At 38.8% G+C, this 61,080-nt stretch overlaps 3 protein-coding genes and 1 pseudogene across 3 annotated transcripts; all 4 read left to right on the top strand.

Moving 5' to 3' along the window:
* Positions 1 to 2,950: 2,950 nt before the first annotated feature.
* On the top strand, positions 2,951 to 3,048 carry LOC145779183 (U6 spliceosomal RNA; annotated as a pseudogene).
* Positions 3,049 to 5,108: 2,060 nt separating this feature from the next.
* Positions 5,109 to 10,058, top strand: LOC145778348 (uncharacterized). Its single transcript, XM_082589819.1, has 2 exons — positions 5,109 to 8,574; positions 8,836 to 10,058. Exons 1-2 carry the CDS (start codon positions 5,109 to 5,111, stop codon positions 10,056 to 10,058), a joined length of 4,689 nt encoding a protein of 1,562 aa, XP_082445945.1.
* Positions 10,059 to 34,287: 24,229 nt separating this feature from the next.
* On the top strand, positions 34,288 to 45,495 carry LOC145778344 (uncharacterized). The gene is made up of 8 exons (XM_082589811.1): positions 34,288 to 34,398; positions 34,540 to 34,684; positions 36,198 to 36,283; positions 39,592 to 39,793; positions 42,506 to 42,736; positions 43,140 to 43,280; positions 44,739 to 44,862; positions 45,304 to 45,495. The coding sequence occupies exons 1-8, from the start codon at positions 34,308 to 34,310 to the stop codon at positions 45,493 to 45,495; spliced, it is 1,212 nt and encodes a 403-aa protein (XP_082445937.1). The 5' UTR covers positions 34,288 to 34,307.
* A 663-nt stretch (positions 45,496 to 46,158) lies between these two features.
* Positions 46,159 to 57,312, top strand: LOC145778813 (low-density lipoprotein receptor-related protein 1B-like). Its single transcript, XM_082590397.1, has 13 exons — positions 46,159 to 46,246; positions 47,601 to 47,708; positions 48,003 to 48,143; positions 48,734 to 48,908; positions 49,043 to 49,176; positions 49,655 to 49,796; positions 50,330 to 50,496; positions 51,143 to 51,286; positions 52,024 to 52,140; positions 52,317 to 52,448; positions 53,173 to 53,418; positions 55,539 to 55,659; positions 56,096 to 57,312. The coding sequence occupies exons 1-13, from the start codon at positions 46,204 to 46,206 to the stop codon at positions 56,226 to 56,228; spliced, it is 1,803 nt and encodes a 600-aa protein (XP_082446523.1). The 5' UTR covers positions 46,159 to 46,203; the 3' UTR covers positions 56,229 to 57,312.
* Positions 57,313 to 61,080: the final 3,768 nt, after the last annotated feature.

The following is a 61,080-nucleotide window of genomic DNA, read 5'->3' as shown; positions in this document are numbered from 1 at the left end:
TATAGCTTTTATCATTTATAGTCATAGTTGAAGGAAGCTTTTTATTATTCGAATTTCTTTTCCCCTCTATCATTTCATGAATGATCTTCCATGTTTTCTTGGAGTCACTTTTTGTTTCTTCAAACATTTTTTTATAATGTTGAGTTTTCAGTGATTGTTTCAAATGATTCAGCTTATTGCAATATGCTTTGTATTTCCTCTTTGCTGATTCATTTTTATTTTTTATCCAATATCTAAATAGTCTGTTTTTTTTAATAGATTTATGAATGGATGGATGGATGGATGGATGGATGGTCATTTTATTTTTGTTTGGATGCGAAACGCCGAAACATACATAAAACAAAAACTGACAGTGTGCATCCAATGAGAGAGTGCGAAAGACCGTAGCCCTGAAGGCGTAGGAGGTCGTCGAGTCTGCACTCTCTCATTCAAATAGTTACACAAAAGAAAGTATTGCGTTGTTAATATTGTTGCAAATTGACACAAAAAAGAAGAAGAAAGGAAGAACAGAAAAAAACAAAACAAATACAGATACTACAAACAATAATAACAATTAACATAGTCAGGTAGTGGATGTCGTTTTTATAGCTCTTGATTATTGAAGAAGTGTATTTTGCACATTTTACTGAAATATTTGAAGCCTTTGTTAATGTTTTTTTTTCATATTTTGAGGTAAACTGTCCCATACCTTGATTCCCATGCATTTTAAACTTTTTTGAAATAATTGGGTATTTGCCAGTTTAGTATAAAGTGAATTGGAACTTGAACGTCGGGTGTTACACGAATTTTGTTATTTGAATGCCTTTTGTTATCCATGGTTTGTTAGAGAGCTTAATTTCAGTTCTCGACATGTTTCTAAGTGGTGCATGTTTATCTAGTGTTACTTGAAATCGCATAATAAAAAAGTGCATCAAGTTGTCTGCATCATCACAATCAGTATTTACTTCATTCAAATTAAACTCTAAATCGCATAGGAAGCTGTCAAGACAAAAGTTTTTTAAGCTTCGAATTTTTTTAGTGGGTGAATTACACACTACATTTTTATTTTTAACACATAAGAAAATAGGTAAATGATCAGAGATGTCATGCAAGCAAATGCCATAGGCATTTTGGTTACAAGTTATGTTTGTGTAGATGTAATCTAGTAGGCTTGGATTAGATTCTCCACAAAATCTAGTTGCACTTAATTGTTATCAATGACTGGCAGCCTGCAGCTTCAAGGGCTTCTTTATAATTTAATACTGCAGGAGGACACTGTTTGCGTGAGCCCGTTGGTGTAAATGTGGCCTGTTAGAGCGAAAGCTACAAATTAAACCGTCAGGTGGCGCTAAAAATTGAAAAAGGTAAAATAGTTCAGTTATTTTTAATTTGTAGTTTCTCTTAACCAGACATCCAAGATTTTGTTATTAAACAAAGCAGTCCATAACCAAAACAACGAAATAATACATTAGGCCAGGGGTCACCAACCTTTTTTGCATGCGGGCCACTTTGGCACTAAGGAGAGCTGTGGCGGGCCGCACTAATAAAATGTTAGGTAGGTTGACTCTTATGCTAGAAAAGAACGCATTTCGTACCCAGTATCCAGCGTTACATGTTGTTCATATTTATGTTAGAATACTGCAGCAACAAAATTAATCGAACAGCGCTACTGCCAGGCCAAGCTCCTTTTACAACACTTTTGACTTTTTTAACAATGCCTAATAAACGAGGCCACTTGTTTTGTGCACTTATAGCGAGGCGAGCGGTTTCATCAGAATATTCATCGCCAAGCAAGAGTGGTGTTGTTACTTCGCTTCGCAAAAGATATCTTGCAATTAACAGTTTCAGTAAACAAGGAAATGTTTGACACATCGCAATACAGGCAACAATAGTGACCTGCAAACAGTGGCGGCTCGTGGTATTTATAGCAGGGGGTGCTGCAACCGGAAGTAGCCTATACGTGAAAGAGCGAGCGCCAAAGGCGCGATGCCAAGGGGTCTAGGGACATGACCCCCATAAAATTTTACCTTATTTTAGTGGTATTTTATGAATTCTGAGGCTATTTGAGCACTTAATTTCCTGATGTTTATCAAGTTTAAATAGGCTGTTTTAGCATGTGACCTTTGGCCTTAACTTATTATCGTAAGTTAACAATGAACCTAAGTTACATTTAGTTTATAAAAAATCCACCAAGTTTGGTAACTACAAAAATTTATTGGTAGAGCTTTTCTTAAATTTAATTTAACAACACTAATGAAAACCTAGTCTAAGCTTTATCTTTTTTTGTAGAAAGCAAAGCATATTAGTCTAACCATGTAACAGCATCAGTCGCAGCCACCTAATATCGTGCTTGAAAACAACAGTATTTTCAACAGTAGCTAGCCTGACCACGTGACCAGCAACTGCAAAATTTGCAGTTCGAAATTGTGGGATTTGAAGCAACCTCAGCCAAAATATGACGTCACAATTTCTCTTTGTTCTTCTTTTATAAGATCGCAACTGCAGGGCTTGCAGTTCAGAGCTGCCAAATACAAAACTTAAAAAATTATCATATTTTTTAAAACCCAGAAATTATGAAACTTCCAGTCGGTAGGATCTATAGAGAACACGAAAAAAAACGTTAAATTAATAAAAAAAATAAAATACTGAAATGTGCAGGGGGTGCTGCAGTTTTGCAGTTTCTATGGACGAGCCGCCACTGCCTGCAAACATATCAGCGAAAAATAGGCTCCAATAACAGGGAAAAAGAAACCAGGTAGCCTACCATGAAACAAACGCTTGTGGAAATCACCAAAAAATCGTAATTCATGAACAGTCTTCCCTGTAAAAAAGCAATGAGTTGGTTTTCTATCCTTTTTATGAGAGTCTATAAAACCGTCTTTCTTTTATTATAGACAACTGTCACTTGCGGTGCTTATCAGCGTGGCAAGAATTTGTTGATTAACAACATTTTGCAGTACTTGCTTCAGCAGTAGGCCTACATAAACTATAATTGAAACGATGCGGAGAAGATTAGCATGGTTCCTGCGCAAGGATGACACGCAAAATCGTGAAGCGTTCCATATTTCTTAAAAAAAAATGTTTTGCAGTAGGCTACTAAGCTAAATTTTTTCATAATACAATCAGAAAAAGTCTCTAAATTTATATAAGTTATAATATTTTGCCAATTTATTATAAATTGAGTTGGCACACCGACCTATTTTGCCCACAAAAACTTGCATAAAGAGAACACTGCTCGTGAAACGCAATAACGTTGAAACTCGCACTAGTGTTTACATGACATTTGCAAACTTAAAATAAGCAACCCTATGCTCACAGTCCACAGACAATTTCGAAATTCGAAAACAGACGTTTTAATCAACCACTGGGACAGTGTGGCTGTACATCGCATTGGAATAACTTAAGCAACCCCCACCTAGAAATATAATCTGATTGGTCGGTCGGTGGAATCGTATGCAATGCGAAAATATGCTTCCCGGAAGGTATTTTTTGCCTTCGTGTTCTTTAACTCCTCAAGAAAAGTATTTTTGGTTATACTTGTACGCTGATACCTTCCGCGGGCCGCAGCGATACAGCGTGGCGGGCCGCCATTTGGTGACCCTGCATTAGGCTATCAAACATCATGTACCGTCTCCGAGACAAAAGTTAGCTGTCAACTGTTTCCACCAGGGATGTCCCTCGCAAGGCTTGCGTGGGTCAGGCTTAACCGCCTGCAAACTGGCGTCGGCCGCTTTCGTTCGGACATGCACAAGTGGGGCCTGGCTCCTTCATCAGAATGCGAGTGTGGTGCCACGGAACAGACCGCAGACCATGTCATCCACCACTGCCTAACCCACCGGCCTCCACACGGTGCGCATGATCTGAAGGTTCTGGACGACGAGACTGCTGAGTGGCTGAAGATTTCCTGCCCTCCAATCTAGCCTGGAAAGATCGCTCATACGCCGTCATCATCATCATCACCGATGCTTCACAAGTCAGCCTACTGTTTTACATCTTACCGTCAATAACCAATTGATGTAACTGTCCTGCCTATCCTGTCAAAATATGTCCCTCGAATTTCATCATTTGTTTTGCTAAATCGTTTGCCCATGCATCTTGTGTTAGAAACGATTCCCCGCCCATTTAATATTATTGTTGTATCTCTGCTCCATTCTATTTTCATGCTTGAGTGACCCGGCCATGCATTAACAATTTTTGCTAGTTGATCTTTCTTTTTACGTTTTGGCATGGACTGGAGTGGTCATTGTTTTATAAATCTGGAGAACTGGAGATTTGAAGTGATTAGGGAATATGTGAGAATTCGGTAAGCAACTGTTTGTTTCGTTTTATTATTGTCGTTTTCAATACACCATTTCTTCTAATAAGTAAGGCCTGCACTTTATCCAGTCTAGGCAAAAAACGTTTTAGACATCATTTATAAAACATACCTTTGCTTGGTGCAAGGTTATGCCTGTCTAGTTAACTCTAGCTAGTAGTGTAATTTGTTTGTTATCCTAGGGTAGTCTTTTCAGGTCTGCCAAGGATTCATTTATGGTATGTGCCTTTGTCTAGCTCACTTTAGCTAGTTGTGTAATTTGTTTTGTTATCCTAGGGTAGTCTTTTCAGGTCTGCCAAGGATTAACTTTTTGGTTTGTGCCTTTGAGCCTGCCATGCTGTAAAGTTTCTTTGAACTTTGTAACTAGTTGTTTGTTATCCTAGGGTAGTCTTTTCAGGTCTGCCAAGGATTCATTTTTTGGTTTGTGCCTTTGAGCCTGCCATGCTGTAAAGTTTCTTTGAACTTTGTAACTAGTTGTTTGTTATCCTAGGGTAGTCTTTTCAGGTCTGCCAAGGATTCATTTTTTGGTTTGTGCCTTTGAGCCCGCCACGTTGTAAACTTTGTTTAAATTTTGTAAATAGATCTTCACTTTGGGCAGTCTTGTCAGGTCTGCCAAAGATTGAAGCTTCTAAGCCTGTACTCTGTCAGGCCACTGTTCTAGTCAGGTAGAACTGGTTACCGTTAAACCCTGTAATTTTAGTAGGTTGCTTACTGACATTCTCCGTAATATCGTGAAGGTCAATTGTCACCTCACCTAAGGTAAGTACCGTACAGATTTTGTTTTTTGTAGCTTGTATATTGCTGTGTGTTCATTATGGCTCGTAAAAAGCCCAAGCAAACTCCAAGACGGAGTAAGCCAAATGGTTATGCTAGTGGCTCAACAGAGCAGCATGAGGCCGCCTCTAATATTAGTGGTCAACATGACAGTAGCGAAGAGCTGCCAGGTCTTGTTGTGTTAGAACAAGAGCTGGTTGAAATCGAGCTTGGCATAACTTCCATCGACATGGAGCTATGCTCAAGTGATGATTTCCTGAGCTCTTCTGAAGTTTTGGAGGTAAAGAAAAGATGCCTTGAACTTCAAAGGAAGCTCTCCCTTAAACGTTTAGATTTACTCAAATGCAAACCACAGCAATCAGGCTCAATAGAATCTAGGATGAACCGTATGGGGGAAAGCATTTATGGTTTGCTTGAAGCATGCTCTACCCTCATTCGAAGCTGTCGAGAGCAATCCAAGCGAGTGTCACATCAAACATCATCGGTAGTTATGGATGCAGGCAGTGACACAGGCAAAGCTGCTGAGTCTAGCAGTCACGTGACACCCCGTGAGAGTGGTGTAAAGATACCACCTGTAAAAGCAGAACAGGGTATCCTTCAGGGCAGCAGTAGTGCTAGTAATATTCTTAATCCTTACACATCTCCCTTTCGCACTGAAGCTAATAATAGTAGTGAATTTCCCATCGTCGTGCCTCAACCCCAGCTCAGTGCAGGGTTTCAAAATGTTCATGGTCCTCGGTTGTCGCTGGAGAAGTTTGACGGCAATGTGTTAAAGTTCTTTAACTTTAAAAGGCGTTTTGAACGATACATTGAGTCAAACTATCTAAGCTTTGAAGATCGCATCGCCTTTTTGGAGGACAATTGTGTAGGCCAGGCCTTGGAAGTAATTTCTGGCCTGAGTTGCTTGCAAAATAGTGAAAGAGCATATGGAATGGCATGGGATAGATTGAGAAAAAGGTTTGGCAACCCTGGAAAACTCATGGCCAAAGTGAAGGAAGATTTGCTGCAAGGACCCCCTATTTCAGAGTGGGATGCGCCGGGCCTCACAAAGCTTTGCGACAAGATGTATAAGTGTGAAGTCAGTTTCGATGGCTGGGGTAAGTCCCATCTTTTAAACAGTGATGAGGTGCTTCAACGGCTGTTCCTGCGACTTCCTTATAAGTTAAAGGAGCAGTTTGTTAATGTTAATCACTTGGGATCGGACTGTGCCACGTTTGGCGATTTAAGAGTCTTGGTCGAGGATGCAGCCTCTCGAGCCGACAGCCAATATGGCCATCTTATGCAACCAGGCAAAGATGTTAAGAGAGCTCTACAACCAACGATGGCTCGATCTAATCCGCAAGGTGGCTACAAGCGTGCTTCGGTTTGCACAACCCAAGAGCAGATTTCCCAATCTGCTAACCATAAGCAAGAGTCCTGTTGTTTGTGTGCAGAGTCGCATGCCCTATGGAAGTGTGAGATGTTTAAACAAAAGCCTGTTGCAGAAAGAAGAACCCTGGTGCAAAAGCATAGACTGTGTTTTTGTTGCTTGAGAGCAGGCCACAGAGTGGTTGATTGCAGATTTAAGAAATCTTGTGCAACGTGTGGATCGAGGCATAATTCACTTCTGCATGTAAACCGTGTGGAAGAGGAAAGCCCCTCTGCTCTGAAGAAGGGCATCTCAGCAACAACGTCCGCAACTGTGCCAGCAACATCTGGGACAACAATTTTTAAGGTTTTGCCAGTTAAGGTATGGGCTGGGGACCCCTCCAACTATACCTATACTTATGCTTTTATCGATGAAGGTTCTAGCGTCAGTCTATGCTCCTCAAGCCTCGTATCTCGCTTAGGGGTTGCTGCGACAAAAAGCAATGTGGAGTTGCTGACCACCAATGCTGTCTCCTTTCATGACAAGAAAATTGATTTTTTGGCTGTGCAGGGAATGGAAGAGCAGGCTGTGTTTTCCGTTGCAGATGCTCTGGTGATGGACCAGATTGTGGATGTCAGCCACAGTATTCCCACCGAAGCACTTAGTAGTGCATATAGTCATTTGGAGGACTTAAAGTTCCCTGAACTAAAAGATAGGAAGGTTGAGTTGTTATTGGGTAGCGATCTTCACCAGGCTTATCTTTTGCAGGAAGTTCGTACTGGCGCACCAGGAGAACCATGTGGACTGCACACTCTTCTGGGTTGGACCATTTATGGGAAAGATGGTGGCGATAGGCAACTCAACTCACCAGTAATGGTAAACTTTCTTAGCGTAAAGGAGTCTTGCGATAGAATGTTAAATGTATTGTTGCAGGATTTTAATGACATCGATGAGCCACAGGCCCCCTGTCCTTCAATTGAGGATAAACGTGCGCTGCAGATCATGCAGGACACGGTGAAGAAGGTGGATGGACACTATTCTGTAGGGCTGTTGTGGAAGGATGAAGACCCGGACTTGTGCAATAATCGCTCTATGGCACTCAAGCGCCTAGAGGGAATGAAGCGCCGATTTATTACTGACCCGGTGTTATTCAATAAGTATCGTGGTAAAATGCAGGAATATGTTAAATGTGGCTATGCTGTGCCACTTGAAACTGGTGTGGTAGACACACCAGGGAAGACGTGCTATGTGCCCCATCACTGCACGACCAATGCGGCCAAGTTTAGAGTCGTTTTCGACTGCAGCGCGAAGTTTAAAGGCGTGTCATTAAATGACAAGCTGCTTCATGGCCCAGATCTCACCAATAACCTTGTAGGAACATTGTTTCGCTTCAGGCAACATCCGATCGCTGTTGTGGGCGATATTAAGGCCATGTTTTCCCAAGTACGTGTAGACGAAGGAGACAGGGATGCCTTTCGATTCTTATGGTATCCGGACGATGTTCTCAAGCGGGAACCTGTCGACTACCGTATGCAAACTCATGTGTTTGGAGCAAAGTCGTCGCCATGCTGTGCTGCCTTCGCGCTTCGGATGACTGCCAAAGACAATGAAACAGGTGCTGATCAAAACACTGTTAACACAGTTTTAAAAAATGTTTATGTTGACGATATTTGTCATTCATGTGAATCGCCGGATCAGGCTATCGAACTAATACAACAACTGCGTGAACTATTACAAAGTGGCGGCTTCCATTTAACTAAATTCCTGTCTAACAGTGCAGAGGTCTTGAGTTCTGTGTTGCAGGAAGACTTGGCGTCGAAGGTCGATTTGCCTCAGTGCCAGCTTCCAACGCAGAAAACCCTTGGTGTTGTGTGGAATGCTGCGAGCGATTGCATGGAGGTGAGGGTGAGTATCCAACAAAAGCCTAACACCCGGAGAGGCGTTCTCTCCATGATTTCGCAAACATACGACCCACTAGGTCTAATACAACCCTTCATTTTACCTGCTAGGCAACTCCTGCAGCAGGCATGTGACGCTCAACTTGATTGGGATGAACCCCTTAATGGCCTTGGGCCAGTAAACATTAATTGGGAAGCTTGGTTAAAGGCCCTTCCAGAGCTTGAATGTGTTTCCATCGCTAGAAGCCTGACTCTTTTTGGTAAATGTGCTATCCGCTTTGAATTGCATGGTTTTTGTGATGCCAGTACCAGTGGCTATGGGGTCGTGTTTTATGTTAAAGTGTTTTATGATGATTCTGTAGTAATTTGTAATTTTCTATTTGGCAAGGCTCGAGTGGCTCCATTAAAGCCTGTTAGCGTACCTCGCCTGGAGCTCACTGCTGCTGTGCTCGCTGCCAAAGTCTGCAATTTTATCCTGACGGAGTGTGATTTTAAATTCAATTGTGTTGTCTTATGGACAGACTTAACTGTTGTGCTGCGTTACATTAATAATACTTCGACTCGTTTCCACACCTTTGTGGCTAATAGGCTGAGCACTATTCACATGCTTACCAGTGTCAATCAATGGCATTATGTACCGACTACCTTAAACCCCGCTGATCTCGCGTCTCGGGGAGTTTGGCCTGATAAAGTTAATACCGCTAAGCTTTGGTTCAATGGTCCTAAGTTTTTGCATGATGTCACGAGCAATTGGCCAAACCAGTCCGACTTTGTTGGCGGAATTTCGTCAGACGATCCAGAGGTTAAAAACATTGAACATTGCTCAGCCCAACAACACGCGATTACGGACTCGGACTCTCTCTGTCGGTTGTTTACCCGCTACTCGAACTCCCACGATCTACAAAGAACGGATGTTTGTATTTTTAATTGTTTGGCGACCCGTGCTGTGCACTTTGAGGTCGTGCAATCCCTGGAGGCAAGTGCATTCATTCAAGCCTACCGAAGATTCTGCAGCCGTAGAAACGTTTGTCCTACTGATCTGTACAGTGACAACGGAGGAAACTTTGTTGCTGCAGACCGCGAACTTCGGCAAGGACTCAAGAACCTCCATCAAAAGAAAGTCGCAGATGTCTTACTTCGGCATGAAACGAACTGGCACTTCAACCCTCCGCGTGCCTCACACCAAGGCGGCTTCTACGAAACATTTTTTCGTTTATTAAGAAAATTGATGCGGTCGCTGGTGGGAAACGCTACGTTGGATGAGTTCGACCTTCTCACGCTGGTAGCAGAGATTGAAAGAATTTTAAACGATCGTCCCATCACTTCGCTCCCATCGTCACCAGATGATCTGCAAGCCCTGACTCCAAGTATGATACTCACCGGGTCAGCTTGTGACACCCTATCGCCAGATGTTTTTATGAAGGCTGACGGTTATCGACGCTCTTGGAGAAAGACCCAATACCTCACAGACAAGTTTTGGGAACAATGGCTGTTGCAATATCTCCCTCAGCTGCAGCCCCGACAAAAGTGGTTTGGCACATCTCCAAGCTTGAAACCAGGCGATTTGGTACTGGTAACGGACGAGGCAACTAAACGTGGGCACTGGCCCAAGGCTATTGTAAAGGAAGTTATGCCGGACACTAATAAACTTGTCAGACGCGTGCGAGTAAAGGTTGCTGACGGTACAGAGTTTGTTCGCGATATCAGAAAGATCTGCCTGCTAGAGGGCAGTATGGACTTTTAAAATGACAATTTTGTTTTCTAGGCTGGCTGGTTGGCACGATTGCACAACTGACATTGCTCATGCTGCTTAGGTTTCATATTTGAATTGTATTGCGTGTTTGTGTTTATTTTACTATTATTATTCTTGTGCTCCTCACTACCGCAGCTAACGCGGTGTCGTCGATGCATTTGCATCCAGCAGTTCTGCCATAACTGTGTTATTGACTCCCATTAATAGTGTTGTTTCTATTTGCATCCTGCAGTTATTTACACTGTAGCTGTTTAGCTCTGTTTGGTCTGACTATTTCACACACCTGTCTCACTACTAATGCTTTTGCTATGTGCGATATTATTTTTCGTGTTTTGTCAATTCATTGCTTAATTATCACGACTCGACTTAACAGTCGCGTGTTTTTTCTGGTAGCCTACTTTTGCTCTGACGTTAATGTCACTTGCGCTGGTCATAGCATTGTGCAGTATTAGGTTGTATGTGTGCTTTTGTTTATGCCATATCCCCACTTCTGCCACTGGTACCATGTATGCTATCATTTGTTTTTCGTGTATCCGTTTATGCTGACTTCCAGTTGTCGGTAGACTTATGTTTTTGTGCTTAATTTTAGCAATCGCTAAGCATGTTGGTCAAAAGGGTTTTTTAACTCCTCTTGGGCGTGTCTTCGATGTCCTTCTGTAGGCTACTGTTATGCATGTTCTATTAAGTTTGTGTGTAATGCAAGCCAGCCTTTGTGTTGCAATTGTGATCCTTGCTAACCGCGAATATTTTTGATTCTGGTCGATATTTGCATAATTCATGTTCATTGTCGTTTATTTGGCCACCTTGTGGCAATTAGTTGGTTTGTATTTTGCTTCGTTGTAATCGTTTTACAGTGGTAAAACCCTCATTTGTTAAACTCTGGTTTTGGGGGTGGGTATGTTAGAAACGATTCCCCGCCCATTTAATATTATTGTTGTATCTCTGCTCCATTCTATTTTCATGCTTGAGTGACCCGGCCATGCATTAACAATTTTTGCTAGTTGATCTTTCTTTTTACGTTTTGGCATGGACTGGAGTGGTCATTGTTTTATAAATCTGGAGAACTGGAGATTTGAAGTGATTAGGGAATATGTGAGAATTCGGTAAGCAACTGTTTGTTTCGTTTTATTATTGTCGTTTTCAATACACCATTTCTTCTAATAAGTAAGGCCTGCACTTTATCCAGTCTAGGCAAAAAACGTTTTAGACATCTTGCACTTTAATTCTTTTTCTAATTGCTACGTTTTTCAAATGTGTTTTTTATATGATGATTTTAATATTCTTCTGGAGCACCAGAGTTAAGAAGTACGGTATTAAATTTTTTTGTTGTAGGTCCAACTTTGACTTTCACGTAAGATAACTGGTTTGATATAGGCCTGACACTAAATAGGCCTACTAGGCTACACTAGAAATAATACACAAGCTGTAAATGCAGAAAGAATACAGAGAACCAGTTTTGATATGGTCGGCTGAAAGCTCACTGAACATCTACTGTTACAAATCCATCATGATAACGTTTAGGTTATTGTTAGCACAAAAAGTGTTTTTTTTCGAAATTTGATTGAACTTACACTCGGCCGACTTGCTTTGCCAAGATGATAGTAGCCTAACGTAGTGGCAGTGGCAGTGGTGGCCGAGGTGGCAGTGGTGGCCGTGGTGGCAGTGGTGGCAGCAGTGGCCGAGTGGTTAGCGCGTTGGGCTCGCAGTCGAGAGCCTGCATGTTCGACTCCAGCCACCCGCACTTGCTGTTGTTTCTCTGGGCAAGAAACTTTACGATAATTGCCTCTACCCAGTGATCGATTTCGAGTAATGGGTAGTACCAAATTTAAGTCATAAGTAGAGTAGACAACCGGAAACAGACATTGCCGTCGGCTGCAGCGTGGGTCAGGTGTACGTCGGAAGGCGTACACCGATGCATAGCGCTCAAGTCCGCTTTCCCACAATGCAGGATAAAGATAATAAAACAAAAACAAACAAAACAAAACGTAGCCTACAGTCATCATCATCGGCCAAGCCTGAATAAGGCGTCGGCTACCGTGATTTTCCACAACGATTGATTGTTCTTATTGAATTTAGGCTACAAAATCCTGGTTTGTCCGTGTTCAAAAGCCTCTTAAAAATTTCCAAACGAGGACGCCACCAGTGCCTCTGACCAGGAACATAGTAGGCCTACTTTGGCATAAATCATGTGAATGATGGAAACAAAGATGTTACTTTTGTATAAACAAAAGGCGTCTTGCTGGAGGAGCTAAGACCTATAGCTTTGTCGAATCAGACTTTCCGTCATCTAGAAATCGTGTAGACAAGCCGAAATCATGGGATATAGCCTATCTAGCCTAGTAGGCTACTGGAGAGAAAAACTATATATTGATTAGCAGACTACAAACTGGTAGGCCTACATAAAAACATAACAACGACTGGATTGGCAAGAAAAGGAAAAGGTCTTCGTTCAGCAGTGGGCTACTACAGGTTGAAAGTGATGCCGATTGATTAGTCAATTTATCGAGACCTTGCTAGAACTTTTCAGAGACTGATCGAATTGGGTGACACTAACACATCTTAGAATATGTGTTGGGTGTTGTAACGCTTGCATATGTTAGGTATGACATGAGTACTTGTCTTGCATATCAATGTGGCGATGGACTACAAGCAGACAGCTAGTTGTCCGACTGTTCTACCAGGGGGGGGGGGGCGGATGTCTCTCCTGTCCTCAATTTTTCTGTGGATGGAGGGGCAGGGGGGCAATGATGCCCTTTTAAGGTCATGTAAGCTACTGCATTATTGCACATTTTGCAATATAACAATTTCTACTATTCCCTTTTAGCCTAATAATAATCTTTCATTTTTGCTTCAAATGTAATAGCCTATTCAGTTATTCACGCCACAAAATTCTGCAACACAGTAGGTTACATCATAATAACGGTGTCCGACGTTTTCTTCGTAAACAGTTCTTCGTAAAGCAATTCTTCGTAAGCAATTTTTCGTAAAACAATTCTTCGTAAAGTTAATTCTTTGTAAAACAATTCTTCCCAAAGCATTTATTCGTGCATGCAATGGAGATTTAATGTATACGAAGAAATGCTTTACGAAAAATTCTTTGACGGATTTCATTTCACCAACAACTGTTTACGAACAATTGTTTTACGAAGAATTGCTTACGAAGAATTGCTTTACGAAGAATTGTTTACGAAGAATTCGCCTATAACCCATAATAACATAGCATGATGTCCTTCCTTGTATTCCGGACACTTGTAGCATAATACGCGATAGTGAGCTGATAGATGAGCAGTAGGCTATTGCTATATCTTATCTTACAAATTTAAAAAAAATTGGCCTTTCAGAAACAAAAGTGCCCTTTTTTCATAATCCTGCCCCCCTCCCCAGTCAAAAATTGTTCTGGCGCCCCTGTGTTCCACCATGGCCACCTGGAGATGCGGCCTGATTTGTCACATTTTGCAGATTTTGATTACAGCTACTGCTATTGCTTGACTGACATTTTTTGAGATGTTTTTACTTTTTGCGGTTTCCTGATGACATAAAACTTTTTGTTGCCTTGGAGAAGCAATAGCAAGTGAAAAAAAGTAAGTTGAAAAACGCAAAATCAGACTGTTATTGAAAATTAACAGTCTGACTAAAATCTTCGAAATCAAATTGTTTTTGTTTTTTAACATGTGAGGATGTTAAAACCTATTGTGTCATCTGGGGAAAAGAGTAAAAAAAGCGTAAAAATATAATTTTTAGAAAAATTTATTTAAACGCTCGCCCAAAGTTAGAAAAACCTGAAAATTTCTGCAAAATGTGACAAATCAGGCCGTATCTTTAGGTGGCCATGGTTCCACCTATTCCATTCACAATGGAATCCTTGCCTTCTACGCATTTAGCGACTAAACGACTCAAAGCCTGAACGCCCTCCCTGTGTCGGTATCTCGTTTCGTTATGCGTCTGACTTCGTGGACGAAGAAATGTTAAGATCAAGTGGCACTAGTTCGATTATCAGGGTGTGCGCTTAAGCAACACTTTTTAAAAATGTCTCGATCGACCAATTTAAAATCATCTCTCGAGGCACATCTGATTTTCAGATTAAGATCATCGAAGCCTTAAGAATCAAACGTAACAATCCGTCTCTCAACCGGCAGTTATTCTCCGTGGCTCATCGTTCCTTTTGTGCGTGTTTTAATTGTTCGTCCAATGCCTGTAGTTTACACCACATGTGATCTGTTTCTCACCGCATAATTTACTCGTAATCATTCCCGTATCATTTGTTCAGTTTATGCTTTTCAGTCCAGAGTGTCGTTACAGTTGTGGTGCAAAGTCAAATTTATTTTACGATTTTTCATTTTATGTAGCCTATATTGCAGATTTAATTCCTGATGAGGACACACGTAGCCTACGTGTCGAAAACGTTTGAGTTTATTTTAATTATGTTATATTTTTGTATGTAATACATCATGTTAAACTCGCTAAAGTTATTCTGTTTTATTTCTCTACTTTTTGAAAAATGCTCCACTCAGCGACACTTAGTGGTTGGAATAATTTACAGGCAACCACATTTCAACTTCACTCTGCCAATCTCAGTAACTAGGTCAGTGGTTCAAAGCCTCTACAAGTAGCCTATGCAAAAGTAGGCTACCAGGATTAAACTCTCAAAATAAGTTTTGTCAATCGAAGGATAAAGATTTTCACAATTCCTTTCTGCTAAACGCCGACTATGAGAACTTATGAACTCCGCCATGTTCTGAGAAATTTTGTTATGATTCAGTTGGTTTGAAGCTGTTTATATTTTCTAAGAAATTTATAATGAGCTTCATGCGGAAAGGTTTGTGAACGTTTGAACTAACGATTGCGATAGCATTTTGCATTTGTTTATGTTGAAGCAACGATATTTGCCAACAAATATGTTGACACTTTTTTTTTATCAAAACACACAACTCCTTTCCAGGTGCTCCTATTGTTCTGCAATCTCCTGATTATAATCCAGTAACGCACAGATTAACTCTCCAAGCAAGGTCTCATTATTATCTATTGAATGCACAACAAATACCAGGAGTTCATCAGTGTCAGTATCACCAGGTTTCGTTAATAGCAACAGGAGATGCTGAAGTTGAACTTTTGAAATGTTTTTTAGCAAACCCTTAATTTATTTTTAGAATATTAAAGAATTTCAGGAACATTTTATTAGTTACTTCCATCTCTACTGACGTATACGAGCGAAAAACCATAGACCGCACACAACTTATTCAATCTCAAGGATTGGCAATTTCATTTGATCAAACGTCAGACTTGACCCTGGAGGAAACACGTCATTGACTAAAGGTTTCAGGTTCGGCTCCAATTGAGCGCACGCGATTGTGGTTTAGCAAGACAGGAAGTGAAATGCTTTAACACGGGCATTGAAATAACAATATTGTAGTAACCAAAACCAACATACGGAGATACACGCTAAGGCACTGTAGGCCTACTATGTTTGATGATGTGACAAAGCTCTATGACTTTAAATTGGCTCATTAATATTGAAGCTGTGTTGTACTGTAAATTTCTACCATTTTGCCACATGTAAGAGTATAAAAAACATCAATAAATTGATAAGTTGGTCTTATGCTCAGTTACTGGACATCAGTTCCTTTCTCTCCGCCGCCCTTCCTTCAGCAACTACTCTCACCCAATTTATTACACCCTGGGTAGTGTTTGCCACAACCAGCTTAAGCTGGGAGTTGAACCAGGATTGCATGGTTAGGTTAGAATGTGAGAGCCTTATCCTTGGCGCCATTCACCATCAATTGAGTTATGTTTTGTAACGATTTGCACCCATTTTATTTCGTGAATACATTTATGAAAATACAATCGAAACCTTCAAATACATTACACATTAACCTGTTTGTGTCGGTGTTCAAAATAATACTTCCTGCTGTGTGCTGTGCTCGACTCCAACCTAATCCAACATGGCCGCTATTAGAATATTCCAAGGTGTGGTTATGTGCTAAGCCCACTGCCCACCCCTGGTGGATTATGATCCTTTGATGTAGTCATTAAAACAAATGATTTCCACGTTTTGCCACTGATTACAAAAGTTCATCTAAAGTTCATATTTATATTTGCTTACGTTTGTGGTCGCACACGGAAATCTTAAAGCAAAGACTTAGTAACTCATCAATACTAAAGAAAAACAAACATGGATGTTTTATTATATTCAAACTTATTTGCAATGAAGCAAATCAATAAATAGAATAATATGCAAATAATAATAAGAAAATTCAAATGTTAGAAATAATCCTCTTAGAATGCCAGGCAGTCCCTTGCAATTCACTCCTCGGTGTGTTGTCATTACAATTACCACCCAACCACAGGACACGGAGTCGTTGTGATGAGGCCAAAACTTGTTTCAAGAATCAGCTATTTTAAGGTTGTGTATTATCTAAACAAGACGTTGTTTCGATTTTTGAATGTAAAAAAGACGTCAATTTCCATCAATTCACCTTTGAAATTAATAGAATGACGAACAATCCATTATAATCCATAAGCAAATATCTGTGTCAAATATTTAATAAAATATGCAAATTTGGATTCTTATTATCCTTTTATTTTTATTTTTATATTAGGCTAAAAAAAGGTTGTTTAATCTTTTCTTATAATGATGATGATAATACTCATTGCGATGACTTCCTAACATTGATAGATTATGTTTAAGCAGATGTGATGTTGAGGTTGTATTCTACAAAGCCTTCATTTTTCGTACCATACACGTCATGTTTTTGTTTTATATTTACTATATTTATAAACACAGCATTTTGGTAATTCTTGTGGCGTAAACAAATCGGATACGCTTTGCCAAGTCAGGAAGCAGGTATTCCTGAGCTGAAGTGGCAAAACTCATTGACGCTTTTCCACACATGCCTCTTTTCTAATCAAACGTTTGATTTCGCATCGCTACAATACTAAGAATAATGTTAGAGTTTTATTTATTGTCGCTCTACAACGGCTAAGGTCTTTTAGCAACAGAGATCATTTGAATTTTATATCAGGTTTACGATGTCATCATATCATTACCCGACTTATTTCACTGCGTTATGCAAGAAAAAATACAATCGGTACAGGTTTTAAAGTCTTCGGCTTCACCTGACCTGGAATCGAACTCAGATCTAACCAATACTAGACTGAAGCCAAAGGCAAAATCACTCGGCCACTGAGCTGGTCGTATTGCAATAGAGATATCATCAGTGACTCAATCTCGCTGGTGAAGAATTGGATTTAATACACGGCTAAATTAATCGTACATGGATTTAGATTGACAAGTTTTGTTGTTTTAGTTGCAGTCTTCTGACATCATGTAACGTCTATTCAATGTATAACTTACTCAACATGATTTTCTTTAAAACTTTTGATACAAACATTTGTGCTTGGGCGCCTCATGGATCAAGGTTTTGTACTAAGTACCTAAAATTTAGTCCGCCCCGTTAGCTCAGTGATCACGCGCACGACTTTCTACAGTAGGCCTACACAAAGAAACCTCAAGATCAAGCGGCGCAAGTTCGACTCTCGGGGTGTGCGTTTGAGCAACGCATTTCAGGACTGCTCTGCATTCAGCGGCACTTAGTGGGTGGAATAGTTCCCCGGCAATAAGACTTCAACAATCGAAAACTTCACTCTGCCAATCTCGGTGACCGGGCCTGCATCAAGAGCCTCTACAAATCTGCGAAACTACCAGGAATAACCTATCAAGGCTTGATCAGTCCGAGGATGAAGATTCAAAGCTAACTAATCAATCCATTTCTGCGGATTTGTTTTTAATTTATATTTTGCACTGCAGTACTGCAGAGTTTATTTTTTGGCTGGTGAGTGCCAGCGCGGTGGCCGAGTGGTTAGCGCCTTCAGCTTTATCGCTGGTGGGTCGGAATTTGATTTCAAGTCGGGTCATTCGAAAAACCAAGCGGTACCTACCGATTGTGTTCTTTCTTGCATAACGCAGTGAGGATAAGTCGGGTAATAATGTGATGATATCGCAAATCTGATATATAATTAAACATGGGCCTTGTCGCTAAAAAACCTTAGCTGTATTGTAGGCGACAGTGAATGTATCAAGTCATTATTATTGAGTAAACTCGCAAGAAGGGGTAGAGATTGGGCCATGTCACCGCTTTAAAACTTTCGTTTTGGCTTAGTTATGATCTCTTTGGAAATTGGGCGATAAGATGATCAGTTAAAATTTTATGCTAATTATTAAAGAAACGTAGAAATATCTTAAACAGCAAAATTCGTCATTTCTGCATTGATTTCGACGTCTGCAGACGTTAAAAATGACTGATTTTGCTGTCTTTCGTTTTTTTTTCTGCTGTTACTGTAATTTTCAATGTATTTGTCTATGAATTTTAGCTTGATTCTCTCTGCACTCTTATTTGTCTGCAAAAAGTAACAATTTTCGTGTTTCTTAAGTTTTGTTCAAAAAAAGTTACGTAAAAAATTGACTTATTGTTTGCGTGTCTTTCAGTTTCAATCCGTATGCAAAATAAATGCAAGAAGAAAACATGTTCATCGCAGTCTAATCGAGAAAGATCACTGTGTAAAGTAAAAAGGCGGTTAGGCTCAACAACTTGGCTCAACAACAACAAACAAGCGGTTGGGTTCAACACAAGACAACCGATAACAGAAACGTTGGCTTTGAAATTTATTTACATTTTTATCTCAAAAAATATGATTGAAAAAATGCCAAATCCTCCATAGCTTCAGAAAACCACAGATTTTGATCTTTTAGTTGTAGCTTCATCTTCGTCACAATAATCCCGTTATGACATCACCACAATAGGAAAGATGCAGTCGTTGACAATGGCATCATATTCTTTGTAATGTCACAGACGAACAAATGAGGTAAATCTGCTGCTAGCAAAGCACGTTTGTTAATTGGACAACGGAGATGAACTCGCAAAAATGTGCAAAGTTAGCTTTCTGTGTAATCGCTTTCCATAAAGCGTGGAGAGACTGTTCTCTCAACCGATCACACAGGATTAGATGGCAATCAAGTACATTGCAAAAAGTAAATAACTTAAAATTAATGTGCAAAAAAATGGGGTAAGCAATTTAACGTATTAAAGAACAACTACACGCCCAGTCAAGCCGGTGCAAGAAAACAGCCCGATCACGGATTCAAAGGATGCAATGTCGCATGTAATATTCATCATGCCATGCTGATTATAAAGTTGCACTAAAGAGGGTTCAACACCAGAAATCTTGATGTGACACGATACTTTGTTCCTTGGACTTCGTCATTGATTTGCTTTGAACATTGAACTTAAAATTTCGTTACGGTTAGTGTTTAACTGACTTATGAGGAACCACAAAACGACTCGGAATCGAACAGTAAACATTGGTTCATTGCAATGCTGCTGCACAGTGCTGTGGGTCTGAATCTTGAAGGCCGGTTTACACTTTGCAAGTTAACTCTCAAAACGTGTAAATTTTGTTTCATGTAAAATCACTTTCAATAACGTGTTTGACAGTTCCTTAACATGGGTCTGGTGTAACATGGGTCTGGTGTAATGGAAATTTATCGCTTCAAAATCTCTTTTGCATATTGTTACGATATAAACCAAACTAGAAACATAACTTGGCTTTAATCAACTTAAATTCGTGCTAAACAAACAAAACAAATATAAGGTTAACGAAATATATCTACGGTAGACATAGTTCTGCACAATTCTATTCTCCTCGTTCTGCCAGTACAACTGCAAGATGAATCAGTGGCAAGGCTAGAGTACAGAACTAGAAAGCGTACAATTACCTAGGGCACACATGATTATGTAAGCGTGTAAACAAGGTGAACTACAGGCAAGCAATCATTACATTCCTCCCCGCTGATTTATGAACATGTTTAGAATTTCGATACTTGTTGTCTCAAGAAAATAGATACATCAATGTTTCACATAAGCACCATATCGGTCAGGTTCTTTTCGTACCCGAGAGGATCTGCGAAGGGCAGGAACCTCAACATCGATCACGGCCGGTTTGTGCGAATGTTCAACAACCGGATTTTCAGGTGTAGACTTTGGAGATTCAAGTCCGGACTTTAGTGATTCAGGTGCAGGTTGTGAATTTAAATCCAGTAGTTCGGGTGAGGCGGTAACGTTGTTGTCTTCTGCTGGTTTTTCTTTTTGCGGACAAGGAGCAAGGTCTGTAGTCGATACAGTTGATTCTCGGCCATTTGGATATCGAACATGTGCAAAGCTAGGGTTCGCATCGAGCAATTCAACTTCATCTACTAATGGCTCGTCCTTGTTCCTGACAAACCGACGAAGCAGGACAGATCCTGGTTGGAGCAACCAACCAGGTAAACTCTTCCCGAGCATTGAACGTCGTTCAAACCTAAGAAAACGTTCGTGCGGAGTAGCATTTGTGCTGGTGCATAATAATGATCGCGCTGCATGTAGAGCGTCAGGTAGGACTTCTTCCCACCTCTCCTGCGGAAGATGACGATCATGTAACATTAACTGTACGGTTTGCCAAATAGTTTGATTCGTTCTTTCTACTTGTGAATTACCAGTGGGATGATATGGTGTGCTCCTACTGGTAGCCACACCTTTACTTGTAAGGTAGGTTTTTACATCATTGGACATAAAGGCCGAACCTCTATCACTATGTACGTATCCAGGAACGCCAAATAGTACAAAAAGTTCTGATAAACACTTTAACACTGTTGATGAGGATTGGTCTTTGCATGCGAAAGCAAATGGATAACGAGAGTACTCGTCAATAACCATTAAAATGTATGGTTTGACACCTTTTACTGGACCCTTGAAATCGATACTTATTCTTTCCCAGGGACTGGTGGCACGTATTAAATGTTGGTTTTTATCCAAGCTGTGATAGCGAGGCTTCACTTCACAACACGAACGACAGCTTTTGCAAACATTTTTCACATCATCTAGAGAAAACGGCAAGTTTTTTGAACGAGTGAATTGCCAAAGACGAGTAACTCCCGGGTGCCCAAGTTGGCGATGAATGTCTTTTAGATTGGGTTGTTGAGAGTAGCTAGCGATCACTTTGGAGCGAGATAGAGTGTCAGGAGCAACGTTATCGACTCCTGGCCGATGCTCTACACCGTAGTCGAAGCAACCCAATTCTGCTCTCCAAAGTTGAATTTTGGCATTTTTGACTTTACCTTTGCTAGTTGGGTCAAGCATAAATGAAAGAGCTCGTTGATCAGTAATTAATTTAAACTTTTTACCATGAAGATAGTGACACCAACGTCTAACTGCTTCGATTATAGCTAAAGCCTCTTTTTCTACAACAGGGTACGCTCTTTCGCATTTTGAAAGTGTTTTTGAGAAAAGGCTACCGGTCTCCCCCCTTGGTTTAAAGTTGCAGCTATTGTATGTTCAGATGCATCACAATCAACCTGAAAGGGCAAGTCATTACGAATAAACGATAGACAAGTATTCATAAGTCCTTGTCTTAATGATTCAAAAGCTTGTGACGCCAGTTGAGACTTATATGTCTACCGTAGATATATTTCGTTAACCTTATATTTGTTTTGTTTCTTTAGCACGAATTTAAGTTGATTAAATTGTTACGATATAAACCAAACTAGAAACATAACTTGGCTTTAATCAACTTAAATTCGTGCTAAACAAACAAAACAAATATAAGGTTAACGAAATATATCTACGGTAGACATAGTTCTGCACAATTCTATTCTCCTCGTTCTGCCAGTACAACTAATAATAATAATGTTATGGTTTTATTTATTGTCGCTCTACAACAGCTAAGGTCTTTTAGCGACAGGGCTCATTTTTAATTTGTATCAGGTTTACGATGTTATCACATTATTACCCGATTCATTCTCACTGCGCTATGCAGGATAGAACACAATCGGTACCGTTTTTCAAGTCTTCGGTTTGACCCGACCTGGAATCGATCTCAGATCTACCAGCACCAGAGCCGAAGGCGAAACCACTCGGCCACTAAGCTGGTTGCCAGTACAACTGCAAGATGAATCAGTGGCAAGGCTAGAGTACAGAACTAGAAAGCGTACAATTACCTAGGGCACACATGATTATGTAAGCGAGTAAACAAGGTGAACTACAGGCAAGCAATCATTACACATATTATTACTTTCCGTTTTCAGATGCCACATTTTTTCTAATTTTAAATTGGGAGCAAACTTGGTAAATTGAATCTTTGATCATTTCACTGGTATGCGCAAGTTTATTGCAAATATACGAATGTGGCAAGATTCGAACCTGGCACCCCAGGCGCGTAATCAACCAATGAGTTAACTTTCTTTTGGATGAAGAAGAGATTCGAACCGGGTCACGTTTGAAAGTTTTAAATAAAAAAATAATTTTTAAAAATGTTTTTTTAACATTTTGTACTTTATTCGGCGCCACAACTTTAGTTTTAACTTACATCATATTTCCAATTTTTGTTTTGGCCGTTTGGTTTTTTCTTGAGAAATTTTCTTTGTTTTTCCTCAGCTCATTTTCTTTGTTGTCATTTATCTCAGATCAAGTCATTTGAATATTGGCTTTGTATGCAAATCGTCTTCCTACAAGACTCAATAGTCAATATGACACAACACTAACGTATTGTTGGATCAACAATTGATATCACTATTCAAGAGAGACTAACCTAGAAAGACTCATTGAGAAAATATTTTCTTGAGTCATTTCTCAGCTCGAAATACAAACAAGAATTTAATGAGCGGATTATTATATTTTGATCAGTTGAACAAAATAACAAAACTGATTGACTCAAAATCTTTATCAGTGTTACAATTAGCCCCGGTACCGAATGAGCAAGCTGTCTATGCAAGCAGTGCTGTCATAAACAAGCAGTGTCTACGTGTCAGTCCACATGACCAGTACTTGGGTGGGATTTGCTTCAAATTTTGGAAACTGGATGTGGATCGGTGACGTAGTCAATGACAATTAGGGGGCAAAAGCAGTTGTTGGGGGGGAAACATCATTCATTATGAATCACAATGGTATGTAAAACGTTGTAATGGCATTAAAACTTATTTTTTGGAGGACAAGATAAAGTTTTGGGTAGGGGTTTTTTTCCCCCAGGTTCCATCCCCGTTGCTACACCCCTGATGTAGATTGGAAACACGCAAATCTTTTTATTTAAAGTTTCATGTCACTTCAAGTTATGGTTGTTCGAAATATGTTTTGGGGTTTCAATCAAAGCAAAGACTTTTATGTTGAAACAACGTTGAAGTGCACTTTTGAAAACTTAAATAATTGGCAAAATTATTTCTGGCATGATTTCTTTTCTTTTCTTTATTTTCATTAAATTCCTGTTTTGTCATCATCATCATCATCCGTTCAGTCGTTTACGACTCTCGGTCACTCTATACGTCATCTTTCTCCACATCTCTCGATCTCACGCAGCCTCCTTCAATTCATGCACTCCCATACCACTGTCATTTACAATCGTGTCAAGCCATCTTGTTTTTGGGCGCCCCCTTCTTCTTCCTCCGCTCACCAAACCAAGCATGATGTCTTTTTCCATTGATTTGCTTCTCATTATGTGGCCAAAATATGAAAGTTTCTGCCTGACGATTCTAGCTTCTAGGGATATGTCCGGTTTAATTTGTTCAAGAATTTTCTCATTTGTTATTTTGGCTGTCCAAGGAACACGCAGTAACCTTCTCCAACACCACAATTCAAATGCGTCAATCTTTCTTCTGTCTGTTTTGTTCATTGTCCATGTTTCGCATCCGTAAGTTGCAATTGGGAATATTATAGTTTTGATCAGCTTCTTTTTTGTTTCTAATTTTATATCCTTGCTCTGCCAAATGCTATTCATTCCAACAAATGCATTTCTTCCCAGCGCTATTCTTCTTCTTATCTCTGGTGAGTTATTAGAATCCCAGCTTATTTTTGAGCCTAAAAATATGAATTCATTCACTGTTTCAATTTCTTGATTTTCGATCTTGATGTTTATGTTATCTGCTTTACCAGTTGTTATAATTTTTGTTTTTTTGATGTTGAGTTTCAATCCAGCCCTTTCACTTTCCTTTTTCACTTTGATGATTAAGTCTTCAAGATCTTGTGCGTTCTCGGCCAAAAGGGTAGTGTCATCTGCATATCTCAAGTTGTTTATAATTCTGCCACCGATTTTCACTCCTATATTGGAATTATTCAACCCTGCTCTCCTCATGACCATTTCTGTGTACATATTAAATAGAGAAGGAGATAAAATGCACCCTTGGCGTGTTCCTTTTTCAATTTTAAACCAAGCTGTATTTCCGTATGCTGTTCGAACTGTAGCTTCTTGATTTTCATACAATGACCTTATGAGTTCCAGCAGGTGCATTGGCGTTCCCATGTCTCTCAGACTACTCCAAAGAATGTTATGTTGGATAACATCAAAAGCTTTCGAATAATTAGTAAAGCGTAGAGTGGTAATTTCACTGCAAGTCTTTTCAGCAATTAGGGGTCCAAAAGGCTTTGCCCTATATTCATGTCATTAGTACTTGAGTTCATTTGACCTTCTCTTTGCTCTTCTCCAGTAGCTTGATTGGTACCATCCAGCCTGGAGGTTCCACTTTCTGGTACCATTTCGTCTCCACTTTTTCGTTTTGTCATCATAGAGGTATTTTGGCAAAAGTTCTGGAGTAGGTTGCCAGGTCTTTCCCCAGGCCAGAGCCGTTTAGCCAACGTATATAGCATACGTTGTTGCCACCTTTCCACCACGTTGAGGAGAACGGTTGGACTTAGGAAGAGGTTTTGTCTCTTTAGGTCCTGTTTGAGGTCCTTGAGGTCCTGTTTTGTAAAACCAAATAAAAGCGTGACATAGAATTTTGTGTCGAGATTGTATATAACGTCTCAACAGACTGCAGATGGGTTCAGCCGTTGAGAAGAACAGATCGTTGCAATAAATGGAATATAATGATTGCACGTATGCTGGTAGTTAGGCCCGTCAACCTACGAAAAACTGTTCGATTTATGCATGAAACCCATCATTCAATCTTTTATCAAAAAGAAGTTAACGCTTTTCAGGGACTTTTCGATTGTTTATTATTAACACAGAAGCTGATGTCAACACAGTCCAGCTAAAGCCCGGGTGTGAAATTCACAACATGTTTGTGTTCCTCACAATCTTAGGTCTTTCTAACAAAGTTTCATATCGCTTTATAGATCAATGTTACTGGGATTATGACGGCATAATCATGGTATGCTTTTACAATACTCGCGCTAACTGACGCAAATAAAAGAATTGAGAATCGCCTTTTGACAAAACAGATTTCAAAATTTTGAGGGGGTTTCTGCATGCCAGGGTGTGATTTTATTAATAACCAATCAGGGGCAAAACAACAGGCTTGGAGTGATTATTATCTTGGCCTGTACTTGGAAACGTCAATTTTACGCATCAACTCTGCAAGAAAACATCTTGGTCTGTAATTGACATCACACAAGTTCTTGGAAGCTATTCCCCGTAGGTCATTCGGATAACAAACGTTTCTTTGTTGATGTTTTATCGCCGCAGTGGACAACAAGGCTCGCCATAACAAGGCAGGTAAATCTAACGTTGGTGGAGCTACTTTGATAGGTCAATGCTACCTTACAGGAAAATGACACAAAGGCAAAACACAATGTTGTTTTTCTACTGTATGTTTACATCAGATGACAGCGTTGCTTAGAAGCTCAGAGCAGCAAGAAAGCTTTGTATCAGAAATGTTTGTTTTGCTGTAATAGAATTTTTTTTATAAAGTTTGATATGATGTCATTGGCATGTGTCTTGCTCATAGCCAACCAATCAGAATCTCGCAAATTGAAGCATAGTACTGTTTGCAAGACTATGACGTGCGGTAAGGAAATTAGAAATTGTTGATGAATTAAAATGCTGTACGAAAAAAAAAGATGCTTTGTAAGAGAATAAGAGCAACAAGTCATTTTACTAAAGATTTCCACCGTGACTGATAATTCGACTGAGTTTGTTTTTTAACTCAATAAGTTATGTCGATCTTTGACATATCTTGACTTAGGCTACCAGCTCAGTGGCCGAGTGGTTGCCGCCTTCGGCTCCAGTGCTGGTAAATCGGAGTTCGATTCCAGGTCAAGTCATACCGAAGACTTTAAAAGCGGTACCGATTGTGTTCTTTCTTGAATAAAACACTGAGGGTAAGCGAAGTAGTAGTGTGATGACATCGCAAACCTGATATGAAATGAGCCCTGTTGCTGGCCCTGTCGCTAAAATACCTTAGCAGTTGTAGAGCGAAAATAACAAAACCATAACATTATTGTTGTTATATCTTGGCGTTTGCGTGTTGTCGCTTCTACCTTTTTGCAGACCTCTCCCATCTTGAAATGCGTCGTATTTGCAATGATGGTCAGAAACAAACTGAACTGAATTGAACCGGAGAATCCAAATAATGAAACCTGTTTACTGCAAGTCTGCTATGCAGGTTGATGTACGTTGTAGCCCCCCCTCCAGTGTTTCACATTCTTTAACCGCCTTGAAGCCTTTTTCAATCGAAGGTGGGATCCATTATGACGTAACAATGGTGAGCGCGTCAGGCAGGAAAGCTGTATCTCTAAAAAGCTTTTTGGTGCAAAATCCACAAACCAAAGTTACCGATTTTGACTATCATGCTGCTAAATAGAAATGTACAGTTGATCAGACCAGAAATTGTAGAGCGACAATAAATAAAATATGTTTTTATTATCGCCATCCCAATAGCACGTTCTCTATGTTAAGTAGTTTAGTAGGGGTAGTGATTTAATGTCTGTCTATTTTCAAAGTTTAAAGGATTATCGTAATTTACTATTTTTTTGCACTGCACTATTGTTTATGCTATGGCGCATTATCGTGACTAATTCTTCACAAAAGCGATGAAAACATGAAAATATTAGTCAGAAGTGGCTCGTTGTCTTAGCCAAGAGGTTTGGATGAGCAGGATGAAACGCTATGCGTTAAAATAGATTGTTTGATGCAACTAATGTTTTTGTTTAGTTTTGTCACAGTGAACACAAACAAACATGTTGCTACGTGACTATTCGACTTGCGCAAGTTTTATGATGTTACAAAATAAATAAACAGCTTTGTTGATACTAAATTACGCAAACCTGATCTGCTCAATAATGTTAATCATGTTTTGCCTGCTTGCAGCCGCAAAAATGTAGATGCTTGCTGAACCAGGGTCGGTGTCTCTCAATCTTCATCCATTATTCGTCGTTTTACTGTAAGGGACCACAAATAGTAGACCGTTTGTTTAGTTCAAAGAGTTTTTTAATTTTTTTAAATTGCTTCTTTTCAAAAAAAAACATCAAATACACAAATCAAAAAAAATCAAATAACTTATTGTTACTGATGTTTGAGAAGGTGCTGAGTTTGAATCCCAGCCTGAGCGTAATTTGAATCTTTGAAGTTGGGATCGACATATTGAAACCAATAAGCAATCAGGGTTTAAGGTGAAATTAAACTTAAAATTTGTGTCGTCACAATCGTGTGAATCCTTTGTGTCTTCGTCAATGTGTGGTTGCCTGGAGGGAAGGGCAACGGAGTCACTCCTGCTCGGATTAATGTATGTCAATGAAGTGTCTTGCCAAGATTAGTCACGTGCACTCAACAAGTATCGAACTGACTTTCCTTCGGTCAGTTTTTTCTCAATCGGCTTAAAATTATCGGTTTCATAAAGTGCGCCACCAGGTGACAGGGTAAATTTTTTTTTCAAATTCACTTCATTCCTAACGCGGTGATTGTGAGTTCACAATGCAGTGCCACGTGTGATCTGCTCGTTCCTGTTTTATGTGTCGGTATCGTCGTCATGTTGGCTATCTCTAAAATTTCTGAATCATTTCTATAAAAGTTTAGTCTTGATGGATTACTCACTTTCAAGAGGCCAACGCCGCGACTCTAAAAAGCGTCTGTAACAATGAGAAACTTCCGAGCATGCTGTCAAAACCACGACTTAGTAAACGTTCAGTAAGTGCTTAGTAGGCAAAAACTTGCCCAAGTTCAGGTAGGTTTGTTAAGTTTAATGCGTTTGGCGGTTGCAAAGCAAACCAATTCATAACAAAAATCCGCCGATGCTAGACCGGTCTTTGAGGTGGCAGTAATTTATTTTCAATTTCAAGCTTAGTAAGAAATAACTGAACTGCTGCAAAGGAAGCCAGCTCAAAGCAGAAAGGAACTACAAAAGGACATGAAGAACATAAAAAGGAATGGTATAAAGTATGAAAGAATGTAATCAGCTTATATAAAGGAACGTTTCTTATGTTTTATCTGTTTCCTTTTTTTGATAGCTTTCTAGTTTTCAATTCTCATCTAGGCATCAGACGTAGGTCCTTGTATCTCATACAATCTTCTAGTTGACTATCAGTTCAGCTGTAATGTGCATTCGTTGCCATCATGCTGGCTTGATTGGATATCAGCATGTATTGTAAAACTCTTTTTCTTCTCGTCACTGTGGCAGTAGATTAATTTATCGCTGAGGGAGTGAGGTAGTAACCAACACAAGATGCCTTTGTACTTGCAATAATGCTGACTCAGCAGCAATGACGTCACTTTGATGAACAAAAATGACGAATTGTGACGATGATTGCTTTTGTTTCACTCCTAAGTGTCTATCTCACATAATTCCACCAATCAGAAAAGTGTAGTGTTGAGTTAGCAGTACTTCAATCCTTTCAATATCGCGAAAGCGGATGAATATTTCCAGGTTTCCAACGTCTTGTCTCTAAAAATTTGTCACTTTAAAGTTACAATCGAATTAGTGAAGACTTGTGGAGAAGTTGCCCATTCTTTTGCAACAATGGCTGAGCGATTGCGCCAATGTGGCTTGATAGGTGATCAGTTGAAACGTAAAACACAAACAAGTAACTTTATTTATGGTGTTTTTTGAAGGTCAGAATAATGTACACCTACATGTCATTGTGTATTGTTGAAATATCCCCCTTAAAGATACTTGTTGGACCCGCCCCTGCGGCATAACCACAATCAACTGCATAGCCGAGTATAATACAATCATCCATCGCACTCTTACATAGAACTGATGTTAAGTGATGGTGGAACAACGTGAAAAGATAAAATTTTGTTTGCTGTGATAAGAATAGAACTGGCTAATGTTGTTTAGATGCTTCGCTTTTTATGCAAGGCTATAGTAATCTCACATAGTCTTGTCCAGCAGAGGTTAAAGCAAGTTTAGATGACGGAAGTTATTATTTTAAGTACCTGTCTCGTAGTTTATTAATTTCTACAACGGTCCATCATTTAATGGAGGGATTAAATTTTTTGGTAGTTTTCTCATAAGATTTTATCTAATTGTTTAAAAAATTTTGAAAAACGCCTTTAAAAGGTATTTGATTAAATTTTGACAAATTATTAAAATATATATTAATATTTTAATGAGATGCGCTAACGTGGACAACAATTAGTATCGCGTTTTCATCGATTTGCAAACACGATAGCGTGACAGAGAAGAGATTGGAGCGAGAACCATCTTGCTGGGACAACTGTACCACCCTAATCCCCTCACGATTATTTTTAAATTTATGTAAAGCGACTTAACCATAAAGATCAATTCATCGAAGCATTGAATCATAAACTGCCTTAAGATTTCTAATTGTGAAGACTTTTTGATTATACGATTTTATTTGAGAATTCTAGAAGCACGGTTTTGATTTCACTGCGTTTCACAACTACTGTCGTAGTTGTGAAATAAATGATTATCATTGTTGTTGTTGTTAGGATGTAGACAGTATAGTCCTCAACGTGCGTTGCTCAAGCGCATACCCCGAGAGTCGAACCAGCGCGGCTTGATCTTGAAGCTTTTTCGTTTGAAGCCTTGATCAGAAGTCACGCGCTAACCAACTGAGATATCGGGCTGTTGTTGTTGTTGCGGTAGAAACTGGTGCTTTTGTTGAATTCAGTGGATGAAGCTAACCGAGGCGTGTGAGAGTAGATTAGGCACCATTTCGATTTTCACACTTCACACAGGTTGATGTTGGAATGCCACCAGTTCGTATCATGACTGTAGAGCTGTTACTGAAAACTTGTGAAGATAAACTTTGCAAGCGTTTTAAAAATCAGATTTACTTCACTTCAAATGTCGTTTTGGCTCAAATTGCCGGTATGGTTTCGTCAAGAAGGTGATCTTTGGATCTTTTGCGATCTCTTACTGGTGAGAATGTTACACCACTCCCTTCTTCTTCTTCTCGCCTATGAGGCAGAAATTCAGGCAACATCTCCCCACTGCTGCAACCGGTGCATTTCTCCAGTGTTATGGTCTATGAGGTCCACATGCCCTGTAGGGGACACGTTGGTTCGACACCGCTTGACAGTACGCGATAGTGTCGCGGCAAGATAATCAAAATTGGGAGCAGATAGCTCGATGGCTTTACTGTCTATCATTGCTTCTAGTTGTACATTGTGTTGCATGTGTAATCCACTATGTGAACAAGTGTGTTGTAACAATTGGCGCAGCATTAAACAATTGCCGTTGGTGCCTTATGACGGTACTCAAGATGTCTCGTCTGCAACTGATGTAATTTTGTCATCAGTACGTCATCAAGTTGTTGTTGCTCAACAAAGATAAAGATGACGATCTTCTGTTGGAGACAAGAGAGCATCGCTCGTTGTACTTAATTAGCTTTGTAGCTGTTAGTTGTGAGGGCAGGAGGCAAGATGGAGGTGTTTTAAAAGCTTAAATTTGAAAAGTACGACTCTGCTTTCAAGAGCGTGATTTACAGAAAAACGTGAGTTGCGTTTCCAGTTAGCAGAAGGTTTTTTTTAACGTCTCAAACGAAATGTGTTACTGATTGGGTTATTATACATGGGAATAGAAATGCGCTGTCTTGCTTTTGAAGGTCACTTAAAGGATTTAATCGAGTGCAGATAATTGTAACTCAGCTTTGTCTTCCAGGAACGAAGAAACGAGTAGGAAAATGAGTAGTTTGAACACCTTAAAGTTGAACTTTTAGAGGTAATTTGTGTCATCTGCGGTTTCTTAATCTTGCAGTGATAACCTTTGATTGTGCCGTGTCAACGAGTATTTTCGGAAATTTGGTTTTACGTAGTCAAGATGATTCCAGAAAATTGACTTTGAAGTTTAAATGTTTGCGGATGTATAGTAAAAGTTTTTTTAACTACATTTCTGTACTGAGTCTTTTTTGAATGCGATTTGATACTTTGGTAAATGTAATTGTAAAAGTATTGCATTAAAACAAGAATTTTTCAATTTAATTTTTCTATTTGAATAAGCTGAAGATACTATTTCTATAACGAAATCGATTCTTAACTTAATAAATTACGCTAAGAGGTTAGATTGTTGTGCAAATGCCAGCATTTGATGTATGCAAAATAGCAGTACCATCCATGAATATTCATAGAAATCAACATTTTGATCTTGTTCAGAAAATCCAGTGGTTGATTCAGCTTTTTTTTGATCTCCAAAAAAATTTCTAAATGTAAACAATGAAATTGATATTTCTTTCTAGGGAATGTTCCGCGCGCTAGTGTGATATTTTTTGCATTGTTTGTCTGGAAACGCGAAGACATTATCTTCGGAGACGTTAATGATGTCATAAAGAAATTTTAGCTGAATTTTTGACTCTCTACGAAATTTTGAACATTGTGTTATGACATTCCTTCAACTTCTCTTGTTTGACTTCTGGCTGCATGTTCAAAGATGGCTCAATGCTAAAAAAAACTTTTCATTGGTTGAATCTGATTTTGAATATTCACTAAAAAGGAAAAAGTTTCAGTGAAGGAAAGGTAGAAAGTATGTAATAAAAGTGTGGCAAAGATTCAGAGTCCTTGCTTATAAACCTGCCACAAGAAGCTATATCTATTAGAAGCACCGGTAGTCGGTTGGTGTTGATGGAATAATCAGTGAGTGTTCTGAATGTGCAAGGTCTCAGGAACCTATCAAAAATCTTTGCAAATAAAAACAATTGAACTTGTCTGGAGACTCTACCTGGAGCAGCCATGTTGCTTTCCAAGTATTCCAAGTGGAATCCTTTATTGATAGACATCTAGGGTGCTGGCCGAAATTTTAAATTAGGGGTGTTTGATTGCAAAGTTTTTAATTCGGCAAGTTCATTGTATTAGCGTTTTGGTTATTTTGCAAATTTGCGATGAATGAATCCAAAGTTTGGCTGTAAACACATGGACGAAAAGTGATGCGAACAATGCATTGAATGAAAATGTTTCCCCATTGATTTCGTTTTTGAAGTTAATTTTTGGTAAACGAATATTTTTTTGTTTGGGTTGATGAGTTATTGTGTTACTGATACTGGGTTAATGATTTATTAACTTGAATGTTAATTAGATTAATTAAATGTAACTGAAATGTGTTAATTAGTTATTGACAAGATCTTAAATAATTGTTTAATTATTTGATGGTATAAATTAATTTTCAGACTGAAATTTCAATCCTGGAGTTCATCAATTCGATTTGAAACTCTTTAACAATTTTGACAACTCAAATTTTTGTAGGCATGCTGGTTGAGGTGTTATTGTACATAGGTTGTTTTATCCACCAGATACCGCTTAATGAAAAGCGGGTTTTGTACAGTGCGCTGCAAAAGGAATTATTGATTAACAAAAAGCAACGCCTCTCATCATTAGCAAATCAACAATGCGATCTCTCACACAAAAGGTGCGATTTTATGAACATCACCTTGACGACTGCCGCGCGTGCAAAGCATCGTAAAACAATGAGTTTTTATAAAAGTTTAGACTATGCTTTGTCTTGCTAATGACAAATCAATTATGATTCACAATGAAAAGTTCAGGCGGTTTTGCGTCATAATTAGCAGCTGTGCAAAGAATAAACTCGTTAAAACTGATTCCTCAAGTTGACATAGGAAGTAGGTTGTCAAAAGTATTTATGCTGAGACGGCGGCCATATTGCATCCAACGGCCATATTGCATGCAACATAGACTGCAACATGCTTTGCATAAACAGAACATGAAAACCAACAAGACAACAGTAAACAACAACAACAATCAGTAATCATGTTTTATTTGGTGCCCATTGCGATAACTTACAGTACACTGCGGTCATAGATGCGATACAACAGACGACAGACAGCAGTGAAGCGACATACAACCTTCGAGTCAGCTGCTCCAATTATTTTGCTCTGGAGCGGTGTCGAACCCACGTCCTTTCGAACGTCGCGTAAACGTTCTCACCACTCGGCTACGCAGCCGACAAGCATTTATTTTGTTCCGTATTTTAAGTGACAAACTTGCAGAAGCAAATGAAGACCTGAGTCGTAGAATTTCTTAAGTAACATTTTGTGGAAATTGAGATCATCAAAGACCATTCATTCATTCATTCATTCATTCATTCATTCAATGCCTGTTCCCGCGCAAAGTTTCATTTAAAAAGCGGCTTAATTTCGCTATAACACACGTTGGTGCTTGCATGGAAATAAAAAATTATACAGCGTTGAAAGAACTTTTAACCTCCTTTGTCTCAAAAGTCATATTTTGGTCTTAATTAATTTTTCGAATATTCCTTCGAACGAATTGAGCAACATGTTCTTTGAGGGTGCTGAAGGTTATCCAAGGTAGAAAAGCAGATGTTTGTTTATGCATGCTGCGATTTAAATTCCTTTCTGAGAAATGTTTATATCCATAGCAAAGGAATTTTGGAAGTGTTTTGAAGCTCTTTTTAAAAAACTTTATAACATTTTAAAGTTTTTGTCCAGTGTGATTATGACACAAGAATGCATAAGAAGCTTTAATCCTATCTGGGATTCCACACCAGCAAGCAACTGATTATGCGAAATCTTCTAAACAATCACTAACTTATTGTCCATGTTGATTCCAATCGAAAGGTCAGGTCCTGCTTTGTTCTTGTGTTTGTCGGTGACTACGTCTACACTTACGACTATGACGCTACAATACACCGATTCAACAAAACTACGAGAAATAGGCAGAGAAATAAATTATAAAAAATATTGGGGGCCATTCACAATTTTTCAATTCATTAGGAAAAAAATGTTAATGTATTTATAAAATTATACAACTTTATGCCACTGGCATACACATTGTTTTGTTTGAAACAATCCAAATTACTGATCAGTATTATCACCGGATGAAGGGCAGATTTTACCGTTAAATTTCATAGATATATTTATCAGGTTAAATCAAGCAGGCTTTATTTAATTTAATACGTTTCTTAGAGTGCAGTTTTCAACCAAATATACTGTATTCTTGAAATGTAGGCATACTGTATAAAAATGTGAAAAAATATACTGTAAATGCAAATTGTTATTTCAGATACTGTAATAATCGAAAATGTGGCAATTATTCAGTTTTCTTTCGCTTTTAGTTTTTGTGTGTTTGACGCATCAAGGAATATCTCAAGGAAGTTCATTGTCTTCAGCAGGTAAGTTTAAATTTGTTTAACCCTTCTTTAATATTTCCATGTTTGCCAAATCTTTTTTGGAATAATACTCAGAGAAACTTAACTATTCAGTTGATTATTTCATCACAAAGCACAATGCTTACGACATAAACGCATCTACAGGAGATTGTGTCAACGGATCGACGTCAGATTACCAAGGATTACGTCACTACACTATGTCCGGGTTACTATGCCAACGATGGAATGAAACAACCCCCCACAGATCCAAATACACCCCCAGTGATGGGGGGGAGCATAACTATTGCAGGTGGGTGAAATTTTACACACTGTGTGACGCAACAGTTGATCGCTTTGCTGCGTATACCGCTTCAATTATGAAGCCGTGTGTGTGTTTTTATTTGAATAAGAATGACGAAGTTACATGGACTGTCAAAGATTTGATGAATTACTCCATCCACTAGGCGCCACTGAAAGGAAAGCAGTCGTTGAAGTACGCTGCTAAAGTGCGCATTCCGCGAGTCGAACCAGCGTCACTTGATATTGTTGATTCTTTGCAATCTAGCATTTGGAAAGAAATTTAGATAACTTAACTGTTGCATTGCTGACATTTAATTCAATTTTGGTAAAGAGGTCACTTTTTTCAACCACAGACATATACAACCAAGCAACCACACGGCATTTAACATAATCCATTAAAATTAAAGTTACTTGATAAGGGCTAACGTGTGTATGGCCGAAAACGTTTGTAGCTTATAGTTTATGTTTAATTTTAATGGATTATGTTAAATGCCGTGTGGTTGCTTGGTTGTATTTGTCTGTGACATTTAATTGACGTTTAATTGTTGCAATGTTTAACTTCAACTAAAAAATATGGATTGATTTATTGAAACTTTATCCTCGGACTGGGAAAGCTTCTTTGAGAGATTAATCCTTGTGGTTTCGCATACTTGTAGAGGCTTTGAATCACTGACGCAGGCCTGGTCACCGAGATTGACAGGGTGAAGTTTCCGATTGTTGAAATGCTGTTGCCGGGAAATTTTTCCATCCATTAGGTGCCGTTGAATGGAGAGCAGTCCTTGGAATGCGCACACCCCGAGAGTCAAACCAGCGCCGTATGATCTTGAAGCTTCTTCGTTAACGAAGTCTCGCGCTAAGCTAACAATATGGCGTTTCCTATCCAGGGCGTCTTTGGAATCAAATGCAGCGCATAAAGAACATTTTGAAAAATTAGGAGTAATCAAACGTATTTTTTCAAACTTCGTTAGTTGTGGTTTTATTGAACCACATCATATCCAAGTTCATATCTTGTTAATCCGATGAGTTTAACGAAACTGTTTGGAATCGTGACGTGCTTCCTGGATTTCAAAGTGAAATGAACAAGATCTCTTTTCAGAGCTGACAAGTCATGTGTTACATCCGCATCTTACAACCAAACACACCCATCAAGCCTTCCTAATGCGTGACCGGTCGTTTCTAAATTTTCTTTCAAGTTGCTGACCATCACAACAGCTACACCTTTACAAGTGTGTTCACAACTACACAAAACATGACATAACAATTTCTTCCACACACCCAACAGGGAACGTTGCTCTTGGGAAGGCAAAATAATTATTACACTGGATTATGCCTCGTTATCATCATCATTATCATTATTATTTCCTGCAAGTGTTAGCCCACTGAAGCAAAACCTTTCCCCTTTTATTGCTTATATAACAGTAATTAAGTGCTCATCAGGTTTGACCTTCACTATTTTTCCAATCACCATTGGTAAGCAAAGTTAAAGTGGTGTGATAAAAATTGATTTTAATACAATTTCTCAGGAATCCAAACGGGAATGTCTTCGGCACGTGGTGCTATACAACGAATCCGAATGTTACTTTGGAGTTATGCAGGATTCCTAAGTGCAGTAAGATATTTAAATTTTGTTTTGATGCAAAATACTTTTCATAAATTACCAGTTACTTTTATTATATATAAATTACCAAATACCTCTTAACAAAGTATGACGTAGTATAGGAGCCAATGCAAAACACTAAAAAATTCTTGAAATATTTGTAATAAATGTCATTCCAAATAAATTAAATTGATTTAATGCGATTGAAATTGTTGTTGCTGAATTTAATTGATTTGAAAATAAAAATAAAGTGAGTATGGAATTCTGTTTCAATTACTCTTTTGAAACAATTACTCATTCTTGACCGGAACGAATGAAATTGTTGAAATAAAATGTCGATTAGACGTCAAACAAAACCACAACTAGAAAGAGAAATTTTCTGTGATCTTGCAGTAAAAAACAATCAAAAAATCAAGCAATAACATTTTTTTTCAAATGCTTGACAAAGGCTAAATGTATAGCCGAAAACGTTCGCCATTTTCGTTTCATTTACCTAGGTCCTAGGTAAACGCCACGTTGTTATTTGGTTTAGTTCGCTTGTGGTTTAAAAAAGTAACCTCTCTATCAAGCTGATATAAAATAAAAACTTTACGTGACGTTGTCATAGTAACAGCATTCTTCTGTTCGACCACACCTTGAAAAACAACCTTGTTTGGTCCAAGAGCGGAAAGTTTCTCATGTTCGTTTTTTCAAAATGACATAGCGCTTTTTTACGACGTAACAATGAAAACAAATGGCGAATTAAATTAAAAACAAGTAGATTTATTTAACAAGCTACGTACGCGCAACATAATCGAACGATAAGCTTGTTTGTAAGCAAAACCAACAAACATTTAAAAGTCGCGTTGTACGCGGTCGCTGTGTGAGATAATAAACGTGACAACGAGGCAGGTTACTTTTCTATCAGGCGCGTCATCGCTCGTTTCAAACTTTTTGGTGCCTCAGGAGCAGTTAGCTCGCCTATGGCGCTATTTTGGTGAGACACTAACCGTTGGAATATATAATTGTTTACTTTGATTGTACTTTTATTCTTTGTGTTATTTTCTGCGTCATATTATGATGAAACAAGTAATAAACAATAGCATGACTAATACCCCCTTCCAACGTGTTGTTAACCACTTTGTTGAGGCCAAACCCGCCGACGTTTTGCGACAGATGTCGCTGATAAGACCGAGACCCTTTAAAGCGCAAAGGTCTTTCATGAACTACGTTGTTTTCCACATGAAGAAAGTAGGCTAAGTAACAAAAACAAGTGTGTGGACATTGTTTTTGTACTAATTCGCAGAGACCTACTCAGACATCAAAGTGCTGTCTGGGATTTTGCTGTTTGGTAGTAGGCCATTTATTGTCGTATCTTACGAGTGGTTGAGGGCTACAATTGGGCGAACAAGAATGCAAAGAAGCAAATTTCCACTTTCAACTGTCACAAACACATCCACCCGCTCTGGAATGGTGTTGAATTGCTGCTAGTCACGTAATTAAAAAGAAAACTTCAAATATTTGAAACTAAAAGTTGAAAGTAGAGCTACTGAATGCAGCCAAGCATTTATGAAACGTCATTCAACGTGTGATATGATGTCATTAAAGCGTTGTTGCATTAACATTAAAAACCCATTTTTTAGGAAGGCAAAAAATGTTTGTAGGGCAATTGCTCCCCCAAGCCTTCCACAGCTACGTCCCTAAGAAGGCAGTAAAAAGAGATAATTAAAGAGATAAAAATTGAAGATGGATTGGTTGGTTTTGATTGGTTGGTTTTGAATCTTTATCCTCGGACTGACAAAGCCTTGATTGGTTATTTCCTGGTAGTTTCGCATAGAAACGACTGCAGTCCTTCTTAGAAACAAATCAAACCGTTGAATCAACAACTTAACAACTGATCCTATAATTTATTATCCAAAATGTTGGTCACTAAACCGCTTAGATTCCATGATAATGACATCACCAGACGTCACTTGTTATTTTGCTCACGTTTTGTTTGCTAGAACTGCAAATACCAAATGTTAATCCTGCTTCTTTATTTAGCCTGATCTGACCAACAATTTGTCTTGAAAATTAGTAACCAGGCAACGATGATAACGCAACACAACAAAAATTAAGTGAACGTTTTGCCGTCGGCAGTGTGGCCCAGCGGGTTAAGGTTAGAGTGGTAGTTATTTCGATGACGTGAGTTCGATTCTAACCTTTGCTAAACCTTTTTTCTCCTTCTGTAATAGCCAAACAACGTTCAAAGCAAGGATTAACTCTCTGGCTGAGTGCTAGAAGGGTCGCAATGACGGTAGCTACTTCCACGTCACTGACAACGTAGCTTCTGATTAGTGTGCACAATTTATTCATGTTAAAGTGGCCACCACCTAGTTACCACAGCAATGTGCAGAATAAAGCAGAAGCAAAATTAAATACAAGCAAATAAATAAAACATTCGACCCTATTGGGTCCGCCCCGATAGCTCAGTCGGCTAGCGCGTGACGTCTAGAACCAAAAGGCTTCAAGATCAAGCCGCGCGGGTTCGACTTTCGGGGTGTGCGCTTGGGCAACGCACGTTAAGGACTGCTCTCCATTCAGCGGCACCTAATGGATGGAAAAATTCCCCGGCAACAAGACTTCAACAATTGGAAGTTTTACTCTGTCAATCTCGGTGACCGGGCCTGCGCCAGTGATTCAAATCCTCTACACTACAACCTACAAGCATGCGAAATTGCCAGGATTAAGCTCTGCAAGAAGCTTTCCCAGTCCGAGGATAAAGATTCAATCAATCAACAACAATATGTTTTAAGATCTGATACTGACAAAATTTCATCTACAAACTGGAAAATTATAAGTCATGTTGGAGATGATTGGAAAGGGGTTTATCAGTTTTGTCAGGGGTTTTTCAATCTAAATAGCTATTCAAATAATGTTCATTTTTTAATCTTGTTGAGTTTTTACTTTAAGTTATCAAGATAGTTTATTGCAGGGACATAGCCACAGAGAGACTTATGGGAGCGATCGGCCCACTAAAATTTTATCTTGATCCCTTCAAAAAAAGATATTTTTTCGTGCTATTAAAACGTTTTAATACCATGGTCTAATCCAGGCTTACACCCGGTGATTGAAGGTTTAGATTAAGTGGACGGAAAGACAAGGAAGCCAATCTTCGTAACCACCTTCAGGCATGCCTTTAAGTGTCCTGGTAACCATGGTAACTCATGTTAAATGACGTTTGCCCTCCCAATAGTTTCCTTTTTTAATCTACAAATTTTTCTTTCTACCTACGTCACTATCGCAGCACCGCCAGCCATGTTGTCCATTCACCGACAACTAGATCCGTTGTTGCTTTCCAGAACCAGTGGATTCCAAGTTTCTCATCATGGCAAGCTCAAGAGCAGGCGTCACATACTTCAGTCGGTTGCCTGTTGATCCAATATTCCCAAAACCGACGCTTTTGGAGCCAGATGACAATTTTTACACTATTCCCTGGTATAACGCAATTGCTGCTCTCGCCGCGGATACGAAGAATTCGAAGCTGATTTTCTCCGATTATTCGTAAGTTTTGACGTTTTATTGTTTGTTTAGTTGTTTGTAAGAGGAATAGGCCTTCAATGTTCTGAGGAATATAAATTGTATTGTTTTGCATTGTTTCCTCATAATAAACGGTCACATATCCACTTAGTGAAACCTAATAAATATCGCTCCTTGATAACAATTCTCTACTTTTAATTATTTTCGCATCAAGCGTAATTTTTAATGAAATTCCACGATGAGATCCAGGTTAAAGGATACACATTTTTTAAGTTTTAAGCACAGGAAGAATTTAATGAATAAGTTTAAGCATCGGTCAACGCTTACTGTGATGAAGTTCACGTGCATGTTATGCATAAGATAAATAATAACAGGCTTGAAATCTCAATAAATCGCTTTGAGAAAGCGCTTGCATTCTCACCATGATACGCAGTATTTTACTGGATAAAATTTTATGCTCAACAAAAAAATGTTAAACCTTATTGGCAGCGTTTAATATTTCATTTATCTTGCGGTTGCCAATGTGCGATATGCACTGTAAATAGCCAAAAACGTTCGACTGATTAAACTATTTGTAAATTATATTCTTATAATGCTCAACCCTGTTGTGCCTTTTCTGTTTGTGGTACAAACAATCGAATTCTTTCCAGAAACCACCACAAAGTCAACAATAAATAATTATTATTGAAAACTTACTACAAAAAAGTGCTCAATGCCAAGCACTGCGACTGCGCAAGTCACTATCAACCTAAAAACCTTAAAGGGCGGGGAAACCCAAATTAACTTTGCGAGTTTTTTGTTTCAGCGTGATGTCATTGTGTACAACATGCGTTTTAGCAATAAAAAAATCCAAATTTTGTTGCCCTTTGTCTCGCTAAGGCCGCTTTTGTTTGATACCCGTTTGCGAGGTCTCGTTACGCATCAAGCTGTGATGCTGTTCGCTGTGACGTCACAAGGTACATATAGTTGTGACCAAAATTTTAAGACCAGACTTGATTTATGACCATTTTTGCATTACTTCAAAATACTGCATCAGATATAAGATGATGCATAAAGATGATGCAACTGAAACAATATCTGATGCATTATTTTGAAGTAATGCAAAAATGGTCATAAATCAAGTCTGGTCCTAAAATTTTGGCCACAACTATATGTACCTTGTGACGTCACAGCGAACAGCGTCACAGCGAACAGCGTCACAGCTTGATGCGCGCGAGACCTCGCAAACGGGTATCAAACAAAAGCGGCCTTAGCGAGACAAAGGGCAACAAAATTTGGATTTTTTATTGCTAAAACGCATGTTGTACACAATGACATCACGCTGAAACAAAAAACTCGCAAAAAGTTAATTTGGGTTTCCCCGCCCTTTAACAAACTCTTTCACCCTTACTGGAATCATCAGGAGGTTCTTACTCAAATAGAATCCATTTGAAAATTATTATTATTATTTAAATAAAAACCTTATAATGAATTCAATAAGGGTGAAACAGCCTGCTGGGTAGTGGCAACATTTGATGCATCGCAAGTTCATAAACTTTTTATCATGTTTTTTTGTTTAAATATTTTGTGTAACAATTAATAACCACTGACGTAACAATGACGATAGCAACCGCAAACGTTCCGCTCTGCATTTAAAGATGAAGTAATCATTGTGACGTAACAATCTACCTCTTGTTCTCAAGGATATGTTTTCCTCGCAGTCGCTCCTATGTGTGAGCTAGGACCAGGAATCTATGTTGTTCCAGTCATGAAACTCGATTGACCTTTGAAACTAGCATATGGAATCATTTGAACTCATCTGGAATCATATGGAATCTGGAATCATATGGAATCATATGAACTCATCTGGATGAGGAAAGACAGCCACTTGATATGCTACAATCTATTGCTACAAAGAACCTGAAAAACTACAATCTTTTCATGAATGAGACTAAAACTGAATTCACCCACATATTTCTTGCAGACACAAATGAAACTGATACTGATAGCCTACCGATTCGAGGAAACGAAAAATGGCGTACACACAAACTTTTGGGATCATTATTGTGCAGCACTGCCGATGTCAAATCCCGCTGCAATTTAGGCAATGTCGCTTTCAGATCACACTGGAAACTATGGAGCAAGAGATCGAGAATCCCATTACAGTTGCGACTAAGATTGTACAACGCGTACTGCATCCCAATTATGATCTACAACTGTAATAGCTGGTCTGTTACCAAAGCAAGTCTTGAAAGATTGGATGCCTGTCATCGAAGACATTTACGTGTCATAACTGGTCATACTTGGCCAAACAGTCTTATCTCGAACAAAAATCTCTACAAAATATGCAACAGTGAACCATTGTCTTGCAAGATCTCCACCATGAGATGGAACATGTTTGGACACATTCTGAGACTTCACCAGGACTCACCTCCTCAGAAAGCCCTTGAATTTGCAATAATTGGCAGCAAAAAGTACCAAGGCCGAACCGGACGTCACCGTACCAATTTATTACAACTGCTGAGATCTGACATCAGAAAAGCTGGCCTGGGATCCTTGCTCAGCACACCACATCTCCATCGATTGCAAAACATCGCAAAGGACAAAACAGAATGGAGATCCTATCAACCTTGTTGAAAGACTGATCGAAGCCAGCGGATGCCAAACGATTTGGCTACACTGGCGGCGGAGACAGTTACAATAATAATAATATGGAATCATTCGCAATTGTTTGAAAACAATGTTCATTTATTTCAGGCAAAAATGTCTTTCCACCTACGACATGAAAACTGGGCATCTGACATATCATTGGACAGGCATGATGAAGGATATCTACGAGTTTGCCTACGACTGGGTGGCGCAGAATCTTTATTGGACTGACGGCGCTACCGGGTATCTGGTAGTCGCTGACATGAAGTTTCGATATTACACGAATCTCGATAAACCGCTGGGAAACGCCTATAGCGTTGCTGTCCACATAAAACGAAGGTAGGTTATGTGTCATGTACATTGATGGGTCCATTGCTTTGTAGAATCTCTTTCTTCGAATAGAAAAAAGCTCTTTCTTCAGCTTGATCCTGGCAGTTTCGCATACTTGTAGAGGCTTTGAATCACTGACGCAGGCCCGTCACCGAGATTGACAGAGTGAAGTTTTCCTTATTTCGTTTAATTAATAGCGTGAATTTGTATTTTGTATAATTTTTTTTGCAATTTACCAAGATGCTGAACCGCAGTTGAATGATTCTATAGGTGTTCATCGTCGCCTAATTATTGTTTGCCACCAGCATCATCCATTTACATCGTTCAGTCTTTTTCAGTAGTTGCTTTAAAGCTCAGTGTTTGCGGCCAGTTATTTGTACCAAACTTTGAGCATAAACTGTTTGTTTTACAGAGAACTTTACTTTGGCCTAATAAGAGGAAGGGGTGGGAAGATTGTTTGCACTGACCTTGCCGGTAAGAATCCAAGATATTTGCATACCGATATTTATACCAGAAGATTCCCTAATATTGTTATCGACTACGCTGATGACAGGTGAGATTTAGAGGGAGAGTTGACTCAATAATATCTGCCGCTCACTGATCTATAATGAACCATCTTAAACCAACTTTTCATTTCTCAAACGATCTTTTAGTTTAAGTGCAGCAGCAATGCAATCAATAGATAAATTTAGAAAAATAAAGGGGGTCTATAGTTTTAAGAAGATTTTTATTAAATCTTTCCTTGAAAAGTTTGAAAGATGGACAACAAAATGTCGGAATGCAATCAACAAAAGTCTATCGCTTTTTCAATTATAGAAATGTATGTTGATCATATCGTTGTCCTTTTATAATAAGTGGTGTGTCGATTTTGGTTAATGGCAAAGCCACGTTGGTTTGGTCTTTGGTGAAACCAATTTACCGCAAGAGACCGACAAACAACTCTGTTAAAATGTGTAACAATCGTCTGCCTGAAAACAGTGAACATAATTTGTCACAAGTATTAATCCTCGTGCGGTGTAAGTTGTTGTTGTGTAGTGCAGTTTATGGACAATCAAGATTGTCGACGTGTTGTTATGAGGTCATAAAAAGCTTTACAACGTTTAGACTAAGCCTCTGAGATTAAGTTTATCAAACCAGAATCTGAAGACCGAGCAAAAATTTTTGGCATTCCGCGTCCTAACTTGACCATGTGTAGGCAGAGAACTTGTATGTGGAGTCACCTTGTTATTATGACGCCATAAAGTCGTGTCGATGCTGGTTGACACATTACTCTGATGTTGTTGAAAAAGATAATAAGATTTTCTTAAATGCAAATCACTTCATCACTACACTAGAAGCTAAGGAAAAATTTTTATGAAAACATCGTGTGATAAAAACATGTTTTGATATTGAATCTATGTTTGATAACATCCTGCAAAATACAGAATGTTTTAAATACTTTTATGCGCATTTTCTCCTTGTTGGTTTTAAGTGTAAAAATACGGCGTCTGTTAACAACTTAAAGCAAATTATCAGAAAAATACATGACAGATTGTGTGACAATATACCTTGATGCAGACTGATAAAGCTACGTAGCCAGACACTAAAAACTAGAACAATAGGAAACATTTTTGGGAGGAAAATCTTTTTGATGGCCAAAAATGACTAAAAAGCTATAATAGTGTTGCAACATTATTTTTTTGGAACATAGGAATTTTTGAAGAGAGAATTATAGAAATTACGTTCTCGGGCTGAAGGTTAAAGCTTTTCACTTAAACCACTTTTGTCAACATTACTTTTCAAATTTTCACAATAAATGCCATTAACACTACAAAAGTGCGCAATGTTAAGAAAAAAAGCCAAGGAGAACAAAATACATCAAATTTAGTTAGGCCTACTAGCCTATATTCTAATAACCTCTACAGCCTCTTTCACTCTTACTGGTAATCATCAGAAGGTCCTTATTCAAATAGAATCTAATTTGCAGTATATTTTCTTTTTGTTCACCATCGCTCGGCTTTGTTACTCACAGAATATATTGGATCGACAACCAATTCGCTATCAACTATATAAAGAGCTGTAAATTAGACGGGACAGGCTACCGAACTGTGGCAGCAGACATTTCCACCATGTTCAGAAGCTTGGCAATTCACCAGGTGGGTTACTACTTCTGCAAGTATGCGGAGCTGCCAGGATTAAGACTCCGCCCAGTTTATTTCTATTTTTAACCATAACAGCAAAAACAATACATGCCAAACATACAGAGGTGTAGAAAAAGATAGATGCTTTCTCAGTCTGAAGATAGAAATTCTTGCAATAAACAAATTACAGTACACGTATATGTGCGTGCAGGGCCGTTAAGCGAATAATCTGAGCCCGGTATCAATGAAATCCTGAGGCCCAAATAAAGACACTTCTAAGAAAAACGCACTGTATCCAAAAAATACGCTGTGGATTCTTTCCGGGCTCTTTGGATAATATTTCGAGCCCTAAAATTATCCCAAGCTTACATCCAAAAGTACCTTTGGACCTTCCTGTCAACGCTACTGGGGAAAGGGGGGGTGCCTAGTTAAGTGTCTAAAAAATTTTAATTTTAGGAAGCAGTTTACGCCTCGGATATTGATAATAATGGAAAACCAGGCGAAAACCATGGAAAATTGTGGCTTTTTTCCAAAGATGGGAGACAGAGGGAATCTTACGATCTGCACGTTGCCCCAAGAGGACTTCTTGTGTATGGGGAAGATCAAGACGTCCACACAGACGAGCGTGAGTTTCAAGATGTACTGTAACTATATGGGGTCATTGAGAGCAGAAATGCGAAGTCAATTTAGTTTTGCTAAACTTTAACTTCAAGACAAAATGTTTGTCAGTCTGAGTTCGTCAATGTTCCATTAATTCAGTTTGCAAATGAAAAGAAGAACCAGACAATAGTAACAAAAGCAGTGCATTGATGAGATTATCGTTTTAGCTTTCATCCACAATTGAAAACTGTTTTACTTGACTGTTTTTTCGCACATTTTTCATTTTTTCCATACATTTGGAAAAAAGAAGTTGTCCCAGCATGCTTACCTAAGCGACGAAAGGCCACCCTTTGTTTCGAAACGCTTTGGCCAAGCAGCTGCTTCAAGCGTAATATACGTCATCATGAGGAACTGGCCTTGTAATGGCTTCGTGGTGCCATATCTGTACTGCTCTTTTGAGCGCTAAAATATTAAGTTTTTCAATTCTTTGACTCGATCTGGTTTCTTAAATTTAAAGGCTCGTTTATATCTGGCCTTGTTTGCTCGCATGAAGAAGGCGCATGGAAGTAGGAAGCTGTTTCATATGTCAGATCACAATGCGGGATAAAACGTGACAGAGTGGGAATTGAATCAGACTCCCTCTGATTGTGACAATGCTGTTATATTGCAGTTCCAGCAATCGGAGAATGCCACACTGAACCGGCTTGTGGACACATCTGCCTCCCAAGGTTCAATACCACAAGAGAATGCGTTTGCATGCTTGGCTTTCATAAGGTCGGAGACACTGGTTGTGCATCTAGTAAGTTGCCAATATATTTAATACTCCCCGTTATCAGGGACGTAGCCAAGGAGGATTAGAAGGATCATCACCCCCTGACCTCCCGAATTTTTTCTTGCACGCCTCAAAAAATATGTTTTAATGAAATTTTGGGAATGCAAACGTTATTCAACATGAATTACAATGGTGTTAAAACGTTGAAATAATATTAAAACATATTTTTTGAGGCGTGCAAGAAAAAATTCGGGAGGTTAGGGGGTGATGATCCTCCTGGGTCTGCTACTACTCGGTGAGTCCGATTCGGTGAGTCTGATCCGGTGAGTTCCTAACTCCTAACCCCTAACCCTAAAATGGCAATGATAATTAGGCTACGGTACCCGATAATTTAAAAAAAAAAATTGAAAAAATCCCCCGTTAAGGGATCGGACTCACCGAATCGGACTCACCGAATCAGACTCACCGAATCGGACTCACCGAAACGGGCCATTCCGATATATACAGTATAGCCGAAAACGTTTGGCTTATTTTATTTTTTAATATAATGTTAAATGTTTTGGTGATGCTCAATTATGTCTGATTATGGTTAAAATTGTATTACTTTCAAAGTCTTATATTTTTCTTAAAAAAATCTTCTTAAAATATTTATCAAACACTTACCAAAGATTTTAACAAAAAAAAACTTTCAAAGTCACTTCAATGTTTGAGAAGTCTTCAGAAATATTCGGGTATTTTCATTCAACGAGGAATTGTTGTATCTACTTGAACATGCTTGAAATACTAATTATAAACAGAAGTAAATCATTTTTTAATACAATTTTGGAGAAGAGGTGATTTTTTTGAACCATAGATAAATAAAACCTAATACCCACACGGCATGTAACATTAATGTAGTAACGTGAACAAAAACTAAAAGTTACAAACGTTTTCGGCCATAATCATGTTAGCCCTTTTCAAGTAAAAAACTATAACATCAGTCAGATATTTACTTGATAAGGCTAGCATGAGAATGGCCGAAAACGTTTGTAATTATTATTTTTTTTCATGTTGTTATATTAGGCTACGATGCCTTGTGGTTGTTAGGTTTTATTTATCTATGGTTTTAAACTGGAAAATAGTGAAAATCTCGTTCTCACTATCAACATGAGCTTCCTCGCTTTTTTAACTTAAAACTTTTTAACATGAACTATGTCGAATCAAAAAATAAAGAGCCCAAAATGTAGATACTCAACTCCTGTTCAGCAAACGTTTCGAAAACTACATTGTCTTCGTCTTCAGTGCTGTAAATGTATAAGGACCTTCTGATGATTCCCCTTTTAAGGTGAAACAGGCTGCAGTGCAGATGTTTTGAGAGATGATGTTGTTTCTTGTTGAACAGATATTGTCGAAGATTCTTACCTACTAGTGGGTGACAGAGCACAAAAGAAGATTTTCCAGCTTTCATTGAACGCCAACAAAAAGACTCCTTTCAGCGTTTTACCAATTTGTGAGTTCTAAAGCGACAGTTTATTTTCCATTTTGTATGCAGTTTAAACACAGATTTATTTTTTAAACAAGTAAATTAAGTTTCAGATTCAACGTCCCAACGACCATGAAATAGCAGAGTCAATGTAACAAGATGTCATACTATTCGCTGCTAATACATTTGTTGGACCGATTGGCGAGTAAAATGCCCAACTCAACTCAACTTATTTCAATAAACATGTTGCATATTATAATCCTCAGAGTGCAACCATTCACATTGTGTCACTACAAAGTTGCTTACGTTTAATTTCTGCAGCATCTGACGATGAACAAAAGATAGTAGCGATGGCGATGAATATTCGAACGGAAACAATTTATTGGTCGGATGCCAACCAGAACAAGATCTATAGCTACCACAACGGGTCCGATCCAATTGTGATCAAAGCAGGATACCACGGTAGGTTGATGACGTCACAATGATCAGGTTCACTGAGACAATAAATTAGACCCGGACCCCTCAAATAAGATATGTATGAAATATCATAAACAATAAGACATTTTTTTTATGTTTAAACCTTCCCCCCGACTCTAATCAAAGATGGAACTAAATTTACATCCTGCTTAGCAGTTAGTATTGAACTTATGGACTTAGGATAATAATGCACATACAGTACATGCGGCTGTGCAGACTCTGTCTGCTTTATATAGCGCTGAGTGCAAGGTATATCTGTGATGGATACGGCGCAATATAAAACACACATATCGGTACTACAACTACAACACTTTATATTGCATGGCAATTGGCAATACGTGCAATACTTGACAACGTTTTTTGACATATTTCTGTCAAGTTCAGACCAAACCTTTTGGTTCAAGCCAAGTTAAAGTTTAAATTTAAATCCGTTTTACTTTGATGCAATCAAATCTTTGTTTACTCTCAAGTTTGAAAAGGGATTTTAAGATCGTTGTTATAACAAAGACCAAACTGATATAGAAACAAACGATTTGTGTTCATATCTTCTCACTAACTGACGTATCTCTTCACAGCTCGCAGTTTAGCGATTGATCACATCACTGGAAATGTTTATTTTGCTGATGGCAACACTGGCTTCATTAACGTCATGACAGCTGATGGGGTTCATCTGAAAACGCTGCTCAAACCAAAAAAGCACATTCACAAAAATTCATTTGTCAGAAAGATAACCCTGGACCTCAAGCATGGGTGAGTGACCAGCAACTTTCAAATGGTTTTCCTCGTTATAACTTAGTAGAATCGTATGGTCTGCTGTGTGCACATCTCACATGCGATGGCATTGGCGTTTCAACCAGTGATACAAAAATGTTTTTCATTTGCAGTCACTTATATTGGTCAGACCACCGGTCCCAGTATGGGAATGGCGACATCAAGCGGATGAGATTGGACGGGTCTAATCCCGAAACCGTGTTAAAAGATCTTCGCATTCCCCGTGCTCTGACTGTCGCATTGCAAAGTGAGATGTTATTGTGGTTGTTTCGTTAATTTTTCAATAAAAAAATAAATCAATTAAAGGTTATAAAGATCTGTGTTCTGTAGCAACCCAAACAGCAAAATCCGTCATTTTTACATTGATTCAACGTCTGCAGGAGTATTTGGAGTCTACGGACGTTGAAGCAATGTAAACTTGACTAATTTTTCTGTCTGCGAAGTGATGAAATAAGCAGAAACATCAACAGCCAACCCAGTATTTTGTAAAAGTTAAGTTTTGTGCCGAACGCTGGTAGCATGATTGCTCCTATGACGCGATAGTTGAGGTCATGGTCATTCCAAGACCACGAAAATTGTGCGGAACAAAATAAGTTGGAGAATTTTTTTGCGTTGAGCTTCATTAACAATAAACTTCTGGCCTAGTCACTTTAGCTCGAGGGCACAACAATTGATGCTTTTTTGGGCTTAGTTCCATTTAATAGATGTTTTGTTTCATATTTTAGGAGCGTCTTTATTCTTGATTGTTGACTTCAACAAAATACACGAAATTCCTTTATCCGACCTGCAAGAGCTGGATACAGACCCCCCAGACCTTCACTATCCAACGCGACTAAAAGCCACAAAAGATTACAATGAGATCAGGGAGTGAGTAGTTTTGTAAATCAACAGATTTTATCTCTACAGACTACTCTTAGCTTAAAGCTCCAAGTAAACGATTGTTTATGACTCAAACAATGCAGAACAATGCGACTCTGAATCGGTTTGACAGATATAGAGTCTAATCAGCTTAATAGCTTTGACAGGAGGTTTTAGAAAATATGTTTAGACCCAGGCCGGGATGATTTTAAGGGCCCGTAACTTTTCCAAAGGTCTTGGGAACTTGAAGAAACCACCGGGTATTCTTTGGATGCAGTGCGTTTTTCTTAGAAGTGTCGGGTTTGAGGCCCGAAGATCTCATTAGTACCGGTCCCAAATTATCCTCTCGACTACCTTGCTGAGTACCAAACAGGAACAACATTTCTGTACCATTTTTGAATGGTATTGGTCATGACCCGACAGGGTATCAAACCTAAACAAACTGCTTCTTCGGAAGATAATTTTACCAATAAGGAACCAAGTCGGTTTAATCAACAGGTTAGTTGTAAATTTTTATTGATGTAAGTGTCATCTTCTTGTAGTATTCTTGTCGACAATGACACTCTCTTCATCGTCGATGACTTTCATCCATCGGTCAGAAAGTACAATCTGAGCAATTCAAACTGGGCGTCTATATTCGGGAAACATATGCTCTACCAGCCAGTAACGCTAGCCGCCTACAGATCATCCTTCACGAAGCAATTCATAGGTAACTACAAATCGGCATTTTCGTTTCTAGCACGAGTTGCAATATTCATCTGATCAACGTTGTTGCATTTCGCGCACCATGACAATGCGCACCATGACAATGCGCATCCCTGAGCGAATAGCATTGCCAAAAAAAATTTGTAGTTATATATTGTAGTACGGTTGAAGGCATGAAAAAAAAATTGAAAAACACATTATTATAGAGAAATAAAACATAGTAACTTTAGCGGGTTTAACATACTTTATTTTACACAAAATATAACATAATTAAATAAAATGAACTCAAACGTTTTCGACACGTACGTGTGTCCTCATCAGGAATTAAATCTGCAATACATAAACTAAAAAATCGTAAGATAAATTTGACTATGACTATGCACATTATTATAATTGTTGATCAAAAAATGTGTGAGCGGTTACTTTACATTAAACATCATCATCATCATCATCATCATCATCATCATCCGTTCAGTCGTTTACGACTCTCGGTCACTCTATACGTTATCTTTCTCCACATTTCTCCACATTAAACAAGTGGCTTCAAATTGTCAGATAAAAAAGTAAACTTCGTACAGAGACACAACGTAATCCTCAACATCATTAGAGTTCCTCCAGCCAGTTAAATATGACGTCATTTTTATTTTCAGATGTGCTTCCAAATCCATGCTCAATCAGGCATGAACCATGCAGCCAATTATGTTTCCCCACGTCAGCGACTACAAGTCGATGTGATTGTGAAGATGCTTGGGCAGTTGATGGCGCAAAATGCGTGAAAACAAGCGTCATAATAGGTTTGTTTTTGGTTGATTGATCAAACGCTTTATTCATAGGCAGTTTGGTACATGAACCTACCCAGATAGAAAATCAGTCCGTTTTACATTGATTTAACATCTGCAGACGTTGAATCAATACAAAACGACTGAACTGTTGTCTGGGAGTGCATGGAACCGTAACCAATAGTGTTTTGATAACTACCAATCAATCACTCTACCGAGTGCCAACCAGCATTAAAATTCAGTACGTGTTTTGAAATATCTTTGGTATGACCCCCGCATGGTATCGAACCCACATCAAACAACCCCGTACATCATCCATCATTGTACCTTATGGCGAGACAATACACTGGTGACAACAATTGATTTGATTGATTGATGGAATCTGTATCGTCAGACTGAGGAAGCTTTTTGAGAGCTTAATCCTGGCAGTTTTACATAAGCTACTTGCAGAGGCTTTGAACCACTGACGCAGGGCCGGTTACCGAGATTAGCAGAGTGAAGTTTTCGATTGTTGAAGTGTTGCTGCCGAGAAATTATTCCATCCACTTGGCGCCGCTGAATGAAGAGCAGTCCTTGCAATACGTTGCTCAATCACACAACCAGGCAGCTGAAACAGCGCACAACTTCTAACGGTTTCTAGATTTCATAACACGTACAAGTTTTTACGCTAGAAAATTAGCATAAACGTCTGTGAAAACATGTGACGTACACAATCAACATCGCTTACACGTTCTGCTCTCAACCTTCAACAGATAGACCACCCTCATACGGAACGACTTGCCCCCTCAGTTCCCACGTGACTCTGAAACCTTGCCAAAACACAACTGACCTGCACTGGACAGCCCCACAATGGGCAGACGACTACACAGGTAACAATACAAGCGTTTTGCTTGTTCGAATTTAATTGCAAAATTGTTTTTCTGGTTTACGTGGAAGTTGATTTTCAGAAGTAATTTTTATGATACATTCTTAGATAACAATATAAATAGACATATATACCCATTCAAGACTATTGTATTAATTCACAAAAATAATTTTCCTATAGCACCAGAAAACCTCACAATGACGTCACCGTCCGTTGAATCTACGTATGGGCCTGGAAGTTACGAATTCATATACACGGCGACAGACAGTAGCGACAATAAAGGATATTGTCACTTCACAATTGCTGTTTTTGGTAAGATGTTGTTTCTTCAATAACAATTCTAACTTATTTGATTGCAAAACGACTTCAATAAAAATGTTGCCACACTTGTTAATTTTCTCAATCAGTATTAATACAGGAGAATGAATTAAAGTTAACGTACTTAATGATTTACTTGAGGATGCCCATTCCACGCCGCTCCAGAGCACGCAGCAGTGTCTTGAGAAGATACTAAGTGATAACTGAAACTAAACCAGCTTGATTGATGCATGATCTTTCGCTTCTTCCAACTGTCTGTTGCGTTGGATCTGTGATCAGATTGTGCTGTGTGCAATTGCCCTGTGTGTTGTCACAATGGACGCGAAATCAAACGATAGTTATTGTTCCTCATCAAGAGCCATCGCGGAACCGAAGGTTGGCAATCAATTGTTTTCACAGGCCGCGGTTGTCTGCTCTTCTTTGTTGTCCGATACTCGGCGAGTGTGCTCATTGTTATCCATCATTTCCCAAGTTTGTCGCTTTCTTCCCCTGCATCTCTTTCCTTCCACCAAACGCCCAACAGCCAATCAATGTAGCTGGCTGCTGTTCCATTAATTTTTTTTCCAAGTTGTCTTCCAGATTTTCTGTTGTTTGCCAACAAACGACATGGAAAATGTTCTATAGCTCTGTTTCTCAAGTTAAGTCATATAATATATAAAGTATACTTTTGTAATAAATTTCATCCATGAGGATTTTAGTAACGTTTGGTTTGTTTCAGAAACTATGTGCTCTTTCAATGCAAGTCTCCTCCAGAATGACGTAATGACCACTCAACCTCTATGCAAAGCGGATGAATACGTGCACTACTTGCAATGCTCCGAACCAAATCATTACTTTCAAGTGAAAGATTCCTTGAAGAAAACTATCAAAAATATTTGCCGGAACAATGGCGAATGGTCGCAGCCTCTTCGTTCCAGATACTCTTGCATCGATCCTTCAACTACCACAGCAGCGATGATACAAGGTATGAAATAGAAACATTACACCAACGTAAGTAAGTCTATGCTGGCTTGTCAGTTTTTAATATTTCTATCACCATATACACTATGAATCACGGTAGCGCATCCAGAAAAAAGTTAGGGGGGGGGGGCTAATTCAGAAATGTCGGCCGAGTGATTTGCGACAATAGTGACAGTGACAATAGGCCAATGCCCATCCCTTTGATTAATATTTAAAGGCACTCACAGCCAGTGGCGTAGCCAGGAATTTTGAAAGAGGAAAGTTTTGACGGCGTGTTCGCCCAAGACGACCCAGCGGCGGGGTGTCTGGGGGGCTTCCCGCAGAAAATTTTGAAAAATTATTTTAAATTTGGTGCATTCTGAGAGCATTTTCAACAAAAATGTGGGTATCAATATTCCTGTAAAATGGTGCTGTCTGGTGGCATAGCAAAAGGATAAGATCATGATTTTTTCGGCATTTTTCCGAAATAAAGCTGAGGATCTATGTTTTCTTGTTGCTAATTCCTGGCTGAGTTATTAGAATGTTTGGTATTGGCAAAACTCGCTCTATTAATGCAGTTTTGCTTAAAATTAAGCAAACTTTGTTTTAAAGACATAAAGAAACTGAAAGCACCATTCTCAATATCGTGACGTAACACAGGTGCCAAAGGGGGGGTTGAAACCCCCACCCCCTTGGCTACGACACTGCTCACAGCCCACAACCCACCGGTTGCCGATACATCAGGATTCGTTCTCTCAATCAGATTAGAAGTTGGCCTAGAGAACCCCATGCTACTAGCACCATCAGCATCCTCATTCCTACGTCTACTCTCGCAATCTTCTATAGATCTCGACTTTTTCCTCGTGTATGACAAAATAGAATTAGCTTTCCGTTTGCCAACAAAAATAAGTGCAAAAACAACAACTAGCACGAAAACAGTTTAAAACAAAACACTAATTTTGTAAACAAAAAGTTTGATGTGGATGTTTTTTCTACTTACAAAACATTCAAATTTAGCTATTTAGTTCATATTTCAACTAAAGTCCCAGACGTTTTCGTTTCTCTGCTCAAACGTCGTATACAGTTTTACATGTCCGTGTGATTCGACATTGACGTACGGTACATCGGTATGTCCACCAGACATTTGACCACGAGAGTACAGGAGCATCTGAACTTTAAGGAGCTAAAGAAAAGTGCCATCAAAGACCATAGCATGGAGTGTTGCTTTTGCTCTGTTTGAAAATTCTCTGCTGACTCATTCAAAATTTTACGCAAAGACAAATCCCAATTTAACAGCAAAATTTAGGAAGCACTGTTAATCAAACGCTGTAACTCAAATTTAAACAAACAATTATTTTCTGGAGGCAAGTCTATTCTCTTCAACATTTACTTGATGTATCACCTTAAATTTTTTCGTAGTTAGGCTATTTATGTAGTTGCCTTTTTTTAATGTAATTTTACCTTCAAGAAGTTGAAATTTATGGCATTTTTATAAATATTTTCAGCTTCCTGATGAGGGCTTAAGTTAACCGAAAACGTTCAACTGTTAAAACTATTTGTAAGTTAAAAAATTATGTAAAATATATTGTTATAATGCTCAGCCCTGTTGTATTGTGTCTTATTCATACCTAACCTGGAAGCAAAATGTATAAATGAGGAGCATACAAAAACTTCATTTTTAGTGGCGAGTTTGGGGGGGGGGCTTGAGCCCCCTTAGCCCCATGCTGGGTGCGCTACAGATGAATCATACGCATAAAAACCTTAGACCACATACCGGTAGTGCGTATTAGGTCTAGGCATATGTGGCTGGTAATGCCTGATTCAGATAAAACAGTTGAAAAAGACATCATAAGTTCGTTTAAGTGGTGACAACAATTTAGCAAATCGTTATGGCAGGAATACCAAAACCATCATGTGAAAACACCAAATACCATATTAATTAGTAGGCTAGCTGTATTTACAGTAGATGTTGTTATAATTATCTTGATCTGTATTTACAAAGCGAGTTAGATGCAATGCAACCTTCTCCCCGCCTTCCTAAAAATAAAAATAAAATCTTAGTAGGCTATAGTCTATCCAGGTTCTTGGTGTTTTGATGCATATTCCTATTGCATTGTTGTTTTAAATTGTTTATAAATTCTCTAGAAACGTCTGAATACCCCATTTTACTTGGATCCAAAAGTAAGAACCAAATTATTATTTGGAGCGTCGTGGGAGGTGTTGGTGCTGTTATTCTGGTGGTGGCGATGTATTTCGTAGCCTTAAAGTAAGTGATCAAACTCTGTGTGAAGCTGTTGTTTTGCTATTACACTGTTAAAGTATTATGTATTCTCTGTGTTTAAATATTGCACCTGGTTTTTGTTTTTGTTTATTTAAATGTTTGGGTGGCAGCTGACTTTGGTGAACTAATGGTTTTTCGCTGCCATCCTTTCGTGCGAATTATTTGTGTTTATTATGTTTTGTATATGTTTGTTTTTTCGCCAACAAAACAATGTAAACTGAACTGTTGCTGAAATTGCGTAGCTACCTCTACAAGAAACTGCCGTAACATTTTTTGCTTATGGAATTTGCTTTAAATATACTGTACTTAACATACAAATTCTTCTAAACTGTAAATATACATTTTCAACATTAGATCTTGAGCTTAAAATACGTCTCATGTTATTTAGAGCTGTTTTTCAATGTTAATTTTTACTTTTCAGATGCTACCTATCCCAGAAACATCACTCGAAATCAACAGGAAAGCAACTTTCTCAAGTTTTGTGGCACAAACAATCAACAGCAGAAAAATTGCGAGAACACAATACTTACTCAATAACGAATACAATGGAGTGATCCACGTAGTTGTCTTTCTGGATGCTCAAATACCTCTCATCAAAACATTCCTAAACGGGTCGTGCTTTAGATACAATTGCACCGGCTACGTAGAAAGCTTCTTAGCAGTAGCACCAGACGTTGCACATATGAAACAAAGATTTTTTGGAAATAGGCTACACGGCTTTGAGAGATAAGAATGAATATTTGTGAAAAAAATGATACAAAAATTACTTTCAGTTGACCCTTTACAGCCCGATGTTGCACATATGCGTAATGCAACACGTTGTGCAGCTAAATATTCTGTGTTGGTTGCAGGCTACAACACCTTTCAAGAAAAAATTGTGAATATATCTTTTTTCTTGGGCGATGCGGGTAAAGTTGTTCCTGTAACCTCGTCATGATACGTCATGTGTCTGGCACTGCTGCTCAGAAAGCAGACGTGTTCACCAAGATGATAGTTTTTAAATACCAGAAACATGTTAAGCTGATAAATTAAACCTTTCTATCTCCATTTTTATTCCACTGTCTACTTATTGTTGTTGCATTCTCAATTTGCACTTTTGTCATGTGATTCTGTCAGAATATTTGCCGTCGTAAATTATACGCCTGCCTGGTGCACAGACAAGTGACAAGCGTAGGCTACGGCCTACGGTGACCACGTTTTTTGGGTAGCCTATTCACTTTTTATACAAAGTTTCAAACACATGCTTGATTCGCACAGTGACTCTATATCATAGCCTACCGGTAGGCTATCACATCAGTTTATTTTGATGCCATCTGAACAGCTATGGAACAAATTGCAAGCCCAGTGTGTGTTTGAAACTGTGAACAACCAAAAAAATGGTAACCGTGCGGCGTGCGCCACTGTCACAGATCAATAATATTACACAGGAGATAAGTTTTAGAAGTGCATGGCCCATTTATTATCTTCCTTGAAAATAGGTCCATGGCTCGGCTATTGAAGAGCTATAGTAAAAGTAAGTATAAAGCCACAAAAACAATCATAGTGTCACCTCAAAGCATGTGTGTTGAATGTCAAAGGAAAATATTTATGAATTGTAATTGTATATTGTGTCATGATATTCAACGGGCATCCCAGACAAAAAATCAATCACTTTTTACGTTAATTTAACGTCTGCAGATTCGCTGACTGGGCTAAATGTGTTTTGAAGCCAAAACATGACAAAAATTGACTTTGTGAAATTCACTAACTAGCTTAACAATTAATTTCAATTATTGCAGTTCTGTGCTGTAGCCCAGTGCTCTTCAACCGGTGTGCACGGTGCACCCTAGGGTGCACCAAAATATGCATGGGGTGCACCAGTACGAAAAGGTATACACGGGTGCATCACAAACTTGTCACACTAAACAGATACTTTTTACAAAAACTTTCTGTGAGCAAAAATGAACCATTAATATTTGACTTTCAGGATATTAGAAAAAAGATGTAGGTTTCAAGTCATTTTGCAGCAACTGAAGGACTATCAGCAGTCGGCAACCTGCGGCTCCGGAGCCGCATGCGGCTCTTTCATCTCTGCGCTCTAGCTCACGTGATACTTTTTTGTACTAGTTCGTGTCACAATTAAACCATTGTGGTGCAATAATCAAAAACCGAATAGTTGCGACAAGGAGACGCAACTATTCGGGAAGAAAGGGGATATTTTTGAAATCATGTCCAAAGTCAATGCTATAAAGAAGAAACTACCACTGTGGCAGAACCGAGTTGCATCATACAATTTCTCTGATTTTCCGCTTTTCCACGACTTCATGGAAGAACATGGAAGCAATTGTCAAGAGCAACTGTTGCCACTTATTCATGCCCATCTTAATTTGTTGCAAGAAAACTTTGAGAAATATTTCAATGCTGAACAGAATGCCACACTTAATGCCAGTTCTTGGATATTACAACCTGTCATTTATGACGGGCCTACTACAGAAATTGAAGATTTGATTGATCTCCAATCGGATTTTGGTATGAAAGTATTATTTAAAGAGACACCATACACTGACTTTTGGGTGCACCTGTTAAATGTGCCAGAATACAGAAGCATAGCAGAAAGGGCAATTTCCGTACTTATTCAAATGCCAACAACGTATTTATGCAAAAGCGGCTTTTCTTGTTTGTGTGAAATCAAATCTCGAAAGAGAAATTCAATCACACACATCGATCCATTGATGAGGGGAGCAATTGAAAAAGATATCATACCTCGGTTTGAGTTGTTAGTTAATAATGTGCAACAACAAAAGAGTCATTAAATAATGATTTTTTATATCGCTTTTACCTCAGTTTACCTTTTAAGTAAACAGGGTGCATGAGTTCGTCACAACAACTTTAAGGGTTCACCAAACCAAAAAAGGTTGAAGAGCACTGCTGTAGCCTACTTGCTTGCATAGGTTAGACTATTAATACTTTCCATCTTTAGGCTACATAGCTACTGACTAGGCTACATTTGCTTGCAATGAATTGACAATTGTTTTGTTTTCAAGTGTATAGTTGCTGTCACTAAATTTATACAAACCAAAGTATTTGCTTGTCCTAATGGCATTCATGGCAAAGGGGGGGGAGGAGAGGGGTTAGAACGAATAATGTTCCAACATTGCACACAAAGCTTCGTCAGAGTTGATACTTTATCCTTCCTCCTCTTCCTCGTGTGAATACGCCATGAGCAACTTTGATGGAGTGTTCTATTGGGTACTTTTGAGTTCGGACCCGGATTGATTTCAGAAGTCTGAAATCTTTCCATGAAAGCCCAGAGACTGTAAGAAAATACTACGTGTTTGTTTTTTTAATTCCTTTGTGGTAGGCTATGATGTGTTGATATCCATTCTGGGTTCTACATTCAAAAAAAACTTTCTAGGTGTAAACCTACCTCTTCCTTTGGTGAAACCCGGACCCGGTGGTGAAACTGCTCGTAATTTCCTCCTCGTTGTGGTAATTTTTTTTATACTGTAGGTGCCCTGTTTGGTGGGCCAGAGCCTCATACTGGTAACAGGCTCAAGTTATGCTCTCAACGGCTACGATTCTTACCGCTTTACGCAAAATAGACCACAAAAGCGGTCACGTTTTGAGAGGCTTTGGTATGACTGGCCCTAGAAACGAACTTTTGCTTCTGATAGCCTATCAATAGATTTCTAACCATTCTATCACTGAACTTGTTTTGCGCGTGTTTCAACCAACGGGATTTTTTATCACCTTTTCCTTGCTTTGGTTTTGCTTTAGTCTATATCACACTCGTATTAATGTTCATCGTCTGTTTTGGCATAGGCCTACTGATGATGAAAACAAAGGTGTGTTCGTGCAGAATTTTAAATACCGTCTTTCTGACTCAAATGCATCACGTTTGGGTTTTGTCGCCTCTACATTAGCATGTGTTATTTTTTGATGTGATGATCAGAAATAATAAAAAAAAAAAAACTGAACTGAATTAACTTTTAATTGAGATTTTTGATTTTTTGTGTGTGATTAAGATTTGCGTTCCAGTAGCATAGCAACAGAAAGTCAGTAAATGAAATTTCTATCGAACATCGGGCAATGCTTGGTCATCGCTTGCTAAACTAAATTTGCTGACTTGTAACATGCCAAGTAGGCTTATTGGCTTGGTCACTTTTTACTTGCTTAGGGGAATCACTTACCTATTTCAGCCACTTGCTGAAATGTTGGTAGCTCAGTTGTCACTTGCTCAACTGCAATGTAGTGAGTTCACAATGCTGAGTTGTAAGAGACTCTTCCCTAACAGTTGCTTTTACAGTTGCTAAAATTTTCTTTCTGGGTTAGGCCTACGTTACGTCTGCCTGAGAACCGAACCAGCGACGCTTGGTCTTGCGGGCACTAAGGTACCGATGCGGAAAGCTGCTGAAACGACCTCGCTGCTCTTGATCAACCCAATGTGTAAAGATTTCTGTTACGCTGCTCAGACTCAGAAAATAACCTAATTTATAGCCTACCCCAACACTGATGTCTATCTAAGACTACGATTTTATGATGTTGCCTGTAAATTGTTGTACAAGGAAGATTAAGATGTTTGGAGTCTCTCCAATGTAGCCTATAGGCTACGTGTATTTTTCCTCTTTTGTTTTTTTCTTTTCTCATGTAGCCTAACTTCATAGGAATGTGTTGGCTAACATATGTGTGCATATCTGAAGCAAACAAATAAATAAAAATAAATAATAATTTTTAAATGCAGCCAGAGGCGTTGACAGGGGGGTCTAGGTGGTACTTTTGGACCCGAGCCCAGAATATTTAAAGGGCCCGGATTTAAAAGATTCCCCGCGACTTTAAACATTATCAATATCTTAATAAGTTTATAATCAGATCTAAAGGAATTGCCATGAACGGTTAAAACAGCCACTTCAGCCGTCGGCAAAACTTGTCGGCAAAACAGCAAAACGGCAAAACAGCCGGCAAAACTTGTTACAAAGATCACTAGGCTAATAGAAGGAAAGATCAAGGTAAAAGAAACATAGGTAGACCAAGAATGATCTGGACATCAAACATCACTAAATGGACAGAATTAACTTATGAAAATAAGGCGCATTGTATCCAACCCTCAATACGAAGAAGGAACGTAATGATGATGATGATGAGCCTAGAATGACCACTGACCAGTGAAACATCAATGGACTCGGGAAGTAATCTTCTAGCGCCATGTGACAAATACAAATTTCAAAAACCAACCGCAAGATGGAGATAGTAAGTTTGGCGGTTCGGGAAATGTTAAGATTGCGCAAGATTTGTTAAACGACCATGCTTTTGGCATATTGGGTTTGATCTATTCCTCTTAATTTTAAGTTATACTTTGAACGGCATGTGGCATCCTCATTTTAACAGCCACCTTGATATTCACAACATTGTCGATGAAAGGGGCCCGAA

This window comes from Aplidium turbinatum, chromosome 10 (assembly GCF_918807975.1).
Source record: "Aplidium turbinatum chromosome 10, kaAplTurb1.1, whole genome shotgun sequence".
In the NCBI taxonomy this organism is placed as follows: domain Eukaryota; kingdom Metazoa; phylum Chordata; class Ascidiacea; order Aplousobranchia; family Polyclinidae; genus Aplidium; species Aplidium turbinatum.
The sequence above is the reverse complement of the archived record's forward strand: the minus strand, read 5'-3'. Positions and strand labels throughout refer to the sequence as shown.

Coding starts and splice junctions, on each gene's coding strand:
- LOC145778348 (XM_082589819.1), top strand. CDS start 5,109: ATGGCTCGTAAAAAGCCCAAGCAAACTCCAAGACGGAGTAAGCCAAAT. Junction 8,575..8,835: donor TAGAAGCCTGACTCTTTTTG/GTAAATGTGCTA, acceptor TCTTATGGACAG/ACTTAACTGTTGTGCTGCGT.
- LOC145778344 (XM_082589811.1), top strand. CDS start 34,308: ATGTGGCAATTATTCAGTTTTCTTTCGCTTTTAGTTTTTGTGTGTTTG. Junction 42,737..43,139: donor GCTGTCCACATAAAACGAAG/GTAGGTTATGTG, acceptor TTTGTTTTACAG/AGAACTTTACTTTGGCCTAA. Junction 43,281..44,738: donor ATCGACTACGCTGATGACAG/GTGAGATTTAGA, acceptor TGTTACTCACAG/AATATATTGGATCGACAACC.
- LOC145778813 (XM_082590397.1), top strand. CDS start 46,204: ATGCTTGGCTTTCATAAGGTCGGAGACACTGGTTGTGCATCTA. Junction 46,247..47,600: donor AGACACTGGTTGTGCATCTA/GTAAGTTGCCAA, acceptor CTTGTTGAACAG/ATATTGTCGAAGATTCTTAC. Junction 50,497..51,142: donor CTTCACGAAGCAATTCATAG/GTAACTACAAAT, acceptor TTTTATTTTCAG/ATGTGCTTCCAAATCCATGC.